The 72,089-nt window shown below is 41.2% G+C and overlaps 1 protein-coding gene and 1 pseudogene across 1 annotated transcript; one reads left to right on the top strand and one right to left on the bottom strand.

The window, feature by feature from the left end:
• Window positions 1-23,417: 23,417 nt before the first annotated feature.
• Window positions 23,418-63,844, bottom strand: LOC124597342 (prostaglandin reductase 1-like). The gene is made up of 3 exons (XM_047135932.1): window positions 63,494-63,844; window positions 30,390-30,737; window positions 23,418-24,125 (listed from the first exon to the last, which is right to left on the bottom strand). Exons 1-3 carry the CDS (start codon window positions 63,842-63,844, stop codon window positions 23,673-23,675), a joined length of 1,152 nt encoding a protein of 383 aa, XP_046991888.1. The 3' UTR covers window positions 23,418-23,672.
• LOC124555849 lies at window positions 46,338-46,455 on the top strand (annotated as a pseudogene).
• Window positions 63,845-72,089: the final 8,245 nt, after the last annotated feature.

Genomic DNA, 72,089 nt, shown 5'->3' with positions numbered 1-72,089 from the left:
AATCAACATTACCTTCCTTCAATTGGGCCAACTGGCGATGAATCGAGGAAGTACAGTACATACTGACGAAACTAAAATGAGCTCTAACATGGAAATTAAGCGTTTCCGGACACATGCCCACATAACATCTTTTCTTTATTTGGGTGTGAGGAATGTTTCCTGAAAGTTTGGCCGTACCTTTTTGTAACACCCTGTGTATGTACTCGCACTGTTGTTTCTAAGATGTAGATGGTGGTGGTAAGTTCCTATGGGACCAAACTGCTGAGGGTATCGGTCCCTAGGCTTAAACACTACTTAATCTAACTTAAACTTACGCTAAGGACGACACACACACCCATGCCATAGGGTGGACTGTAACCTCCTAAACCGAACGGCTAACCCGCGCTCTTAAGATTGTAGGCAAGGAAACTTTCAGAGGTGCTAGTGTGGAACAAAACAAGAAAAAAGTTGACAATAAACCTTAAGTGCTGTGAGTACTTATTGAATAGAGGAGATCTGCTTTACAAAAACGAAGATGAAAACAATACAACCCATTACAATTTAGTTCACAGTCTCATCCGCTACTCAACAACAAGTAAAATAATTATCTTGGGTTGAGCAATGAAATTTGCTAAAATGCCTTGAATGTACCTAGTGGTTTCTTCTACCATATATAACTAAAACGAACAATAATGGAATCTGAGTGTTTGTTACAGATAAGATATGGGCGAACTCCAGCGTAGTAGACTTATCAGTAATATCAAAGTCCAGCACATGATGCGACCACTTATAGATGTCACATATGAAACAGATAAGTGAATTCTTACGAGTTTTCTTACGATAATTTTCGTCGCTCCGTGGTCATACCACACTAGACAATGATGCATAAGAAAGGTCCTTAATAGTTTTTCAGCTTTTCCTGTGGTGCATTTGATATCAGTCCGGAAAATAGGTTCTAGTTTCTCGTTTTTACATAATTGTATGGCACAATTTTAATGTTTTCTCTACTATTGATTCTGGCAAATGACTGGAGACAAAAAATTAAAGCTACATTGACTATAACTGTGTCAACAAGTGTATGCTACCAAACGAGCACAAAACGGTGGAAATAAGTTCTTCATATACGTCATAAAATGTACTATGTAGCCTCCGTCCCGTCACGTCTTACTGATTCTTAATAGTAACAGTTTCCTTTTTAAGGCGATAAGACACATGTATGTGGTGGATAACTGAGAGAACACACTTCGAACAAATCTTGATCTCGTTGCTTTAAACGAAACGGGCCTCTTTCCTTAACGAACATTTGGTAAATATCTCCAATTTTAAGTGGAAAACGGGAGCTGTGAACGGATAACATTTCGTAACACTTGTTCTACTTATTCAGTCAATAAGTAACACATTTCCTAACAATGGCTAGACGCAACATAGTTTATACTAATAGATAAATTCAGTTCACCTTGTAACAGGACATCCACCTCTTGCATTTTCAGTACTTTTCCTCAACAGTAGTTGTCGATACCAGTATCAATTTTCGAATTTTGGACTGGTCAGTATTATCTCAGTTGCTTTTCTGAAAACCTCCATATAATTTTATACACAGTATTTTATATTACAAGTTAAAATTTATGAAAATGAATGACTTTATAAAATTGACTAGGTATAAAAAAAAGTGAAATAAGAGGAAACATCTATGAAATGAAATTTTGGGTTGGACTGCAGTACCAAATGTCACACTGAAAACATGCCCTGTCCTGTCCTTTTGTGTTATTACACTATGTGTCTGTGTACCCTGTGTATCTGTGTTTTTACTGTCTTTATGTGTTTACCTGATAAGACTTATGTTGCAGAATTTTTTTAATACTCAGCTACATTCACTATGATGAGGAATACTGTTATCCTCAAATATAATTTGCATTAATAATATGTTATTTTCTTTGTAAAGATGTTTACAGACATTATTAATTCTGTTCTGTTTCAATGCTCATATGTGAAATTAAGGTTTCTAAAACTATTCTCATTATTTTATGTATTTACTCATGTCATAATCCTGTAACACTGATGTATATGTTTATTTCTATTCTTTTGTAATGCCCATATTACTACAAATGTTATCTGTATTATTATGTTTTAATGATGTTTTCTGTATCTCTGTAATTGTATTCTAATGTTATAAAATTGTAATGGACACCAGTTCATCAAATTAAGGAACTTGTAACCATACACTTCACTGCACACGTTTCTGTTGGTCATAGTATATGCACAATATGTGAGAAGTTGGGACTGTTATTGTTTGTACGTGTGTTAATAATTCAGCAGGGGACTGGTTAACAGCATTGCTGGTTCTGAGAACAATTCCAAAAACTTTGTGAGTGACCAAGTGGTGGTTCATGGACTTGCTATATTGTCCTCAAGACTCTTCGATGGTGACTGTGCACCTGCACGGTCGCAACAGATGGCTGCTGGCCATCTCTACAAGGACTACAGTGGATCTGCATCTTTGATGGCCCACCATTACCATTATTTCTACAAGGACTGCAGTGGGTCTGCACCTGTGGTGGCCCACCAATACCGTAATCTCTACCAGGACTACAGTGGGTTTGCTCTGTGATGGCCTACCTACCAATATTCTTCAAAACTTCGGCTGACTCTGCTGTGGGTTTGCTCTGTTGTGGCCCATTACCTGTCTGCATGTCAAGAGTCAGCACTGATATATATATATCAGTTCATGACATCCAGTCTTAAAATTTACTGTCTCTGATGGATATATATATATATATATATATATATATATATATATATATATATATATATATAATGCCATTTGAACACTATTAAGGTAAATACATTGTTTGTTCTTTATCAAAATCTTTCATTTGCTAACTATGCCTATCAGTAGTTAGTAACTTCAGTAGTTAGAATCTTTTATTTAGCTGGCAGTATTGGCGCAGTAGTTTGAGTAACAAAGAATTTTGTGGGGTAAGTGATTCATGAAAGGTATAGGTTATTGTTAGTCAGGGCCCTTCTTTTGTAGGGACTATTAAACGTCAGATTGAGTTGCGCTAAAAATATTGTGTCACATTAGTGTTGATCAGAATAAGTAAAGAGAGTAATGTCTGAGTACTATCAGTTTTGATCAGCTGTTTGAAAAGCAAATAATGTAAGAGGTTTATCAGCGCAGTCATTCATAAATTTTTCTAAGGGGACATTTCAGTATTAGTCTTAATGTTATGATTGATAAGTACTATATTCCTTTCATCATAAGAATAAACCTGATGCAAACAAACACAGAAACCACGACTGGTCAGAAGCCGTAGCATACGTACACTGCTGTTGTTACGCTCTTGGAAGTACGTCCTACTAAAGTGTTAGATAAAATATTACTAACATACCTTTAATGAAACTTTAAGATATTCAAATCTATTAACAGCAATCAACGTTTTCCTTAATTACGCTTTGGTTATGTACATTATATTTCAAAAGTCGCGTATAGTCACGGCCTCTGCACTATTGAGAGCAAATTGTCGCGCTGTTAATGCGCAGTATGAAAATGGCTGAGGCTGTTTCCTGTTCCGTAGTGAAACACGCATGTGGAACACTGTTAGAAAGTGCCGAGAAGTAGATTGTTCTTAATGTTTGTCATAAATTTACAGATAAAATCATTTTGAAGTTTTCCGATGGACTGTATTAGATACAGTTGCAACACCAAAGCAAGGTAAACTACTGCGGAATCGGTAGCGTAATAACTTCATTAATTGTTACAGCACATGGTGCACTGGTTTAAGTCCCGTTTGAGCCAATTTTTCTTCTCGTTCAATTTGAATTATTTACATCTCATAATTGTAAAATTCATCATCATTTTTCAAGAATAATGCTCATCTTCTTGTTTTTGATTACATATTGCAAGCGAAATTCCTGTTTTCATTTCAAATTCTCAGTTATCGACATTTTATGAAATCCTGTTAATTGAGGTTGCTTAAATTAAGAAAATATGACACTTTGATTTTTTTAAGGCAAAAATGAAAAACTGAATACTTTTAATTTGGACTACGTCCATTGTTTTATACCACAGATGTGTCGTTGAAACATGAAAAACAATCATTTTCATAGCATCGAGCACACTATACAAATGCTGCATTTTTACATTTCCCACTGTACCATTACAATATGAAACCAACAGAACTGATCTGGAGCCAATATTAGGGCTTTAGCCCGATAAATAACAATACTGTTAAACTACCAGACGTAGTAGATTTAACGCACGCAGCTTTTTCGTGTCACTGCGGAACGTTGGCGGACATAGAATGACATGTCATGAGAGAAGAGGAGAAAATGAGGCGCCTGGGTGGCTTCGTGCATTCTGTAGTTGATCAACGCGCTATCAACGTAGCAAATGACAGTCCCGTACTGAAATGTATTTCTCGGATTTGGATAAGGAAGGAGCTAAGAGACTGCCTGACGACTGACTGTAATTAATACTTTAAGTGGCTACAGTATTCAACGGTTCGGTGATATCCCTGCAGTATACTTTTGCATCGCCCATGGCTCGCTCCTATGTCGGCGATTGCTGCTCAAACACTGTCTCCCCTTCCACGTACACCATAATTACTCTACCACGCCAATAATTGGGGCTACGCTTGTCTGGTATTTCCGGGAGGGGGGGGGCGGGGGGGGGGGGGGGGAGTTCACTGGAGGCCGACCCACACAATAACCCTGGGTTCGTGGGTTCGGTGTGGAGCAGCGGTGAGGCGGGTGGACTGGTGTGGCCTGTTGTGGGGTTGTGAACCACTGAGGGCTACAGCGGGACGAAGCCTATCCGTCGTTTCTAGGTCTCCGGTTTAAATACACAATATAGGGCCGGCCGGAGTGGCCGCGCGGTTCTAGGCGCTACAGTCTGGAACCGAGCGACCGCTACGGTCGCTGATTCGAATCCTGCCTCGGCCATGGATGTGTGTGATGTCCTTAGGTTTAATCAGTTCTAAGTTCTAGGCGACTGATGACCTCAGAAGTTAAGTCGCATAGTGCTCAGAGCCATTTGAACCAACACAATACACAATACAATGTCTCGCTCCGAAAAAAACACCCTGCGTTTTAGGAATTTTCGCCACTCTTGTTTGAGATTATACTACTACGTCAAGTGAGAACCAGAGCATTTTATGCTTTCCGTCTGGTCACCTAACATGCGCGCGGTGTTGCCGGAGATTCTCCGAATATTATTTCAATTTAAAAATTAAACGACATTCGAAGCTGTGATGTTTCTTTGCTCGTCTCTTTTTACGTCTGAACTGCAGCTGCTCACATCATTGCAGGGTCGCTGGACCGCTGGCTGGCCAGTGCTGTTGTCCAAGCTAAATGCGCCGGTAAAGCTGTCTTCCCGCGCATCATCGCTCAATCTATGTGCGTATAATGCAGTGTAAAAGGCATCCTTATGATCGTACTTCACTGTACTGCTCACAACTTGGCTTCCGCTCTATGTGAAACGAAATCCAATGAGATTCAAGCAAATGCGGAAGAATACATGGTATAATGTTTACACCAGGTTTTTCCTTATGATGAACAGAGTATACTTCTGAGTGTACAATTAAAATTATTTGTTTGGAAAAAATTGAAATTACGAACTGTTGGTACACTTATAATTTTTATTATTAATTACGCAATACTCTACTGTTTACTACGTTTATTTCTGGATTCATTCATGAAATAATAATCGAAATTTATAATGTAACAGAAACTAATAGAAATTCATTTTTAAGAGAAATTGTAAACCCTTTGGAATATAGTTAATTGCGCAGAATGTGGGAGTCCTAAGCATGCATCTAATGGGACCGGAGGGTTTTTTATATTTTCTGTAAGCAATGTAATTTCGGCTTTGTTAACGTGAGAAGTCAAAAGACTGTATGATATACTAAAATATGAGGAAATACCCTAACATCAAAACATAAACTCTGCAACAAAAATCTTCAAATTTATTTAGAACAATCAAACCGCGAGGACCTAAAGTGAGTCAATTTCAGCTTCGAGAATCAGAACCCTAGACAGGATAAACTGGAGCCAACTCTACATGACGAGCTAAGTAAATTAGAAAGTTTATTGTAATCATCGCTCCTCTCAAATCTTCATAAAAGACTAATGTTGGCAATAGATGGAATTAGGAAGGAGGGGGGAGATTACACACTTTCATATTGAAGTCTTCCATCGCTCTATTGCTGTTCTAGATTAAAGTGTCACGCAATAACCGTTAATCTACCCCTATTCTTTAGATAATTTTTCAGGTGAAAAACTTAAGGGCGATGCAGCTAAAGTAATACAACATACTTAGCGCTATGTGGAAATGAACGAAAATGCGGGAGATTGTTGTCAGAAGTCTCTCAGTCGTGCACAGAAACCTGGAGCTCACACTGGGGGAGGTCAGCGTGACTATAACTTGAAGCGGGGCTAGCCCAGCAACACGGGGAAGATGAGTAGCTGAAGGAAGGAGAAAAAGACAACATGTGACAGTCAAAGAGCAGTTACGGTGCACTGCGGTTGGGTTCTTCACAACAATAGCATCCGCAGGCATCTCGATGATGACGCCACGCGGGAAAAATCGTAGCGAAAATGGAAGAAGGAGGATGTGTGACAAGTAAAGCCCAGGAGACTGGTACCGCTCACATTTTAGTTTGACGTGTAGGAGGAGCATTCCGAACCACAGGCAAGGGGAGGAGGTGGTCGGTCAAATTCAACTACAGCTTCACGAACGTAGATGACCGTTGCGTTGTGCCGCAATAAAGAAGGATCCACGTCAATGAGTGGTGCAGATCGAGCCTTATTAAATAGGCCTGCAAGGCACGCAATGTCAGGCTGCAAAGTGGCACAGCGCCCGACGATCAATGTTCTGGTACCGTTTGGCATTTTGGGAAATCATAGGATCTGGACCAAGAGGAGTAGGTTGCGTGCTCTTCTCGCATAAGAGACGGTTCAGGCTGAGTAGTAACCTTATATGGCGTGTGGTAGGAGCACGTAATGTACCCAGGTACATACAGGGTTTAGGCGAAATAATGTGAATACCTGTACGTACATGTGGCATCCGTCTTTGGTACCAAATATTTCAAATAGTTCCTACCGATTTACTTCAAATTGAACACGACACACTAGTAAACTTTCAGATGGGTATGGCATCCACCTATTAAACATATATGGTATATAAATGTGTATATACTACATAAAGCGGAAAATGTCCACAGGTCTGTAATTCGAAACCAGTCATGATGATCTCTCCATTGGCAAAAGATCCCGAAATCGTCCCCCATTCGGGTCTCTAGAAGGAGACTGCCAAGGGGGAGGTGTCCATACAAGAAGGACTGAGTAACTAACGATAGGATAACGTTCTATGAGTCGGGGCCACAACTGTCAGAAGTTCGAACATGGTAAGGATTTTAGAAATCCCGGAAATGAGGATGTAAAGCCTCAATAATACTGGAGGAGCAAGAACGAAGTGCTCAGATTAAAAAAAAAAATGTAAGACACGAATGTAGTCTTTCGTCCCTACTGGTCAATGTATACATCGAAGAAGCAATGATCGAAATAAAAGAAAGATTCAGGAGTGCAATTAAAATTGAAGGTGAAAGGATATCAATGATAAGATTCGCTGATGATATTACCATCCTCAGTGAAAGCGAAGAAGAATTACATGATTTGCTGAATGGAATGAACAGTCTAATGAGGACAGAAAATGACTGAAAGTAAATCTAAGAAAGACGAAGCAGTGAGAAGTAGCAGAAGTGAGAACGGCGAGAAATCTAACATCAGGATTGATAGTTACGAAGTAGATGAAATTAAGGAACAGTACTACCCACACAGCAAAAAAAGCCAATGACGGACAGAGCACGGAGGAGACCAAAAGCAGACTAGCATTGGCGAAAAGGGAATTCCTGGTCAAGTCTGCTGGAATGATTTATAGGACTTAATTTTAGGAAGAAATTTATGTGAAACTACGTTTGGAGCTCAGCACTGTAAGGTAGTGAAACATGGATGGTGAGAAATCGGAACAGAAGGAATCGAAGCAGTGTGGTGCTGCAGACGAATGTTAAGAATTAAGTGGACTGGTAAGGTAAGAAACGAGAAGGTTGTGTGCAGAATCGGTGAAGAAAGGTATATGTGGAAAATATTGACAAGAAGAAAGGACAGGATGATTAGGTCATCTGGTAAGACATCAGAGAACAGCCGTCATGGTACTAGATGGCACTGTATAGGTAGAAGCTGTAGAGATTCGAATACATCCAGCAAAGAATCGCGGAAGTAGATGGCAAGTGCTACTCTGAGACGAATAGATTGGCACAGAAGAGGAATTCTTGGCGGGCCTCGTAAAACCAGTCAGTTGACTGATGGCCCAAAACAAGTAAATAAAGTAAATAAATAAACGCATCTCCTTTATTTCTAAGGAGGCTGAAAAATATGTTCCTCGTTAGAAAAAGTTTTCTCTGTATGCAATGATGTACTTAAAACTGCTCTCTTCTCGAGTGGATGATGGTGTGCTTACTGCACACTGAGTGACAGAGACGTCAATCTGTCATTCGGGATCCAAAAAACATCTAAAAATGGCAGCTGTCCTTCTTCCTTTGTGTCGACAGTGAACTGAATGTTTGGATAACTGCTGCTTACACGTTCAAACAAGTGCTCAAGAGGGTGTACGCCACGTCGCCGCACAATAAACGTGTAGCCAACAAGCCAATAGAATGAATATTGACGCATGCAAGCCAAACTTAATGTATGTTCTCAAAAAAGTTCCATAAAAAGTTGGTCTTTGCTTTAGACAACGGAGGAACCATTGCTTTTCTGTAAGTCATTTCATAAAGTTTGCTGCTGGTCTTAATAACATGTCGGAACACCTGCGAACAATTTCAGCATGTCACTACTGGAACTTATATAATAAGTGAGATCTCATCCAGACTGATTAAAAGTCCACAAGGAAAGTATTCCATTAAGAAATTTTTTTTACTACGGGCTAGCTAAATGTTTAGCTAAGTAGATGACTCCTTTAGCTGGCCACTGCGTACAACGGATGTTCTTTGAGAAAATTAAACACGTTAGATCTGGCAGTGCAATAAGAAGTCGGAGAGCGTTTTATACAAAAGTACTGCCACAAAATACTTCGTCCTCACGAATAAAATTTGTTGGAAACCAATAAGTGCAGTCATTCCCAAACGACAAATATCGTGGTTGTAATTTAGCGGTGAGCTATGTTGCCTAAGGACTTGCACACTGAATTGACAAAAGTCATGGAATACCTCCTAATATGGTGTTGGATCTCATTTACTCCGGCGCGGTGTAGCAATTCATCGTGGCAAGGACTTAACAAGTCATTTGAGGTCCTCTGCAGAAATATTGAGCTGCACTGCGTCTATAGCCGTCCATAATTCGAAAGTGTTGTCGGTGCTGAATTTTGAGCACGAACTGACCTCTCAATTGTTTTCAATTTATGTTCGATGGAATTCACATGGGGCTATCTGTGTGGCTAAAACATCTGTTTGAACTGTCCACAATGTTCTCGAAACCATTCACGAACTATTTGACCTTGCGACATGGTGCATTGTCAACCGTAAAAATTCCATCGTTGTCTGGGCACGTGACGTTCATGAATGGCTGCAAATAGTCTCGAAGTAGCCCACACCATTTTGTACTCAGCACCAGCTTGCACAGTGCCTTGCTGTCAACCTGTGTCCGTCCGCAGCTCGTGGTCGTGCGGTAGCGTTCTCGCTTCCCACGCCCGGGTTCCCGGGTTCGATTCCCGGCGGGGTTAGGGATTTTCTCTGCCTCGTGATGACTGGGTGTTGTGTGATGTCCGTAGGTTAGTTAGGTTTAAGTAGTTCTAAGTCCTAGGGGACTGATGACCATAGATGATAAGTCCCATAGTGCTCAGAGCCATTTGAACCATTTTTCAACCTGGGTCCACGGTTTGTGGGGCTGCGTTGCACTCGACCCCTACCATCAGCTTTTAACAACTGAAATCTGGACTCATGAGACCAAACCAAGGTTTTCTAATCGTCTAAGGTCCGACCGATATGGTCACGAGCCCAGGAGAGGCACTGCATACGACGTTGTGCTGTTAGAAAAGGCATTTGCGTCGGTCTACTGCCATAGCCTATTGAGCCCAAATTTCGCCACATTCTCCTGTTCGTCGAAAGTCCCACATTGATTTCTGCGGTTGCTTGTCTGTTAGCACTGACAACTCTAAAAAGACACCTCTGCTCTCGGTCGTTAACTGAAGGCCTTCGGATCCAGCGCAGACCGTGGTGAACCGCCGTGGCTGAACTAGCATTCTGTGTTCGACGTCTGTTAAATCCCATCGTGCGAGCATGATCACATCGGACACCGTGTCTCAAGAATCATCTGAGTATAAATGACAGCTCTGGCAATACGCTGCCCTTTCGTACCTTGTGTGCGCAATACTACTGCTATCCGATGAATGTATATCCCTGTCTCCTGACTTTAGTCACCTTTGTATACATCTCAGCACCAGATACTCTTAATGATTAGATTCTTACGGGATGTGAAATTTTAAATTAGTTCAATACTGTTATAAAACATGGAAAATAAGAATGTTGTTTCCTTGGTAAGTTTTTAGACAAGCGAATTGCAACTGGGACTGTTTTAGGTGTTTAGCTATATGAATCGTATCACCTCTAAGTGCCGTAAGTATTACATAAAGCTGTTGCTCTCAACCCCTAAATTAAGCTTGTATACGCATTTGTGATTTCTGTTTTTGATCACAGCTCATTTACTCTGCAAGGTGTTTGTCAGGTAACTTCAAGACGCTTGGAACTAGTGAAGAGCGGCATCGCACGATGTGTCTGACTCTCGTCATTTTTTCCGTATTTCACCATATTATGAACATCTACCCTGGGTATGTGGAGAGAATCGCAGAGACATCCACAAAATCTGTGTACTCTGTCGTCCGATCGACTAATACAGTAACTCCTGTCACTCAGCCTCAAGACTCGTAACTGAACAGTTTAGTAGAAGGCAAAGATACAGTTTGCTTCACTTCCTGATGCGAGCACCATTCTCTAAAACATTATAGGTAGCCGGATTAGGCCCTTTGAATAATTTTCCTCAGAACCTCAGAGAACTAAATCACATTCCTGGTTTTAAAAGACAGGCGTTAGTGTATCTTCTAAAGCAACAACGTCTTCTGCTGTTTTGTACGCACCTTCTATCCCTTTGTATTACCTTCGGCCTCCGTTTCACAATAAGTTTCTGCCTATTTCAGAATGTTCGTACCTGGGGCATTCGATCTAAATTTCTCTCTTTTATAAGCTCTTGCGTAATAACATCACAATTCCCATGATTACATTAGCACATTGCACTGTCTTACCATTGTTATTGTTTGTATTGCTTTTGAGCAGTAGTAGCTGTTGTTGCAATATCGCTATTATTAATAATACGTAGCTAATACTACTATTCCAAGTCGTCTAAGCTATTTGCAAGTTATCCTTTAATATCTATTATTACCGTTACACTTTTTAAGTGCAGTATTATAATTACTATCATTACTTAATTAATAATAGAGTTCAGGACAAAGACCGGATGGATAACAAATTAAAACGGCGAAACAAAAATAAATTAAAAAATAAAGGAAGACAGATGTCTCAGTGTCGTTTCTTTAAAATAAAATCATTCCCAAGCTTATATTTACGATCAGTGTGTAGTATCAGTCATGAACACTAGAAGTGAGACATGGAATTCTAATGCAAAAACCCATTAAACTGTCTACTTTCGAAAATCTGTGCGCGGTGTATTAATATATATGTAACTCTTCGAAACTAAAATGATATTTATTGCTCTAGTTATAAACTTAACACAATTTGTCAGTATTACCTACACCTCAAAACATTATCGAGCACATTGAAAAACTCTTTTACTTACATATGATTATGAAGTTGTATATACGGTCACTATCCACCTTCAAAGACCGTGGTTGGTGTCTCTTAAGGAATGTACCACGGAAAAATACACCTCATTGATTAGTGTCCTGACGATAACATAACTATTTCTCGACTACACGGGTCAAGCAGTGGGAATAACTAATATTGTTCACCCACAATTATGTACTCTTTTCCATGTATTTAAGTAATATAAACAACTTTTCGCAATCTACATTCGCTAATGAAATCTCCAATAATTATCCTATAATTTTAGAATGGGATTAGAATAGAAGAAATACCTATAGTGGCTCTGCAGCGGGTCAAACAGGCAGCTTCAAATATCTTTGGTGCATTGCCTAGTAACATAAACGTCGAACTGACAGCGAACCATATTTTGAAAGTAAAAATGAAAATCGTATTCTCTCCTCTAATACTTCTACACTACAGAGAAATTCGGGCTCAAAAACAGTAAATAGAAGACAAATATGTGTACGTTTGTTATTAAACAGCAGGTAATGGCATCGTTCACAATGTCGTACACCAAAATGTATACAAGTACGTCATTTAAGCGTATAGGTAACAACCAGTTCTATATTATTTTCACGGAAAGCGTAGCAATGGCAGTGGCTGATTTTTGCTGGCAAATCAGCTAACAGCGAAACTCATTCAGCAAAGAGCGCGCACGCGGTCCTGTGACGTGTGCCGTTGTAAGAGATGATACGGTTTATCGCACACCTCCATTACACATAAACTCGTGCCCTGGAAATCTGTATCGAGATATAGGCTTTTATCGCTAGGAACATAAAAACAGCATGTGACCGTAAATGACATCAGAGTAGTCCTTTGATAGTAAATCGCGACGTATGATGACATTTACAAAATATTGTACGTGACTGAAAGTCAACAGTGTGAAGCTAAACATGTACTATCTGTACTCCACTGTATGTACTCTTGATAAGGCTTCTCTCTCTACACCTTGTGTGAATCGTTGCATCGATTAACAAAACTGTTATTTGGTTTTGTGAAAAACATCAGCATTCGAACAATATCCAAGCGAAAGCGGATGTTTTCCACAGATGTTCAGATCACACAGGGATGGGTACAAAGGCACGCGCGTTAACACGTCCAGAGTAGTAACAGGGTTAATGTCCAGAGAATGGAGTGTATGGTTTCCATGCATCACAGCGCCACCATCCTGTTCCAACTATGGCCACCACGTGCCGTGATCAGTCTTCGTGTTACATCGTCTCACACACCTCTCCAGTCGCAGAGCACTTGTTGACACGTCATTATTTTCCTTATAAGTGAGGTGATCACACACAACTGCCGATTGTGGGGAACTTCACCTCCAGTCACTGTGCATGAAGTTCCTCGAATGGTGGAAGTGTCACTGTATGGTGTGGCTTCACGGCTATGTTTGTTATTGGCCCATTCTTTCTTGAACAGGTTGGCGCTCAAAGACCAAAGACGTGCAGTGTGACTGGTCAACGTTACTGATATGCTTTGCCAGTACGTCATATCCACCCTGCAGGAAAGAGACGCATTGAACTCAACAGTTTTCATGCAAGATGGGCCGCACCGCACGTTGCTCGTGAAGTTCACCTATTTCTCTGAAACACATTTGGGAACGATGAGCCGACCGTTCCCAAATGAGGGAACATTCACACAAGCGCTGATCTGAAGCGCAGCATGCCAACAGAAGAAGCCAGAATACCTAAGGACATGCTTCGTTCTGCTGTGCAGAATGTAATCCTGCACTTTCAGACTCTTCTGGACACTGATGGGCACCATATTGAGCCCCTTTTGTAGCAATAGGGGTTCCGGTGTGTTATAGTGTGATGTACCGCAGCAGCACATTAAAATTGTTTCAGTTGAATTGATTCTATATTATTTCTCTTCCCCATGTCGTTAACATTAATGCTAACATGTTTGTCCTGGTACGGTAATTAGTTTCCATGTTGTAGATGTTAAATAGGGTAAGTTTGATTATAAAGTTTCCACTCAGAAACTACCTATCCTTTAATAGCGCAGTTAACCTGCAACTCCTGTCAATACAATTAGTACCGCTACCTCTGCTACAGCTTACCCAGTCGAGCATCGAGCAACACTGATTTGCTTCCCAACAGGGAAGAAGAAGAAATGACCGCAAGGAGAGTGGATATTTTCTGTAGAACTGACAGTTTTAAGCAAGTCGTTGCAAGGTACCCGACTTCGACGGCAGAGCCCGCCACTTTGGCAAGACATCGTACACAGCCACATCAACGAACGTCTTGTTACGTAATCTCTTAGACTTTCCCAGTAACTGATTGTCATCCCGTTGACATAGGGTGTTCCGCCGATGGTCCGAGTCTTCCCGACACGATATTTCGACGCTGTAATCCGACTTCTTCATCAGGTGTTTCCTGGGACCGGCTGCCTGGCTGACAGTGGCCCGCATTCATGTCTGGATGGTGCCTGGAACTTCAGGAAGGTCGTGCTGGGTCGAATTATGTGCCGTTCAAGTTGTGCCTTCCCGCTCCCGCAGGTGGCATTATCTAGCAACAATGAGTTTTTTTCTTTTGGTGATGTGTGAAGGAAGACATGGTTTACGCACTCCCATTTCCGCAGGACATACCAGCAGCTAAGACACCGGATAATCGGAGTGGTAACTACTCTGTTTGACATTTGCTAAGGAACAGAAACATTTTTGGACAGGAATAATCTCACGCAATGATGAACTGCATGAAATTCAGTACATGCGTAACAGAGGCAGAGTGATATATTTGTAGTGAAAAATGGTACAGATGTCAGTACATGGGAAAGCAGGGTAACAGACGTAAATAACGTTCATGTTTGACATAGGTCGGACTCCCAACATAATGGTCGACATCGGACTCTCAGTAAGGAATATGGCCTCTTCGGGCACTAATGTACATTTTGCTCCTGTTATTCATACTGGCCACCAAACCGTTGAAGAGTACTTAAGCGACAACGGCCCACGCCTGTCATAAGGCGGGTTTCAGTTGTTTCACGATACAAACATGTCTGCAAAAAACATGCCAGGCATGTCCAGAAGAAATGGTTCAAATGGCTCTGAGCACTATGGGACTTAACATCTAAGGTCGTCAGTCTCCTAGGACTTAGAACTAATTAAACCTAACTAACCTAAGGACATCACAAAACACCCAGTCATCACGAGGCAGAGAAAATCCCTGACCCCGCCAGGAAGCGAACCCGGGAACCCGGGCGCGGGAAGCGAGAACGCTACCGCACGACCACGAGCTGCGGACTGTCCAGAAGAGTTTAGGTCTGGTGAGTACGCAAGCCGTTCCATACGTTCAATATCTTCGCTTTATAATATGTCCGACGCTTCATCAGTCCTGTGTGGACAGACACTGTCGTCCATAAACAGAAAGTAGGGACTTAACACAGGTTTAAACATACGGACAGCATCTAGAATAATATCCATACAATACCGCTCTGCTACAACGGCACGTCGTTCAAAGATGTGCAGCCGTGTTCGGCCCTTATGCGTAATGACTGCCCACACCATCACGCCTCGGCCATACCAATGACATTCTGGGACATTATAATGTGTGTAACGTGTTCTTTCTCTCTCCACACTAACTAGTGTAAAAGGAATGTAAAATCTTAAACTTAAATAGGCGAAGATATTCAATACTAGGCTATTGATGAGAAAATCACTGGAAACACGGAATAACAGTTAAATACCTGACAGTAATCGTATCTTGCGTCTTTCTCAAACACGAGCAGGTAAAGAAAAGACCGAAATACAGATAGTAAGCGGAATTTTATTCCCAAAATATACACTGTCTCTGTATGACAAGTGAAACAAATGTCATTTCAGTGTGATGCATTGTGAATTACCCGATCGCTTCGTTTTGTATCATTAATAAAGAGGATGATATCGACTGAACCCGACCTATAAGTCATTCACATCCAATTTCAGCGGTCTTCTAACATGCTTTGCTTCCTAGTTGTGTATTTATGCCGACCGCTCCTAAAAACCCACAATTTTTAACCGTCTGATGTACAGCCCCCTGTGAAATATTTGATGCTTTCAATGTACAGAACGCCTCTGTATTCCTCACAGAGAATTCACTATTTAAAAGTATAGAATGAGTGAAACATTGTTGCTATTGTGTAGCAAATGATAAATTGTCCCACAAATCAAACAGCTGCGAAAGGCTTCCCCACCCTTCTCGGACGAGCTATAGATCCGGTTAACGCTTTTGGAGCAAATACCTTCGGCTTCACTTTTTTACTGATATCTTCGGTAACTAGAGACAAGCTATTATTGATAATCGCAGAAAATTTTTTTAACGTATTACGACGTAATTAAAGATATTATTTTATTCAAACATTTAATAGGTTCCCACTGTTGCTTATAATGTTTGACCGCAGCGATTTTATAGAATTTTCGCAGATATACAAATGTTGCGGATAACTATGATTCTACAAAAGTCACAACTGTGACCTCCATCTATTTATTATACATATTAATTTATAGTATTCTGACTGATATGTAAAAACGACGCCTTTTGTCCAGTTCTTTCCGTTATAAATTTTTCCGACCTTTGTTCCGATTTTTTTGCCTGGAGCCTAGTTAGCGAAATAAATAATTAGTTAATAGTTCTAACCAGCTATCCACTGTGAAGTCAAGAGAAACTGTTATGATATAGAAAATTATTTTCTTTTTTGTAGTGTGTGTATTAGTAATTAGAGATACCTTGCAACATTTTATCACACTTTCTGCTGTCATGGTTAAGAGTTTTATTATACTGAATGTTATTAGCAATCAGGATGTTCCTTATACTTGTCTTGTTAAAGAGCTATTGATATTCCGATTGGAAATACCTCTTGTTAATTCTAATCTACTCTCGAGTGTGGACTTGTAAACTTTTATTTATTTTATGCTCACATGATGGACAACTGCTTTTACTTCAGTGTTCCAATAGTCAAATTCTTTACTTGGTGCGATTTGGAACTTAAATACGTAAATTTTTTTTTGTAATGGAACTCCATTGTGTATACAATTTTCAGGGACAGTGTAAACTTGTTCGATTGCTATCGAATAACTTGAAGCAGGTGTAATTGGTTGTGTTGGCACGGAAAAATGTAGGCACGCTGGAGGTACCTTTAGTAACTCATGTAGTATACACTCCCAAAGACTACTCTTTCTCCTACGTGACAGACTGTCCTGAGAACAAAGTGGATTACTTGTAGGTTAGTAATGTCGGTCTTTGTAGCACGTTATTGCATGAGGTGGAGAACCAAGCTACACTGTTTTTACGATACTAAACATGAGCCAGTTTATTTGTTCTATCTACAAAATATCAGAATTAGTATGGCGACGAATTAAATGCATAAGGGGATGAGCCGCGTGAAATCTTAAAAAAATCAGATGTTGATGTAAAAATTTCTTCAGTAACATAGCCTTTCTCACAAATACGCCAAAAACATTAATGATCTGTACCAGTCCTGGAACGTTATCCGTGCCACTGTGCACAAGGACAGAAGCAACGAAATGACCAAATATACTGCTTGGATATGGCAAAAAGTAGTTGACCTGCAGCAAGGTTGAATAAGGAAGCGTTTCTCAACAGAAATTTTTCGTGTCATTGGACGTTTATAGCAATTGTCAGAAAATTACAAGAGAATGAGAGGTAGTAAGTAAATGCTGTACTTCTTGCCAGTAGCTGTTTTAACTTACGTTGTGGCGTTTACTCACAGAAAAGAGAGTATTCTGCACTTGTTACGTTTTCGGTTCGAACAGTTGCCTCTAAAGAGGACATTTAAGAATATTTCGAAGAGGAAGCGGCCAAGTGTTAAAAGTCTTGCTCACACCTCATGCTGTCAGCGAGTGAAAGCTACTTCCGTACCATCTGCAGAAAGTATAGACAGTAAATTCTGGTCAGCATTAGGCCTATTTACAGCACTGCATTGACCAGCTACAACCCCCGACAATGGTGCTATTTACCAATGAAGTCACGGTAAACTCGAGCGACATTCTCATTTAGGACTACGGGAAACAGAGAGCGAAATTGGACGCACCTTACCAACGTATGTTTAGTGTGAACTTACACTAATGAACCAAGGCATTATGGTCATTGGTCACTGCGAGGAGGAGTGGTGCCTGGTGTTTTTTTGGGAACATGATAAGGTAAAGTGTTTCGGGTACACGATCCCGTAAGGACAGTAAACTTTGGCTACTTGAGGGGAACTCCCTGATAAACAAATGACCGTAGGAAAGAAACATTATGGAAACATTTGTATGGACGCGTAGAAGAGAAATAACGGATAAACCGTTGATAGAAACACTTTAATTTTTACATGATAGGGTGACATTTCTTAACTGTGCGCCATGTTTACGTTCAAGGTTACAGACGTTGCTCGATGTGACGATCATCTGCATCCACAACAACCTGGAATTGCACTAAAGATACCACTTCCCATCTGTTCGCAGCACTTCTCGAACGGTGGAGTACTGAATGTTCAGTTCTCGTGACACACCTTGTGCACTGTTAGGAGATCGCACAATGCATCCAGAATTCTTGGACATGTCAACACCAATTTTTTTAACAATTTTTGGCACAATGGAAGGTCAACCTCTCTCAGGATTAATTCCCAAATCGCCAACTAATTCGAACATTCCCAATCACAGTGCAAAAAGAGAACCTCTGTGTATTCCTTTAATGTGTCGATAATCGCGACGAGCGGCAACGTCATTGCTGCTGCTGTGGTAATACAGCTTTATGAGTAATGCCCCACCCTGCTCACCTCGTTCGGACAGATGCTGGCTGTCTGCAACTGCAAGCCACACCAATGTTTGTGTTTGAAACCATCCGTTGCCGTACCTCTATCGGCGACAAAGGGCAACTCAAGACACTAACGCTACTAACATCGCAAATCCTGCACCGCGCAGTCTGAACATCAGTTCCCTTAAAGTTGAGTACCCTTACAGCAAATACTCTTTTGTCTACACTGCTCCAAGTAGCGACTGTTCAATTATGACTACCGTTAATTATTTATTACTAATTTCTGCTACCAGTCATTTTTTTTTATATCTAGCATAATACAACGCGTTTCGAACATGTTCTATTCATATTCAGGCGTTTATACATACATACAGAGAAATGTTACTTAAAAAGAAACAGTCTTAAACTAGATTAATCAAGAACTCTTTGTCTGGTGTGGTATTTTGGGGGGAAGGAGGGGGGCAGTGTATGGCTAGAAATCGAAATCAGTGATGTGTTCTGCTGGTTTTCTTCCATGTGGTTGACTACTTGTATGTATGATATCACAGCCTGTATAGGATGCAGATAGATTTGCATCAGTTATGTGTTACGAAAATAGTGTTAAAGGCTTTTATATGACCGTTGATCACTTACGATTTCTTCGTCTTGCTGCTTCACTTGCATCACTGGTTGATTGACATTACACCATTGCACATTGTATTTTGTCACTGACTGCCAACGTAATTCACTGCACATATTCCTTCGACATTATGCACACTACACAAGATGGCGGACTGCAGCATGTGAGTCTCTATCGACTATCGAGGTTTTGTATCGATATTATTGGTACTGACAGATTTGTAGTCAATTATTTACGAGTACATTGACATATCTGGAATCTGTTGAGTTAGAACTGGCTTAAGACGAAGTATTTTGAGTTTTTGAATTCGGTTATTTCATTAAAAATGTTATCTCCATGCTTTGTATTATGTATGAAAATTTCCATTTCTTCCATGATATCCATTCCTTTACTTTTTCCTATTTTGTGTAAGATTTCGAGATTGTCTTCGATTTTCAAAGGGTGGCATGTGTCTGTAATGTGAGTTGCTGCCGATTTGTTACATTTATGAAGCCTGTAGCAGTTTAAATTTTCTTGTCTGGTTCTGAAATTTCTGCCTGTTTCGCCGATGTAATATTTGTTACATTGGCTGACGGTAATTTTGTAAATGCCAGATTCAAATCTTGATGTACCTGTGTACCGACTCCTGTCTCTACAAACACATCCAAGACTACTCCCATTACAACTATGATGCCTACACGGAATTCATTCCTACCGAACTCGGAAGCCGTCCCTTATCCTATCTCTTGAAGGCCTTCATGACACGTACCACAACAGACCCGGTCAAACTGCATAAAGCACAACACTGCGACGAAGCGCATATACCCACACCGTCCCACGCTCCCTCCAAGCGCTCTTCCGGTTCTCTGTGAATCCTGTAGCATTTACCAATCCTTCCTGCAACCCGTGACCGCGATACGCCTCCGACAACTACAAGGAGACTTCCAAAATCTGATGACCGCAAAGAAACGCCGCGTCTGGTGCCAAACACGCATAAAAGTCAATGTCACAGTGCACATAAAGTTCTCCAGGTACTGGCCAATGTACCGGGTGGTTGTAATTGAAGTACAGCTATTTCTGGTGCTGTGGTGTGGGCTGTGATTATAGTATGACAACAGGGTTTGGTAAAACCGAATTACACATGAAAATATTTGTTTTCAATTCCGTAATTTTCGCCAACAGGTGCAAATTTGGCCTTGTGGATGCAAGAAAGACGAGTAGAAATTTTTCCATATACGTATATGGATTAGGAATGGGACATGGGCAGAAAACATCAAGCAAGTGAGAAAGGCATAATGTTGGTTTTATTATTAACTATCGTGAATGAAAACAGTGGGTTCCACATACTTCTGCTCTTTCAAAGCAGGAATCACATGCATTACAAGGAGGTATCGATAATGTGTAAATGTGAGAGAACATTTCAGAGGCCTTCTGGGTATATACTCTCCGAAGAAGAATGGACCTGGAGCAAAGGTGCTTGTGAATCCACACCAACCCTCACAGTCATATACAGCAAGTGCAGTAGCCCTTCCTATCCGACACTCTGTTTAACAGTATCCAAAACTCGGCAGCTCTGTGTATCCACAATGCACCTTTCACTTCATAAAAAGATGCCTGGCCACATGTCATCAATCTTGGTATATGCCCAACATCGAAGAGCAAGTTCAGAATGTTGCTGTGAATCACGTGATTTCAGTAGTTGAACTGTCTGGATCTTGTACAGGGTATCAGTGTAATAAAGATTGCTAAACCTTCCATGCAGTTGACTGTGGGATGAACCATTTTCATGACGCTGCATGAGCGCTATCACTACCCAGGACACTTGCTACGTGTGAGTTACAGCAACAGCAACCTCGTTAATAAATTCCACCAGGATAGGAAGGCTCCCTTATTCGGTTCCCACAGCAGGGTCACCCGTGTTTTCGAATTTCATTATCATCTTAATTTAACCATTTAATGACATCGAGCCTCCCCTCAGAACTTTCAGTCAGCGACCTTATTTTAATGTGCACTGCAATTGCTGCCATTCACATAAAACAGTTTCACTAACAGTGCATGGTCTCTCTTTCCGATAGCCATACTGTTCATTCACTTTACGGCTTGTCAATAAACAGATGAATGTCATACCAACATTGCATAGCGCAAGATTTCCATCTAGTGGTCAAAATTGGAACTAATATATTCTAGATTAAACCAATTCGACATTAACCAATTAGTATATTGAGTGGCTCGTGTTGATCCCGTTTGTTCTTTTGCATTTTGTCACAATCGAGTCGCGTCTTTTTCGCTGAGTTACTACCATAATGAATGCTGAGTTGCCTCCGTCAGTGGCAGCAGCAGCGCTTATCGATACTAGTAGTGATGTGCCATGTTTGGTGTGACCGCTATATTTCCGTGTGGTGGTGTGTGTGGCAGTCTGTCGGTTGAGACAGAGCAGCGAGGAAGTCTCTGAGGCGCGAGGCCGGTACTGCTGGCGGTGTGCATGCACAGTCGGGTTGTGAGGTGCTAGCTGCGGGAGGTACAAAGTTCGATTCCCACAGAACCTGGACACTGATGAGTTAACGTACTATGAAACCTCAGATGCTGTAACATCTCTTCGTTCATTGCCGGTTGTTGCTTCCTGGGGCTTTCCAGGTAGCAGCAACGTATTGTGTTCTGGAGTCGGCGTAATTTTGCAGCCGTCTTCCTGTATGGTTTTTAACTATTAAATTGGTTGTTACTCATCAGTGAAGTGCATCAGCGGTATTTTCTGCCTTGTGGCCATTAACGCCCCAGTTACCTGCCGTGGCAGTGCGTTTCTCCTCGCCATGTTGATGCTGTCCGGTACAGCATGTAGTTCGACAGTATTTTAGTTGTTTGTTCATATTTTTTCTTATGAATGGTTATTGTGCCTTGGCGGATGTTGGACGCCAGTTTTGAAGACGTAGTGCTGCTGGTATCTTCGTCCTTGGCTGATCTTTTCCATTGTCGTACTGTCGTACTGTTGGTCGTGACGAAGGGAATTGATTATATTGTTGGTTTGGTCGGTCAATCAGCCGTCACTGGGTCGGAATGGCATCCGATTACTTAACTTTACTCTTGGTTGCCTGTCACACCTCTTTATATATATATATATATATATATATATATATAGAGAGAGAGAGAGAGAGAGAGAGACAGAGAGAGAGAGAGAGAGAGAGAGAGAAGCTAGTCCGTCAGGTTCTTAACGCTCGCGAGAGAGAGAGAGAGAGAGAGAGAGAGAGAGAGAGAGAAGCTAGTCCGTCAGGTTCTTAACGCTCGCGATGTCAAGCACTTGCAGGCCACAAAATGCGTTAATACACGGACATGTGTGGGTCCATGAGTTTCTACTTGTTCAAATGCTCATTAGCAATTATAATTTGTCTTTGCAGTTATTCCAAGATTCACGAAAAATTCTTCACCGAATTCGGTCAAACTTTTACATAATATTCTAATACACATTAAGACAGACATAGGCTGTATACTTTATTTAAACAGTGTTTTACAGTTTTTCTATTAAAGACACGAAATATTGTGCTGTGCTGTGAGAAAGAGCGGTTTCACATTTTCTAGCAGTGTGTTTCATCCACGATGGCAGGTTATTACACCCACTAGCTAAATTGTGTCTTCCTTGAGTATAATTTTAAACGAAAGGTATATGCACAGCAACGTGCTGTTTTGCTTTCGTCCGCGTCGTCAGTTTTTAAAAGAAAACAGTGAAGTTGTATTTATCGCTTTTCGACCTATAATTGGTACTTTAGAAGCTGAATCGTTCGACACTTTACAACCCTACCTGTTCACAGATTAAGCCTACACAAAATCCTGTTACTGAAGCATCGGTCCTCACAGAGCCAGCAGCTGGAGAAATGTCTCCGGTATGCGATACACCAATGATCCCAACCGACTTACCATTTCATTTTAAGTGATTTCAGTTCTCAATAAACGTATTTTTTGCAATAACAATAAACAATTCTCAAGGTCAGATGTAGATATAGAGGTGGGAAGAGGACAAGGGGGGGAGAGGAGGAAGTGGACGTAAAAAGGGGTAAGGAGGAGAACGTGGACCGAGAAAAAGGGTGAAATATCAGCAGCTTAAGGAAAATTATCTTGCTGAACTGCAGGTCACCTGGAGGTGTTCATTTAAGAGTGGCATTGACTGTGGCGTAATAATAAACGTACCTGAAATACAGCTTTGGTGGTTTTTATTGGTATTTACATTATTCACCTGCAGAGCATAGAATGATCAGGGTTATGAAAAAAATACATACATTAGATTAACAAAGTGAGCAATGCTATTCATTTCCCCAAAACACGATGTGGCTGGAAACCTGCAGTGATTCGTGCTGATGATTAATTCAGATTACGTGCCTAAAATTACTTGGTGTTAGCATGCATTAGTTTTAGATGTGGCTGTAATTCTAACTACACAGGCGAACGATGTTACACCTTGACGACGGCTTTTCCCACGTTCTCGCCTCTGAGCATATTGATGAATGCTTGTGGCGTCTTCTCGAACCCCTCCGTGACGGTCTCGCGGTATTTGAGTTTCCCCTCCTTGATCCACGGCGCCATCTCCTTGAAAGCCTTGTCCCACTGGTCCAGCCACCGGGCCACAATGAAGCCCTCCATCTTGAGCTCGCTCCTGATCAAGTGCATCTGGATGACTGGCGCCATCGGCACTTTGGTGGCGTTGTAGGTGGAGATGCAGCCGCAGACGGAGATGCGGCCGCGGTGCCGCATGTTCCTGATCACTTCGTCGCTCTGCTCCCCTCCCACGTTGTCGAAGTAGACGTCGACTCCGTCCGGAGCCGCCTCCTTAATGGCCTCGTCTACGCTCACCGTCTTGTAGTTGAAGGCGTGGTGGAACCCTAGCTCTTCTTTCAGCCACTTGACCTGCAGGAAGAGAGAAATTTATCATGCAGGTAGAGCAAGACGGTGAAATAAAATTATTGATATGCCACAATAGGAAAAACTGCTTGCATAATACACAGTAAGTATCTTGAAGAATGTACATCTGTACCTACAGTAACAATAAAACTGCTAAAAACGTCCTGTCTCTCTGTCTGTTTGAACACACTAATCTCCGAAAATAATAGGTGAGTTTTTGAGGGTTTTCACAGGTTACTTAAGTAGCTTGGGGAAACATATAGTCTTTATTTCATCACTAGCTGTACCCAGCTACACTTTACTAAGGCTCAGTGTTATTGAATGGAAAAGAAAGAAAAGAAAAGGCACCAGTTTCTAATATGTGTGGGAATTATGTGCACGCCGTAATCTCCTTTCTCCTCTCTCTGTCCATCTTACCCTTTCTCCTTCCCCCCTTGCCCCCCCCCCCTCTGTGTCCATCACCTCCTCCTCCCTTAGTCTGTCCATCTTCTCTATCCCCCTCTCCCACCATCCCCTCCTGTCCTCTTTCTCTTTCCAACTCGTCCTTCCCATTTTCTATCTCCATTTCCTCTACCCTTCTGTCCATATCATATTCTCCCCTGTCTCTGTTCTCGACCCTTTCTTATTGTTACTGCAGATTCAGATTCATTAGTATCATTCTATTTATAAATCAATATGCCACAAGCAGAAATACAGATTTCTTGTTTGTTAACAATATTTCACTTTTGTACACACACACACTATCTTAACGTTTATTACAGTGATGTGAAAAAATTTGAAACAAATCTGAATGGAAAATGGAAATGAGGTTTCGGCGTCACTGGCCGGGAGACCCCTTGCGGGGCAGGTCCGGCCGTCTTGGTGCAGCTTTTTTTACGTTCGACGCCATATTGGGCGACCTGGGTGCCGGATGGGGATTAAATGATGATGAAAGCAACGCAACACTCATTCCCTGAGCGGGGAATATCTCCGACCCAGCCGAGAATCGGAACCCGAGCCCGTACGACGGCAATCCGTCACGCTGACCACTCAGCTAACTGTTTTTTTTTTCGTTGTTGATCGTTGAGTTTGGTCGTTGCGGACTTCACATGACATCCGTTAAAGTTCGTTTGTTGATCTTTCCACTCAGTTTTTTTATACAGAGGCCAACCAGCTCTCTGACCGAACACTCTGAGCTACCGTGCCGGCGGTATCGGGGCGGACAACAAATCTTAATGGTACAGGGTCACACAGAATAACGGGGTATAAAACAATTATAGTTTGCTAGCAGCGAACAGGGTATTTCGACCTTTTTATAGTTTAAGACGTCATGATGCCGTTCCGTCGAAACACGTGACAAAATGTTGGATTAATAACTTTGAAGAGACTGGATCTGCCCTTAAGAAGAAATTAACAGGAAGACCAAGAAGTGTGTGTTCTCCAGCGAACATTGATGCTGTACGAGAGTCTGTGTTACGGAGCCCACGGCGTTCAATTCATAATCAAGCAGCAGTGGTTAAATGTCCCGGGAGAGTGTTCGCAGAATTCTTCATCCTGATTTAAAATTTCATCCGTACAAACTACAGATGGTGCAACAACCGAAGGACAACGATTAGCGCCGGCCGAAGTGGCCGAGCGGTTCTAGGTGCCACAGTGTGGAACCGCGCGACCGCTACGGTCGCAGGTTCGAATCCTGCCTCGGGCATGTATGTGTGTCATGTCCTTAGGTTGGTTAGGTTTAAGTAGTTCTAAGTTCTAGGAGACTGATGACCTTAGAAGTTAAGTTCCATAGTGCTTAGAGCCATTTGAACAACGATTACCGGTTACGATTAGGATTCTATCACCAAATGGTAACAAAAACAAACAATGACGGTGAATTTCTAAACAAGTTGTGGATGTCAGAGGAGGCACATTTTCGTGTCACAGGTTACGTGAATAAACAGAGCTACCGTTACTGGACAAATACAAATCCTAATGATAGTCAGGAGCTCCCTTTACACGCTAGTAAACTGACAGAATGATGTGGTGTTTCATCACATGGTATTATCGGACCGTATTTTTTCGCAAATGAAAAGGGAAACACAATAACTGTTAATGCCGCCGTTCCGAGGATATGTTACGAAATTTCGTTGCACCTGCATTGAACAACTTTCGAATCTTTCAAGAAGCCTGGTTTCAACATGACGGAGCGACATCACACACTGCAATAAGTGGGATATGTGGGAGAATTGTTTGGCAACCGTGTGATCTCACGATTCGGTAACATTCCCTGGCCCCCTAGATCGCCAGATTTATCCGTTTGTGACTTTTTCTTGTGGGGCTACCTCAAGAGCAAAGTCTACGCGACTCGAACAAGAACCCTGGATGAGTTAAAACAGAGAATTCGGGATGTAATTCACAGTAACCCAGCTGAGATGTTGCAGCGGTCAATGAAGAATCCCAACAGCAGATTTCCCGAATGTATTCGTACAGGACGACGTCATCTAAAGGAAGTAATTTTTAAAAAAACCTGAAAACCATTAGTGTTTCGTAAATGGCAAACTAGTACGGTTTCAATTACAATGAACGCAATTTACTTCCTTCACCACTTCTAGTTTTATTGGATTGAGGAAATGTTCGCGTTTTCCTTTGTCACCTTGTACATTTTGTATATATAACATGTGTGTGTGTGAATGTACATATCATATGTGTTAAAATAGACATATCTTACAGAGTTAGGTACCTAAAAGCTTTCCTTTATTAGAATGAAATTCTGTATCAAAATTTCAAAGCAATTGGTCAAGAACTGTCGGAAATTTACGATTTTGAACAATCGACGTTTAAATTTTTGTAATGTTTCCTTTTCTATTACATATACATTTACGTATATACCAGACGGCGTTCCAGTAAGCATATAAAAAAACGACAGTATTCGAATGCAATTTTGCGTCAACATTTCAAAGCAATCCGTGGGAAAATTTCGGAGATTTGGGGTTTTGAAGAAACAAACATGTACGTTTACGCTTTCACAGAAAATGCAGATGCTCTTAATCGCAAATTTACGAATGTTTTTGACCGATTACTTTGAAATTTTGGCACAACGTTCCATTGGTATACCTGTATGCTTTCATTTACCATCCTTTAAATACATGTGATACATAAATTCAAATAAATTTAATAATAGGGAACCGTTGTTAAAAAATTTCAATTCCTTTGAAATTCTGCACATCGTTGTATTCTAATACAAGCGTGTTCTTAGGTAGATATTTCTTTAACATAAGTAAGCAAACAGGTATCTAAAAGGCGCCGGTATTAGAATGCAACAATGTGGCCGAATTTCAAAACAATAGGTCAAGAACTTTCGGAGGTACACGATTTTGAAAAAACGAACATTTATATTTTTAATTATATAGATAATCGGATCATGGAAGGAAAAGATACCGTAATCTAAAAATTTGTCTAAAATTATCTGCTCAGCTCACAAAAATAGTTCAAATGTTAAATAATCATTGCACAATACACAAAAAATACAAAAGATGGTGCTCTTAGTTTCGAACTACATGGACTAACCAATAGCCGGTGTTATTAGCATTTCTTTTTTTTTAATTCAGTGACAAATGTATTTTTGAAAGTTCACATCAGTCACAGAACTAAATGTCGCAATCATATAATTACAAATACAAACTAACAGCCAATTATATTGGCTAGGATATACAGATTTCCTGATCTTGCTTTGTGTGTTAAAAACTTAAGGAGATTGCTTTGCTTCTTTCAATTGGTTTTATTTATATTGTTGCCTGGGTAGGAGATTTATTGAGTTTGATTTCTTATTTGGGTTGGTGCTCGTTTCATTTCTTTTTGATTAGAATAAAATGAATGCAAAATGGTCGAGCCTTGATAAGTACACCACAATAGCTAACAGACCATGTGGTTCAAGGATCCAGTGAAACCAATGGAGACTTGCTGTGGCTCGAGAATATCATGCTTCAACCTGCTCTTAGGAAACTCATTCCAAAAGCGAGACGCTTTGCATCTGTAATTGCAAATTCGTCTGTACAGAAGCGAACTCTATAGAAGAGTATGTCTTTTTAACAGGTAAGAAAAAGCTACAGTGTAGTCAAGTGTACTATAAAGATAGCCAAGTGTACTATAAAGATACTACGGAAAGAAGTTTTTATGTTGACTTCCTTTTACGTGTTTGACCAATCTAAGTCTGTGCTATCGGTTGTTAAGCCACTGTACAGCTGTCTAATGAACCAGTACAAGGAATGTTACACAGCAGTTGCATTAGCAGGGCAGATGGTGGACATCACCTTCAACTCACATGAAACAGCTGTTTTAGAGAAAATTGTTTAATAGTATGATAAATTACAAGTTTACGGAAGATATGTAGTGTACTAGGTATCAGAGGAAGTACAAGTGTACAGACGATATGTAGTGTACCAGGTATCAGAGGAAGAAATAAATGAATTGACAAATGGTTTCAACGAATTGCATAAGAATATGCTATTAACAGAGTATAGTATTTACACAGTACAGTATTTACAGGGATATCAGTATTATCTAAATTTGATGATTGTTAATAAGTATAACAACCTTTAGATGGGAATATTTAGGTAACTGACATTCACAGGTACAGTAATAAATAGAACCTCATGCCACCCACATAAACATACTCGTAAAATACCATTTTTCATATACACTGAGCACAGGGATAATTCGATCCCACTAAGTACTAAGAAGAAGAGCGAATAAATGATACCGTTTAGGTACAACTTGGTACTAAATTGTTTTGAGACAGGTTTAATGGATTAGAAAACAAGATTCCTAATTTGTTCCACTTGTAGATATTTAGAAAATTAAACATAGTGTGTTCCTCTTCCGAATTTCCATTCTTTTAATCCAATACTAGAGCAAGTCCTATTGTTGAGGATGGCATTGTTTAAATAATTTTGTAGCATACTCTTTAGGCTATCTACATAAACAAATATTTAAATCTCAAAATCGTAAATTTCTGAAAGTTCTTCACCTATTGTTTTGAAATTTTGACATGACTCTGCTTTCCAATACATGCTTGTTTTTGTATATTTATTGGAGCACTGTAAGTTCTACAAATATATACAAACAATATATAAATGGGAAACGTTATTAACAAAATCCTCAAGTTAGTTTCTTGAACATCACATGTCTCTGGAAGTACTTCACCAATTAGCTTGAAATTTGCACACAATGCTGCACTCGAATACACGTGAGTTTTATAAGCCTCACAGCGTGCTACATATAATATATAATTATAAATCTATAATTATAGTAGAAATCTAAATAAAAATATAAATGTAACTCGCTGGAAGTTCATCATTGATTGCTTCGAAATTTTCAAACAACATTGCGTTCGATTACAATTATGTTGTTATATACTTATTCTTTAAATATATGTTATATATAAATAAATTAGTATGTAATAAATAAACTGGTAGCGTTATTACCAAAACAGTCGAAAAGTTCATGACTGATGCACATTAAATTTTTACATAAGCGCTAACAAACATTTGAACAGACATAGGTTATATATTTTTAATATACATAATATATAAATATATATAAGAAGTGTAATGGTGAAACAGCAAACAGGAAGGTTGTATTTATGTTTTACTGGTTTATGATTATAAAACTACCAGAGAATCCGAATTTGCAATAACGTTAACGGAGAATTAAGGGCATAGATAGGAATAAGATAGACAGAGGGATGGGAGGAAGCAGAAAGGAGAAGATGCAGGGTGGGGGGCGGGGGAAGGAGAAGATAGACATGCAACGTTGGGGAGAAGGTGATTGACAGTGGTATGTTGATTGGAGGGGGGGGGGGGCGGCAGAAACAAGTGGAGTGATGGGAGTGGAAGATGAATAGAGAAAGCAGCAGAAGGTGATTACACAGAGAGTGGGAAAGAGGTGGAGGTGGACAAAGAGATGGGGAGCAACAGATGGACTGAGAGGGGGGACAGGAGAGTAGGATGTATTTGCAGTTCCAGTACGTATTATAAACATGAGTTTAACCAGACTTAGCCATAACAACAGATGACCTGGAACAGATAGTAACAATTAAGATCTCAAATATCATAAAACTGGCAACTGTCCCCTATCACACATCTGACAACTCGTGTACCATCTTCAGTACTGACACTAGTGGTGGACTATTTCATTCATGGCTGCCACTGAAATATTTTGGGTCCTTAACGAGGCAGTCTTCACTATCTGGAAGAAGTTGAATGGAAACAGGGAAAAATGCAGTGGGATGTACAAACACAAAATGCTTACCTTTGCGTCAGAGCCAGCAATGCCGATGACCTTGCAACCTTTGATGCGTGCTATCTGTCCCACTATGGAGCCCACAGCACCCGCTGCGCCACTGACGACCACCACCTCCCCCGGCTTTGGGTGGCAGATGTCGAGCAGTCCGAAGTAGGCTGTGGCTCCCGGCATTCCCAGCACCCCCAGCGAGAGCGACAGCGGCAGGTCCCCAATGTCGGGCACAGGCATCAGTGGCTGTACGTCGTCACCCTTCGCCGCGACGTTGACCACTGTGCGGTTACGCCAGCCCCAAGACCCGACCACGTACGTCCCCACTGCGAACTGTGGCGACTTGCTCTCGACGATACGCGCCACCTGTAATGAAACCGCAAGCAAACTGAGAATCTGGAAACAGTGGAGGCGTTTATTCAGGCTAACCACAGCGAGAAAAAAAAACAGGGCTATTGACACTTTTAACTGCGTTTTTATTTTTAAAAAATGTGAATGAATTGACAGTGTCTGTTTCACAATATTGTGAGCCGCACAGTAATTTACTTTTCTGGACAGCGTCCAGACCATTGAAACGTTTTCTGCCGCTGCAATTGGAGACATTTTTTGATGCTGTTTTTCAGGTCTTCGTCAACGCCAAAGTGCTTTGAACCAAGCCACTTCATGTCTGTCATTAGTTCGTAATCGTAAAGTGCCGTTCAGGACTGTAGGGAGGGTGACCGAATACTTCGCCATCTGAACTCTCACTCTTCAGCCGCAGTACGTCCATGCGTTCAGGTGTTGTCATGTGGGAAAATCACGCCATCGCTCAACATGCCACGACCTTTGTTTCGAACGTCCCCTGTCGTGTTTTTTTGTGTGATATAGTAACTTTGAGCCTGAATTGTGACACATCTCACCGAGAACTCCACTATTAATATTCCATTTCTCAGTTGGAAGACAGTTGCCAGTAGTATCTTGCTGGAAAGTATCGTCGAACACTTTGTGGGGTTTAGCGGTTACACAGTACATCGAGTGTAGTTTTGCTTCTACATTCATATACAGCACCCACGTCTTGCCTCTTGCCACAGTCTGATCGTGAAAAGCGTCACCTTCTCTTTCGTAATGAAGGACCAACGACAGTATAGCTGCCATAGTCTGTGTCTTTTGCTCCTCAGAAAGAATTTTAGGCACAAATTTGGCATTTCATCTCCGGTAGCCCAAATCATCTGTAGTCAAAAAAGGAAGAGGAATTCACCAAAGAGTCGCTGTCCAACCTATATTGCACTGCAGATCTAGATTTCAGCTATTGAATAGCCATCTCCACTGTGTTTAAATCGAGTCGTACAGACTAGTTAAGCTCGTGACAGCACATGTTACTTTAGACTTTAACACATACATAGTCAGATTCTAACTACATCTAGTTACAATACTGGACAGCGACTAATTGTTGAATTCCTTTTCCTTTTCTCGGCGCAAATGTTCTGATGGAATCTAAGTTGGCTACAGTATTCTCTTTGCTCAGGAAAGTAAGAGTAATCAGTGTAAAATTAACAGAAATCTCCGAAATGGTTTTCTCTAACCCTTTCGTCAATCAGTTGAATCAGATTTGCATTCGATAATCAGTCGACTACTTTTCTGTTCACCATGGACATTGGTTCACGCATTTTTTGCACATACGGCACGATTGTCTTACAACACATTCACTCATTACTTTTCCTCAGGAAACTTTGCGAAATGCGCAACAGATTTCAATAGATACACAATTTTTTGCCAGAAAGAACCTTATTACAGTATATACTGATATCGATATGGTGTCTGTTCTTTCGGACATGACCAAAAGAACAGACATCATTGATGACCTGCAGCCGTCTAGAATGAAATTAGAATTAGATTAACACCTTCAACTGCTGACGGGCGTTGATATATATCAACGGGGACAGGTGAAAATGTGTGCCCAGACCCGGACTCGAAACCAGGATCTCCTACTTACATGGCAGACGCTCTATCCATCTGAGCCAACAAGAGCACGGAGGATAGCACGACTGCAGGGACTATCTCGCGCACGCCTCCCGCGAGACCCACATTGTCACCTTATATGTCCACACACTACATTCGTGGTGTCCCTACTCAACACACTCATTACTTGGGGAAAACATTCTTACCAAGTCCCGTAAGAGTTGGGGTAGTATGTGAGCATCTGCACAGAAGAAGGTCATGGCCGGTATTGCCAGGACTATATACTTATATGGATATGGTGTCTGTTCTTTGCATGCACACATATTAACCGAACTCTTACGCACTTGGTAAGAATGCTTTCCGCAAGTAATGAATGTGTTGGGTAGGGACACCACGCATGTAGTGTGTGCACATGTGAGGTGAGAATCTGGGTCTCGCGGGAGACTTGCGCGAGATAGTCCCTGCAGTTGCGCTATCCTACGTGCCCTTGTTGGCTCAGACGGACAGAGCATCTGCCAGGTAAGTAGGAGGTGGTGGGTTCGAGTCACAGTCGGGGCACACATTTTTCCTCTGTCCCCGTTGATATATATCAACGCCTGTCAGCAGCTGAAGGTGTCAGCTGATCTTAGTTCTCCGCTGCTCACAACCTACTGGTTGAAGGTGCGTTTCACCGAGGAGCCACTGTCACCACTATTACGCACGCTGTACGAAAACGGAAATAGCTTCGTCAAAAAATCTTCTTTATTTTCGACAGAACCGTTTCCAACAGACATTGGCTGCATCTTCTGCTGATCAACAATTTTAGTTTCAAAACGTGTTCATTGCTGAGTTGGAACCACAATGCAAGCTATCGTATCAGAAGTTAAAAAGTAGCATATTATACAAAGGATCGTAAGAAGCAAAAACTTGACTATCAACTGGTACCTTGTGCACATGGTCGTATCCGTATATTTAGTGTCACACACTATTGCTAAGTCTTAAAAATCGGCATATACTGTGAAATTGCAAATTAGCACATCGGTTTACGTTAGCTAGACATGTTCCGTTCATTGATGATCCACCTTAGACGGCGTATATGCAGAGTTTGTACAATCCAGTTGTCCAAAATAAAGAAGTATTTATGTGATTTTGACTGGAGAAACTTTTTTTACCAAGTAACACAGATCGCTCCTTGTCATTTCTCAACATGAGAATATTCAAGGAAATTAGTTGATGAATAGCGCTCGTATTTTTTCTATATGTAGATCTGCATAGACACTCCCCAAACCACCATTTGGTGCGTGGTGGAGGCATCCTGTACCACTGCTAGCCATTTCCTTTCCTGCTCGACACCCAAATACAACGAGCGAAAAATTACTGTCTGCGTGCCTCCGTACTAGCCCTGATTTGTCGTATCTTTCCTTCGTGGTCCTTACGCGCAATGTATATTGGTGGCAGTAGAACAGCATGGCATTCGGCTTCACATACTAGACTCTAAATTTTTTCAGTAATGTTTCTGGGAAAGAAAGTCGTCTTTCCTGCAAGGATTCCCATTCTAATTACCGAAGCATGTTCGTAACAATTACGTTTTATTCACACTCACCGGTAACAAATCTACAAGCCCACCTCTGAATTGCTTCGATGTCTTCCTTCAATCCGACGTGGTACTGATACCAAACACTTGAGCAGTACCCAAGAATAGGTCGTACCATCGTCCTATATGCGGTCTTCTTTACAGGTGAACCACTCTTTCCTAAAAATTCTCCCAATAAGCCGAAGTCGACCATTCGACTTGCCTGCCACAGTTTTCACATGCTTGTTCCATTCCGTGTCGCTTTGCAACGTTACGCACAGATACTTAAACGACTTGACTGTGTCAAACAGGACAATAGTAATTCTCTCATACGCATTAAATTGTATTTTTCCACTTTAACAGCTAGTTGCCATTCATCATAACATTCATTACACATTGTCTAAGTCGTCTTGCATTTTCCTACAGTCATTCAGCTTCGACAGAATACCGTACACCACAGCAACATGAGCGAACACCCGCAGATTTCACGCTGAGGAAGCATCACTCCATAACACCACGTAATATCGCTTGTAATAATTATATCAAATCGGTGAGGAAGAAGCCACAGGCTTTTCTAGGCATTCTATATCCTTTGCAGCAATTCACTGACGTTTTCGTCTTGGAGGACAAGAATGTCTGCAGTACACCCATCGCAAATGTGTTGAAGAAACGCCAACAAACCGACACCGACAGTTTAAAATAAATAACCAAATTCATGTAAACGTAGGCTTTAGCAGCCGTTGTAACATTCAATTAGATTCTTCTGGGTTTGAGGACGCATTGTCAACTACAAAATTTTGACGTTTCGGCGACTATTGCAAGTCGCCATCCTCAGGGTGTGCTGCTAACTGACAATGCGGCCTCAAACCCAGAAGAATTTTATTAGCCTAATACATGTTCAGCGCAGTCTAAATGAGTGGAGCCAAGTCATAGCACGAAAACGACCCTTAATACAACAAGGAAACACCTCTGGCATACGGGTTTAATGCTTCATTGCGACTCATTAATAAAAATAACTTCTTCGCAGTTTCTGATTTGGCCCGTTGCAGACATGCAGCTTCATGCACCTTCTGCGATATACCCAACTCCATATGGCCACTGAATGCACTTTTCTTTGCCTTGTGCTCTCGGAAACTGTGTGTAGGATCGTTTTAAGACCACTGTTTTGTACGCCAATGCGAATGAAACATCCTTTTTTATAGATTTGTAAAACAGAGTCTGCGTTGATACACCAACAAATTTACCATCGTCGGTCACGATGTGGTCATGGGTGCGTCCAAACACGATAGATCATTTACTGTCATGACACACACGCCAGTGGTGGTCCATGGCTGCCTGATGGTAGTGCCACGGCGTCTGCAGTGTTCAGAATTGACCAGTGTCTACTATTAAGCGAGTAACTAATATTTTACACATAGAATTAATAAGCACATATTATTTTAGTCTATTTCGTACCCCATGCTGGTGTCAATTGCTTCTAGTGATTTTACAGCACGTAACGGTCATTTTTGGAGAATTAACAATACTCTGTATTACAGTGTCAGGGCTATAAGCAATTCCATTCTAACCAAACTAAGTCCTGAGAAATCAAAGCTACATAAGTCAAACCCTAACATGGTGGAGTTTACTAAAATTATGTCAGGAGAATCTAAGTGAAGAAATAACCTGAAAATTAGTAACCATGTTTTTTTAAAAAGAAGAACATTGTCAGCTCGAGGTCAATGAGCAATAATTCATGACACAACAGTTAACAAGAAAACACCGGTACTGATAAACGATACAAGAGTATAATGGAAATGCGACGTCAATATATTCCCACCATTATTTAGTAACTATTAATAAATTTATTCCGTTGTGAGACAACATGGTCAGTGCCTTCGTGGAAAAATGTTCGCAGTTGCCTCCAGAATCATGATTTTACCCAGACATGCACCTCTTCATTCGAAGGAAATCAGCGTCTGCAAATGAATTTTTGCAGGGCTCCAAAAATATGGAAATCGTGTGGGGAGAGATGAGGTATCAGGAGATTGATTAAGAGCTTCCCAACGAAACTTTTGCAGCGTATTCGAAACAATCTTAGTAACACTCTGTTGCAGGGTAATGCACAGCTACATGTTGCCAAGATTGTTTCTAGTACGCTGCAGAAGTTACTCTGGGAAGTATCCTCTAAGGGGTTCTGATATCTTGCCACCCAGTTTCAAATTTTTGGAGCCCTGAAGAGTGACATTAGCTGCTGTTAATTTGCTGCGGCTGAATAGGTGCATGCCTGGGTACAATCATGGTACCTTAAGCTACTCCAAATATTTTTGTAATGAAAGCATTGTCGGTTTAGTCTCACAGTGGAATAAATGTATGAACAGTTACGGCTATTGCTTTTGAAATAAAAAGCAGTTTACTTGATTTTTTCCATCGGTCTCATTTTCAGTTGACTACCCCTTATATATATATATATATATATATGTGTGTAAAGAATGGTGATCATTTGTTTGTTTTTTGTTTGTAATTCAAACAAAACTACAGTTTTATTTCGACGTTGATGAAATTTTGCACATTTTACCTTCGCAAAAAGAAGAAGATTACAGTCTACATATGATTTCTTTATCTGAATTGAAACACATATGTTTTAATATATCAAAGTGACAGGTTGTTACCAAAAAAATCTGTAAGTTCTCGGCCGATTTCTTGAAATTTCTACACGATTCCCTAATAAACATCTGGATGGACACAGGCTATATATATTTCACTACACTGAATATATAAACACGTATATGTTTTACAAAGGAGAAACATTGTTAAGAAACATCTCGATAAGTACTTGACCGATTTAGTTCAATACGTATCGATCTGGAACATTTTTGTGTAGAATTAAAATGGAAAATGGAGGAGTCGTGACATATGTAGAAGTTGGACATAAACTCAAAACTATTGAAACAAATAGTTTTTATCTTGATAAGAACCTTTATGCATACGCTTGTGAGTTATTAATGCAGAATTGTACTCTGATAAATGAAACAGTCTACAGATGCCCTCTAGGAAACTGTCAGGTACTTGTGAGAAATCTAGATGCATTATTGAGGTACCTGACAAAAAAATTCAATGTTATTTAAATAGTCTATTTTCTAACTAGTGTGTAGCAGAACAATAGGACACTTATTGATAAGATTTTACAGAAGGTTTTCAGGCTGAAACGACGAATGTACACCAAATTTCTAATGGACTCTCTCTTCATTATGCAAGATTAATGGAAATTAAAAGAACGTACATTAAAATCCGGAGGCAGGTTCATACAAAGCAGTGAGGCTTATTAATTGGAACATGATGGACTGTGTTAGGGGTAAACTAAAAGCTGTAGTATGAGATGAGGTATAAGTAAAAAGAGATGCTAATTTCACATTCAATTTACTGTCCTTGTTTCGATTCCATATAAGGCTACACTTTGGCCAACTACTTTTAGAAAAGGTTTTCTAAGACTTAAGTTTATATTCGCTATTAACAAATATCTATTTCTCCGATACTTTTCTTTTGCTATTGCCAGTCTTAACTTCTATTTCTCCTTACTTCGATCACCAATGGTTATTTTTCAGCCTACGTAGCCAAACTCATCTATTATTTTTAGTGTCTAATTTCCTGATCAAATTCAATCGTAATCTCAGCCTTCTGACCACCTTCTTCATTCATGAATTACTTTCGAGGAGCCTGTTCCGACTCTAATTTTTTACCTCCAACGCTTCCTGGACTGATTTACATCTCTTACCACTTTGGATATGTATTGGAAAGCTTTCTTCAGTTATCTGCCTTGCTGTATTCTTACATGTTCCTTCCACTTCTACTTATATGCGACAGTTTCTTCTGTTATTGAAATTTCCATTATCTTCTTTTCTTAACCTATGTTATAGTTTACGTACTTTGACTGAACTATTTTATTTCTGAGGTCTCAGTTCGATTCATGTCTTCCTTGTTTGATATCAGAGCCAAAGATCAACATCAATTCCGATTCTTTTCTTCCCTTTCGCTTAATGATCTTTTTATTGTTACACAGAAACCCTGAAATTTTGCTGTCTTATTTTTTAAATGCCACAGGCCGTGCATTATGAACAGGTGCTCGATTGTGTTGAAAGATGCAATCTTCAACAGTGGGAAACAAGAAGATGCTTAAAACACCAATGTAGGCTTGTGCTGTGATAGTGTCACGCGAACAACAACGGGTGCAAGCCCCCTCTGTGGAAAACACGACCACACCATACCACCCACGCCTCCGAATTTTACTGTTGTCATTATACACGCTGGTAGATGGCGTTCACAGGGCATTCGCCAAACCCACACCCTGCCACCGGATCCCCACATTGTGTTCCGTGATTCGTCACTCCACACAACGTTTTTCCAGTGTCCAATCGTCCAATGTTTACACTCCTTGCACAAAACGAGGCATCGTTTGACATTTACCACCGTGATGTGTGGCTCACGAGCAGCCGCTCGACCATGAAATCGAAGTTTTCTCACCTCCCGCCTGGCCGTCAAAGTACTTGCAGTGGATCCTGATGCAGTCTGGATAGATGTCTGCCTATTACACATTACGACTCTCTTCAACTGTCAGTTAACAGACGAGGTCGACCTGTATGCTTTTGTGCTGTACATGTCCCTTCGCGTTTCCACTTCACTATTGCATAGGAAACAGTGGACCTAGGAATGTTTAGGAGTGTGGATATATTGCATGCAGACATATGACACAAGTCACCCGCAATCACCTGACCAGGTTCGAAGCCCGTGAGTTCCGCGTAGCGCCCCATTCTGCTATCTCAGTATGTCTAATGTAGGGCCGGCCAGAAATTCTGCACGCGTGCGGTGCTCCTGCACATGTGCAACTTCCGGGTCACAGCGTGCACATCGCAGCCGTCGGCGTTCATGTAGTGCATGTTTCTACGCATAGATGTCCCTTTATCCACTTGCTGGGATACTCTGTACCGGCGAATTCTAGTGCTCTTTCCACAGCTTGCACGCCAACCATGGGAAGGTATTTCGCGTATTAAACATTACTGTCACAGTCTGCTCATTGAGACGTCTACTTTTATGTTAACAGTTTAACCCAGTAAGACAAGCAATACAGTTAACAACCTTGGGTTTTTATTAAGGCAGCTTGACTGACGCCACGTAAATACGCATGATGTTTTTGATCTAGTATTTAAGAAAGAGAGCACTTAGCGACTTCTAACGAACCTTATTCATGATTTCAAATAACATTAAAGTAATGCAAGGTTTCCTATAACTAATTCTCGGTGCCCTCAGTTACACCCACATAATTTCTGTTTCACTGACCTCTGAACAGAATGATAACCGCAGACCTCTCGATGATCACCTGTTATTTCAATACCATTATTGCTATATCTTTCATCAGTTCCGTCTGAAATCTCCATAATAACCGACAATTAGATGAATGTTACGTTTTATCGACTTCAGCTGAGCTTAGCCCTTCTCACATTAATAAAAGCTCCTAAATGTAAGTATACATTGGACCAATCGGTTTAATGACCAATTTTCCTGATAATAATGTATTATGGAGCAGAATGAGGCAATAATGCACAATTAGTAAACATAATTTTTAATTATGAAAGGAATAAATCCAAACACGTTTATCACTCGTCATGAGAAACGATACAGTTAACATCGGGCGCAAAAGCACGGCTCATTGACAAACGCAAGCAGTTGTGAAGATTTCCATCACTTATGCTTGATTGAAACCTTGATTTATTCATTTTCATCACCGAGAAAAATCTTTCACAAACAAGCTCTTGCATGTACCACATAAACAGGGAAGTGGAACCGCCGCAGTTCATTTAGGACACATGTCTAATAACAGAAGTCGCTGTCGCACATGTGCGCAAATGTGCAGCACTTCCGCACGTCTGCACACTGTGCAGCGTTTGGCCGGCCCTGGTCTAATGACTAATGAGGCAGCTGATATGGAGTACCTGGCAATAGGTGGCAGCACACTGCACCTAATATGAAAAACGTATTTTTTGGTGTGTGTTCGGATACTTTTAATCACACAGTGTATCTTCAAGACGAGTATTGCTGCTCTAATCTATTCTCGTGATAGGAATTACAGTCTGTTTAAAGGGATATATTTTATTTGTTAAACACTTAATTTTCTTCGTTGTTTCATCTGACTAGAAACTTGAAGTAAATCGGCCATGAACCTAGTTAGTTAGTTATATATTCCGTAGATCATTTGAACGACTCTTTTATCGAAATGACATGGAGCAAGTCAGCTTACAGGATATTTATACATGATTGCGTTAAGATTTTAGAACACATTATCAATTTATTCCTACTCCTGCAACTACACTTACAACAAGTTATTTTTATTTAATTATTTATTTATTACCGGCAGCCAGTTTTAAGTAAAAATTCGTGAATCGAATAGAAGGGGTTGTCCAAGGGCCATGACTTTAAATTAGATTTAAAACTTGCCTGACACCGTTTCGGATATTTTATATTATTGGGTAAATGATTAAAATTTTTTATTGCTGCTTATTGAACTCCTCTCCGTGGCGCCGACAGCTTCTACAATGGTTACTAAAGGTCACTCTTTCCTCTAGTTTTGTATGTGTGTACATCACTTTTCTTTTCAGATTGTGGCATATTATTTATGATGAATTTCACTAGTGAAAGTAATTATTGTCACGGAGTAATTATAATGTGTATGTTCTAGAAGAGGTGCCTAGCTGACGTCTGTGGATGAACACAACATATTATTCTTCCTGGTCGCTTTTGTGCACCCAATTCTTTTTTTCTACGTGATGAGTTACCGTAGAAAATTGTTCCTCACGACATTATTCAGTGGATATAAGCAAAATATGCCAACTGGTTGATACGTTTGTTTCCGAGATTAATAATTATGAGAAGAGCAAAAGTTGTTGTACTTAATTGTTTGAGAAGTTCAGTATCATGATTCTTCTAGTTGAAATTTTCATCAAATTGTATACCTAAAATTCTGTAGCATTTTACCCTACTTACTGACTCCTGGTCATGTGGTACATTAGTTTTTGGTAGGACTCTGTTCTACGGAGGTGAATTTAGTGTGTTTTCTTCAAAATGTAGACAGAGCGCACTTTCAGAGAACCACTTAATAATAATTTCGATAAAACCATTTACTAACTCTTCTGTTGCTTTCTCTCTAATTGGATTTATTATAAAACTAGTATCGTCTGGAAAAGGTACCAAATTTGCTTGTTGAATGTTAAGTGGAAGGTTATTCGCATGTACAAGAAACAGAAGTGGATCCAGAAATAAATGCTGTGAGACTTCCTTTGTGATTTTTAGCCCAAGGATTAAAATTTTCCTATCCTTCAACAATTGTAAGACTATATTAATTTTAAGGAAGGATATTGCTGCTATCTCTAGTTGCTTAAAGTTTTATTGAATATTCGTTTTAATATTGTAAGCAGACTGTTTAGGTTTTTATATTGGTGACGCCACGTAGCGCTCTGTATGAAAATCACTGACTGTGCTGTGTGCAGTCTGTGGCTGGGTGGCATTGTTGAAATTTGCTATTGTAGTGTTGGGCAGTTGGCTGTTAACAGCGCGTAGCGTTGCACAGTTGGAGGTGAGCCGCCAGCAGTGGTGGATGTGGGGAGAGAGATGGCGGAGTTCTGAGAGTGGATGATCAGGACATGTGTCCATCAGAGACAGTAAATTTGTAAGACTGGATGTCATGAACTGATTATATATATATATATATATGTATATATATATATATATATATAATGACTTTTGAACACTATTAAGGGAAATACATTGTTTGTTCTCTATCAAAATCTTTCATTTGCTTAGTATGCCTATCAGTAGTTAATGCCTTCAGTAGTTTGAATCTTTTATTTAGCTGGCAGTAGTGGCGCTAACACATTGCTTTCGTCTTCACTGTCATTTCTCAGTTTACTTTGGAGCCTAGTGTTACGTTTTTCAACGCCATAATTATCACGTATTTCACACGATAACAAGAAAAGCACAATTTGAAGAACAAAAATAAGAAAACGCATTAACACAGCACTGAAAATAATACCTAGTTAATTTCAAGCGCAGCTGCGAAATACTTGGTGCAAATCTACATGCATGTCACAACTGTTTTACTGTACAACAATGAAAAACTACAACTACAAAGGAAATTCTCTCTATAATTATGCGCTAGCAATAAACATTAGCTACACTAATTACACAAACTTCAAAAAAAAAAAAAAAAAATCAGAAGATTCCAGTGAGTTATCCTTGGCTAAGGGTCGACACATGAAACGTCTTGATAAACCTCTTACATTATTTGATTTTCAAACAGCTGAACAGAACTGAACGTACTCAGACATTTCGTTCGCTCTTTACCTATTCTGATCAACACTAAACTGACAGCCAATATTTTTAGCGCAATGCAGTCTGACTTTCAAAATGGTTCAAATGGCTGTGAACACTATGGGACTCAACTGCTGAGGTCATTAGTCCCCTAGAACTTAGAACTAGTTAAACTTAACTAACCTAAGGACATCACAAACATCCATGCCCGAGGCAGGATTCGAACCTGCCACCGTAGTGGTCTTGCGGTTCCAGACGGCAGCGCCTTTAACCGCACGGCCACTTTGGCCGGCAGTCTGACTTTCAATAATCCCTACAAAATAATGGCCCTGACTAACATTAACCTATACCTTTCACATCACTTACCTCACAAAAATCTTCGTTACTCAAACTACTGCAATACAGCGAGCGCCACTACTGCCAGCTAAATAAAAGATTCTAACTACTGAAGGCACTAACTATTGATAGGCATACTAAGCAAATGAAAGATTTTGATAGAGAACAAACAATGTATTTACCTTAATAGTGCTGAAAAATCATAATATACATAGCAGTTCATGACATCCAGTCTTACAAATTTACTGTATCTGATGGACACACGTCCAGATCACCCGCTCTCAAAACTCCGCCATCTCTCTCCCCACATCCACCACTGCTGGCGGCTCACCTCCAACTGCGCAACGCTACACGCTTTTAACAGCCAACTGCACAACACTACAATAGCAAATTTCAACAATGCAAACCAGCCACAGACTGCACACAGCACAGTCACTGGTTAGGGACTGTGGTTTGTGAAAATGGTTGTTGGAAACCAAGATTCGTACGTTAAGAGTTATGAAATGTATGTACATGCGTGAATGTATCACAATGCCGACGATAATTTTTTGGACACTGTTATATTTATAGGATTTTGTTTCTACACATTTGTAACGCAAATTCTCGACCTGTGAAATATTTTATATGAGACTGTTACTGTAGCGCAAATTGCTGTCGTAAATATTTCGGTAAGGAAGCTAAGTGACCCAGGTGGCGCCCAGGTGTGCCAGTCACCTGGAGAAAAAGCCATTAGGTGAAATAAAAAGGAGACCTTTAACCTCGATATTGACATTCCTTTGTAGAAAGCATCGCAAATACGACACTTTCTGAAATTTACTGAAATGACTAATGAAACGATGAGAAACATTTCACGGCTATTGTCTTGCTAGCTGAGAGATTTTTTACTGCCTTATGAAATGCTATATGGCTAGTGAATGACGTTTCACCCCTTGCTTTATGTATTTATTTACTCATTTTGTTTAATATCTAGTTTCTAATTGTACTGCAGCATTGCTTAAAATAAAATTTAATAGATGTACTAATATCGCTATTGTCTGTCTACAGACCCAGTAAAGAATAATTTTATGATGTACTTTCTTAGAAAAGAGAGCACAAATAGACATTTACCTTCACAGGAATTGCCTACATAATTTTTGTCAATGACTGGGTAACTTGTTGAGTAGAGTAAGTCAAGGTGATGCATCACTCTAGTGTTAAGATGTGACATAGTTATCAGACATTTCCTATCTTTACTGTAATATTTTTTCTGCTTGAGCTTTGTCATGTTTAGGTATAAGTTATAGCATTTGCTGCTGCTGTTTGCCAGGCATAGTTCTACTGAATTTTACATTGTATTAAGCCAGTTTTACTACTGATTTATTTTTGTTTTTGCTGCACATTGGCTCATATTAGTGGTAATGTTGCATTTGCTTTGCTAATTTAGATGTGCTGCTGCTTCCTTTGCCAATTTGCATTTTTTTGTCAGTGCTGTTTGTGTTAATTTGTTGTGTGTTGCTGCATTGCCTCGTCCCTTAGTATATATGAGCTCTGTTGATTTAAGGTAGCTTAAGATGGGGAAGGCTATATAAGAGAACGAGTTATGATGAATTGGATGAAATACATTGAGAAACTATAAGAAAAAGGTTTGGCCAGAAAAGGATTTTGAAAGAGGATATGAACAAAAAAAGTAGGGTTTAGGGACAACAGGTTTAGGTAGGATTTTCTTGGAAATAAATGATGAGGTAAGATAATGGAAAATAAATAATAAGGTAAGAAATATGTGAACATATAAATACAGAAAGTAAGCTTGGATAGGATTTTTTTGGTGAAAACAAATGTTGAAATAAGAGGAAAGATCTATGGAATGAAGTTTCGGAAATAAGAGGAAAGATCTATGGAATGAAGTTTTGGGTTGGACTGCAGTACCAAATGTCACACTGAAAACAAACCATGACCTGTCCTTTGGTGTTATTCCGCTATGTGTTTGTGTACTCTTGTGTATTTGTGTTCTTCCTGTCTTTATGTGTTTATCTGATAAGACTTATGTTGAAGAATTTTTCTAATACTCAGCTACATTCACTATGATGAAGAATACTGTTATCCTCAAATATAATTTGCATTTATAATACGTTATTTACTTTGTAAAGATGTTTAGACATTATTTATTCTCTTTTGTTTTTATGCTCATGTGTAAAGTTCATGTTTCGAACGTTATTCTGACCTAATATGTATTTGCTTATGTCATAATTCATGTAACACTGATGTATACGTTATTTCGATTCTTTTGTAAAAAGAAATGTTATTTGAATTTTTATGTTTTTTAATGATGTATTTTGTACCTTTGTTACTGTATTCTCATGTTATAAAATTGTAATTGACGCCAGTTCGTCAAATTAAGTAACTTGTATGCATTCATTTCACTGCACATATTTCTGTTGGTCATAGTATATGCACAATATGTGAAAAAAAAGAGGACTGTTAGTGCTTGCACTTGTGTTAATAATTCAGCAAGGGACTGGTTAACAGTATTGCTGGTTCTAAGGACAATTCCAAAAACTTTGTGAGTGCACAAGTGGTGGCTTATGGACTTGCTATATTGTCCGCAAGACTCGTCGATGGTGATTGTGCACTTGTACAGTCGCAACAGATGGCTGCTGGTCGTCTCTACAAGGACTGCAGTGGGTGTGCACCTCTAGTGGCCCACCAATATCATAATCTCTACCAGGACTACAGTGGGTCTGCTCTGTGATGACCTACCTACCAATATTCTTCAAAACTTCGACTGACTCTGCTGTGGGTTTGCTCTGTTGTGGCCTATTACCTGTCTGAATGTCAAGAGTCAGCACTGTCTTTCCGTTGGAAGGACATCACTACTTGTTGAAAACTGCATGGAAATCCACTACTTCTGTGTGCATTTTCTTTTGCTGCTCAGACTTTGGAAAAAAAAAACACTGCAATTTTACTATGATGAATGATCAGGACTGTCTTTATGGACTGTGAAAAAATTTTAGCTTTCGACCAACATTGTATCAATAAATGTGTGCATTTGATTTCTTTGTTAATGTAATTATGAAAAATTTTTTCAAATCTGTATTGGCCACTGCCCAAAACAATTTGTAAATTTTTTTGTGGGGAAGATGGGCGCTATGTAAGTAGGCTGTTTAGGTTTATATATTGGTGACGACACGTAGCACTCTGTATGAAAATCACTGACTGTGCTGTGTGCAGTCTGTGGCTGGGTGGCATTGTTGAAATTTGCTATTGTAGTGTTGGGCAGTTGGCTGTTAACTGCGCGTAGCGTTGCGCAGTTGGAGGTGAGCCGCCAGCAGTGGTGGATGTGGGGAGAGAGATGGCGGAGTTATGAGAGCGGATGATCTGGACGTGTGTCTATCAGAGACAGTAAATTTGTAAGACTGGATGTCATGAACTGATATATATGTTATGACTTTTGAACACTATTAAGGTAAATACATTGTTTGTTCTCCATTAAAATCTTTCATTTGCTTAGTATGCCTATCAGTAGTTAGTGCCTTCAGTAGTTTGAATCTTTTATTTAGCTGGCAGTAGTGGCGCTCGCTGTATTGCAGTAGTTCGAGTAACGGAGATTTTTGTGAGGTAAGTGATTTGTGAAAGGTATAGGTTAATGTTAGTCAGGGCCATTCTTTTGTAGGGATTATTGAAAGTCAGATTGCGTTGCGCTAAAAATATTGGCTGTCAGTTTAAGCACAGTCATGTATAATTTTTCTAAGGGGACGTTTCAATATAGTCTCTTGCTTCTTTAACTAAACCATTGAATCCTATATTTGCGGCTACGTCTTGAAAGTGCCGACGGCCTTGCCGCAGTGGTAGCACCGGTTCCCGTCAGATCACCGAAGTTAGGCGCTGTCGGGCTGGGCTAGCTCTTAGATGGGTGACCATCGGGTCTGCCGAGCGCTGTTGGCAAGCGGGGTGCACTCAGCCCTTGTGAGGCAAAATGAGGAGCTAGTTGATTGAGAAGTAGCGGCTCCTGTCTCGGAAACTGACATACGGCCAGGAGAGCGGTGTGCTGACCACATGCCCCTCCATATCCCCATCCAGCGACGCCTGTGGGTTGAGGATGACACGGCGGCCGGTCGGTACCGTTGGGCCTTCATGGCCTGTTCGGAAGGAGTTTAGTTTGAGTTTAGTTTTGAAAGTTATTCTTAAACGTACTTGCAACTTATAGGTAATGTCACAACATTGGGATTTAGTTTAACTGTTATGGAATCTCGTACACTTACTGGCTGTCCTGTCTCCCGTTTGACAATGTCCCATGTAGTTTTAATCTTATTATCTGCATTGCTTATTTCTGTCAGGATATGCATACTTCTGGACATTTTAATGACTTTCCTTAAAATACTACATGAGGTTGACCTACAGTTTATGGCTGACTCCAAACCACAGGGAAAGTTGGAATTTTTTACGTATGCAAATCATGGCATGCAGTTAAAAAAAAAGAAATGGTAGTGACTGAAAATGTACTCGAACTGTTTAAGTATTGGATCATTGAACATCAGACTTTTGAATTTGTAGTCTGTCATTTATCCACTTAGATACCTAACCTTACTGCAATTTCCTACACAATTACTACTCCACTGTGCCGTGAATATGAGGATTAGTCGGTACAAAATAAAAATAAGGCAGTCGGCGTAACAGTCTTCTGCGGAGAAGGAATACAGACATGTATAATAAACAAAGGTGTTTTGGAGAAGCAAAGACAGTAGTTCATTGACGAAATGTGTCGGGAAATACGAATAAATTGGCATTAAATTGAGTCATCGCTTTTTCTGTACGTCTTCTTGTGTTACTTCGCAGTTGTTCAGAGTAACTGTATAGGCTGTGAGACAGACGTTTCCAGGTACATACGTCATATGGCCAAATTATAAAAGCTATGATTTTTCTGTCAGAATGTACTTGGCTTGTAAGTTATTTCCGCTACTATCTTACAGTCATATGAAACGTGGTTGATTCCTAAGCCAATGATAGTATTGTTTGTAAACCGAAGGAACTGTTTCTTTTCTATTTGAACAGATGCTATAGTTGTCAGTGTCCTTCAGATATCTTATATGCGGTTGCGCTGATCCTTTGTTAAGAGACACAATTGCATCCATAACTGTCGTTGGGCTGAAAACTACTTGTGTTGTATTTACAGGAAATGTGATGAGACTGTTACGATGATGATCCAGTCAGACGATTAAGATGGTCATGTAACTGATCGATCAACGTACCATCCTTGCGATATTTCCAGATGAAAAGTTTTCATAAAGAAGACTACAACATTTTATGTAAACACCGCCTCCTACAGCATTGACAAAGAGAAGTAATTATAGTTCATAAATAATGTTTCTCAGTTACTATATTCAAAATGATTTTAATTTTTGTTAGTGGCCCTATTCGAAGACTGAAGTGAGTGATCTGTTCTTCCAAGTGCCACAGTAGAAACGGATACTGTAGGCAAGGAAATGTTCAGACACACCTTCAGAATATTTCATTAACAAATAAGACGTCTTGCTCTTACCAGACCAGTTAATGAAAGACAGTGACGCTACGAGCGTAAAACCCGTAACAACAGGACATTTATGATGGAGATGTACAAGTGTAGACTTCTGCGATGTTTGCCAGCTCCGACAAGAGTTTATCACCGTGTCATGATACACCGTATTCCAACCTCATCCGGTACTGAATGTGGTGTTCATCAGGAGGGAAAGCTATACAACAAGGACTCCACAACATAACTCTTAAGAAGCAGTTCAATCCAACGAAGCCCGGAGAAGGAAATGGCCGTAAAATTAGTAAGATTAGAAAAGGAGAATCTAAACGAATGGTGCCCTATCGGAATCGGAGTTCTGTTTCTTCCGAATCTAAATCCAGCGTCTTAAGAAAGGCGCTGCCTAGTTTGGTTCCTATATTTAGCGCCGCTGTATGCAGCAGAGAAAGGCATGCAGCCAACCTCTAGATTGACCGTCGGTTGGGAGTAAATTATATCTGACGTCAAGAGGTCAAGCGCGTCAAGGGCACTCGCTACAGCCGCAGCCTTTAGGAACCAGTCGGCCTTGAGCTGGCTCGCTCTTCCGTCGTTGCACCGCAGTGAGCCGTGAGAAGCTGCCCCGTAAATTTCGCTTGTTGTCTACTTGTCACTCTCCTAGATATTGTTTGCATTGTAACGAAGTGTTTCGAGTGGTTCTCAAATCCCAGGTCGACCACGGGTAACTGCCACCCTGTTGCCCTACGATTGAGCCTATGTGATCATTGTAGTTGATATTCTGACATTTACTGCACCCATTATTTATTCATGAATAAACTACTGTCGCAGTAGTGATATACTTTACCCACGGTATAATCCGTTTCGGCGTTGTGTGAAGTGCATACTTTTACAGTCTTGAACATTTTAAATCAAGGTGCAAAACTTTGCAACTCCTTGAAATATTGTCGGGATTTGTCAATATTTTGTACCATTCTTCAGATACTACTACATTATAGATAACTGTATAATCTGCATAACTTCTAAGGCTACTCTCAATGTTACCTGCCAGATCCTTAACATATAAACAGCCCCACACACAGGATCATTTTCTGGGGACAGGTGGGAGCGGGCCAAATCGGAAAGCTAATTTTACCTATTGTCACTTTTTATATTCTAATATAAATACAAATTCGATTAAACCTTCTAACAGATGAGACAGGCGTACAAGAATTGATTTGCTGTTTTCATTCGTCTTTAGTCATAAATGAAATTGTTACCAGCCTAAATTTCCGGAAAACTACAAGATAAATAATTATATAATTTACAGCATTGTCACTCAAGTGTAAATTTTATTAGCCAGTAGAAAAGCAAGTAACTCGAAAAAATTTATGGAAACTAACAGAATGTTACACAGTAAAGTCAAGCCGTAGAGAGGATCTAAAACATTCGAACATTGCTGCAAATATTTGCTGCAGTCCTTGTATCAAACTGCAGTTTTGAGCGAAGCTTTACCTGCCTGCGTTGACTAAAAACTTCACTTTCGCTCGACAATGAATGGCTTGGCACGCCTCTTCATTACCTGACATATTAAATGAACTACGACGTTATAACTGACATTAGTGTACACACAACTCTCAAATTAGGTCATTGAGAGGGGGGGGGGGGGGGGGGAGGGAGGGAAGGCGCTAAATTTGTTCGTTTTGTTGCAAGGATGGATACGAACTCTGTCGGATGTTATGACTGTGAATAACCAGTGATCAAACTTCGGTCACTACGATTGAGAATTAGCACGTAGTCTACTTGAAAACAGTGTGATCCAAGGCGAACTGTGATCTATGGTGAGTATTTTGTACACGGAATCGATATTAAGTAACGACTGTTTGTTTGGCAGAGAGTTATGTTTTTATCTCGTTAAATAATTTTTTCTGGCTTAGAAATGTTTATAGAGTGGATGAAATGCTTAACGGCATTTCACTTTTGAAGCAATTAATCAAGGAATTAAATGATTCATATTACTCTCAATAATTTCAGTGACTGGAGATGCTATGACAACTCTATTTCTACACTCCTGGAAATTGAAATAAGAACACCGTGAATTCATTGTCCCAGGAAGGGGAAACTTTATTGACACATTCCTGGGGTCAGAAACATCACATGATCACACTGACAGAACCACAGGCTCATAGACACAGGCAACAGAGCATGCACAATGTCGGCACTAGTACAGTGTATATCCACCTTTCGCAGCAATGCAGGCTGCTATTCTCCCATGGAGACGATCGTAGAGATGCTGGATGTAGTCCTGTGGAACGGCTTGCCATGCCATTTCCACCTGGCGCCTCAGTTGGACCAGCGTTCGTGCTGGACGTGCAGACCGCGTGAGACGACGCTTCATCCAAACATGCTCAATGGGGGACAGATCCGGAGATCTTGCTGGCCAGGGTAGTTGACTTACACCTTCTAGAGCACGTTGGGTGGCACGGGATACATGCGGACGTGCATTGTCCTGTTGGAACAGCAAGTTCCCTTGCCGGTCTAGGAATGGTAGAACGATGGGTTCGATGACGGTTTGGATGTACCGTGCACTATTCAGTGTCCCCTCGACGATCACCAGTGGTGTACGGCCAGTGTAGGAGATCACTCCCCACACCATGATGCCGGGTGTTGGCCCTGTGTGCCTCGGTCGTATGCAGTCCTGATTGTGGCGCTCACCTGCACGGCGCCAAACAAGCATACGACCATCATTGGCACCAAGGCAGAAGCGACTCTCATCGCTGAAGACGACACGTCTCCATTCGTCCCTCCATTCACGCCTGTCGCGACACCACTGGAGGCGGGCTGCACGATGTTGGGGCGTGTGCGGAAGACGGCCTAACGGTGTGCGGGACCGTAGCCCAGCTTCATGGAGACGGTTGCGAATGGTCCTCGCCGATACCCCAGGAGCAACAGTGTCCCTAATTTGCTGGGAAGTGGCGGTGCGGTCCCCTACGGCACTGCGTAGGATCCTACGGTCTTGGCGTGCATCCGTGCGTGCTGCGGTCCGGTCCCAGGTCGACGGGCACGTGCACCTTCCGCCGACCACTGGCGACAACATCGATGTACTGTGGAGACCTCACGCCCCACGTGTTGAGCAATTCGGCGGTGCGTCCACCCGGCCTCCCGCATGCCCACTATACGCCCTGGCTCAGAGTCCGTCAACTGCACATACGGTTCACGTCCACGCTGTCGCGGCATGCTACCAGTGTTAAAGACTGCGATGGAGCACCGTATGCCACGGCAAACTGGCTGACACTGACGGCGGCGGTGCACAAATGCTGCGCAGCTAGCGCCATTCGACGGCCAACACCGCGGTTCCTGGTGTGTCCGCTATGCCGTGCGTGTGATCATTGCTTGTACAGCCCTCTCGCAGTGTCCGGAGCAAGTATGGTGGGTCTGACACACCGGTGTCAATGTGTTTTTTTTTTCCATTTCCAGGAGTGTATTTACAGTACACCTGAGGAAAGGATGCGAAAGACTGAATGCATTGGCTAACCAAACTGTCATCTTCACTGATAAAACACACACAATATACCGAACAAACTGAAAATTTACTCCCAGTACCTAACTGGGTCGAGAGCTGTCTTATAAGTTGACAGATGAAAAATCCCCAGTTATCTAGTGTCTTCATTTTTTTATGTGGTTGGAGGTGTTACTTGATTTGATCGGACATGTGCTTGATCACTGTCACTTTGGTAGGTCTATTCCACTCCACGTGACCCTTCCTGCTGAAATCATTCGTAAATTTTTTCTACTCGGAAGGCATCTGTTTACTTTACAGAAGTTTTCGAACAAAGATACTTCCCTTGAGTCTACTCTGTTCTGTTCCGAAATAGCCCAGACGAGGCCATATTGCCCCTAAATTTTTCCTTGTATGGCACAGACTGTAGACAAAGAAAAGCTAATTAGCTCAAAGCTGTCCTTGGGTGATCTGGAAATCTTTACTCATCTCGATATTTAGTAATACTAAGAAGGTGCTCACGACCTACTCTGCTTTGCAAGAGTTGAAACCACATATAAAATGGGTCAAATGGCTCTGAGCACTATGGGACTTAACATCTGAGGTCATCAGTCTCCTAGAACTTAGAACTACTTAAACCTAAGTAACCTAAGGACGACACATACCTCCATGCCCGAGGCAGGATTCAAACCTGCGACCGTAGGGGTCGCGCCGGTCCAAACTGAAGCGTCTAGACCCGCTCGGCCACTCCGGCCGGCAAACCACAAATAGTTTAGTGTATCTTCTTCTGCTGTTTTTCATCAGCTTCTTTATACCTGAAACTTCTGTCACTTGACTTTCAGTCATAATCAAGAATAAATTATGTTAAGAAAGCTTAGCAGTAGGAAATTTCCATTGTATCTGATATAAGCACAGATATTTCGAGTGCGGGGCTGCGTACAGTATAAACACCATGGTTCACAAAGATCTCCCCAGAACCAAGCCTGAAGCTGCCTTCCATCCCAGATGACGTGTTGTGTCTGCCTTAACAAGAAATTCCTAATGCAGTCATCGTTTGATGATATTACTGTCGGCAACAAGCCTTGGTGTACTACCTTCCGAAAAATGTTTCGCTGCTAATACAATAATAATTGCTCGTTTTTCTCAGTAACTATTAGATGAACTAATAATTAATGCTGTTACTAAGTCACTACTGCCGAGATGACTCTGGAAACAGCATGTAGGACTCACAACTTAAACAGAAGAAATATTTTACGGGAAAGTGTGGATGGCTGAGAATCTTAGGCTACATCTGACGCTTTCAGCATTTTCATACTACGACGGAAAAAGGCTTATCCACAAATATTATAAAAAGGGATGTATGTACGTATGTGCGAATGTCGCCGCAAGTTCTAACGCACTGCTTCTCGAGCGGGAAGGCGTGCCGGTCCCTGGCACGAATCCTCCCGGCGGATTTGTGTCGAGGTTTGGTGTACCGGCTAGCCTGTGGATCGTTTTTAAGACGGTTTTCCATCTACCTCGGCGAATACGGGCTGGACTCCCTTAATCCGCCTCAGTTACACTGTGTCGGCAATTGCTGTGCAAACACCGTTTCCACGTACGCGCACACCATGATTTCTCTACCACGCAAACATTTGGGGTTACACTCGTCTGGTATGAGATGTTCCCGGGGATGGTGGGGGGTGAGGGGGGGGGGGGGGGGGAGAGAGTCCACTGGAGGCCGAACCGCACAATAAACCTGGGTCGGTGTGGGGCGGCGGTGGGGTGGGTGGACTGCTGTGGCCTGTTGTGGGATAGTGCACCACTAAGGGTCACAGATTTAATACAATGCAATATAATACAGGGTGATTCAAAAAGAATACCACAACTTTAAAAATGTGTATTTAATGAAAGAAACATAATATAACCTTCTGTTATACATCATTACAAAGAGTATTTAAAAAGGTTTCTTTTCGCTCAAAAACAATTCAGAGATGTTCAATATGGCCCCCTCCAGACACTCGAGCAATATCAACCCGATACTCCAACTCGTTCCACACTCTCTGTAGCATATCAGGCGTAACAGTTTGGATAGCTGCTGTTATTTCTCGTTTCAAATCATCAATGGTGGCTGGGAGAGGTGGCCGAAACACCATATCCTTAACATACCCCCATAAGAAAAGATCGCAGGGGGTAAGATCAGGACTTCTTGGAGGCCGTCCAGAATTTTTCCTTTTGCACAAACACCCATTCTCTGTAAACTGTTTATACCAACGTTTAATACACCACCTATCAGGAGGTTTAACACCATACTTCGTTCGAAATGCACGCTGAACAACTGTCGTCCATTCACTTCTGCCGTACTCAATAACACAAAAAGCTTTCTGTTGAGCGGTCGCCATCTTAGCATCAACTGACGCTGACGCCTAGTCAACAGCGCCTCAAGCGAACAAATGTACAACTAAATGAAACTTTATAGCTCCCTTAATTCGCCGACAGATAGTGCTTAGCTCTGCCTTTTGTCGTTGCAGAGTTTTAAATTCCTAAAGTTGTGATATTCTTTTTGAATCACCCTGTATAATGTGTCAATGTGTGTATGAATGTATGTACATATGTACGGATGTTTCACAGCTCCTCCTCACTCGACCAATTTCTGTCAAACTTTGGAACGGGTGTCACTTACTGTCTGCAAACAATGGCTGCGGAGGTAAGAACCACCTGCCCATCAAAGCAGTGCTGATATTTGAATCTCAGAGCTCTTCGTGTATTTCAACTAGCTCTACATATAACATCAATCCCTTACGAAACTTTTTCTTGCTGACATCCCCCACAAAATGATGAAACGGAAGAAGTTCATCGCTTATTACACACATCAAAAAACGTTTTGCATCACCCTGGTTCCCAGAACTGCTTAAGATAAGCTTTGACTGTGGATGTTGTGTCACAGACACAGTCCCTTTCACTGTTCAGAGATGTCACTAAACCCGCCCAAAGATGTAAGCAACCATGCATGAACAGTGCCTATTAGATGAAAGGAGTCCGACAGCTGATCAGTTCCAGTCATTCCACCAGGAAGGAACTACACTGCTCGTGTTAGTCTGTAGCTCAACCATGCCTAGACGGCCAATGCCGCGGTCCGATCGCGTCCGCATTGTTACTTTGTGCCAGGAAGGGCATTCTACAAGGGAAGTGTCAAGGCGTCTCGGAGTTAACCAAAGCGATGTTTTTCGGACATGGAGGAGACACAGGGAAACAAGAATTGTAAATGACATGCCTCGTTCAGGACACCAAAGGGCTACTACTGCAGTAGATGACCGCTACCTACGGATTATGGCACGGAGGAACCCTGACAGCAACGCCACCGTGCTGAATAATGCTTTTCGTGCCGCCACAGGTCGTCATGTTACGACTCAAACTGTGCGCAATATGCTGCATGATACGCGATTTAACTCCCAACGTCCATGGCGAAATACATCTTTGCAACCAAGACACCATGCAGCTCGTTACAAATGGGGCCAACAACACGCCGAATGCACCGCTCAGGATTGGCATCACGTTCTCTTCACCGATGAGTGTCGCCTATGCCTTCAACCAGACAATCGTCTGAGATGTGTTTGGAAGCAGCCCAGTCAACCTGAACGCCTTGGACACACTGTTCAGCGAGTGCAGCAATGTGTAGCTTCCCTGCTGTTTTGGGGTGGCATTATTTGGGGCCGAAGTTCAGAGCTGGTGCTCATGGAAGGCGCCGTAACGGCTGTACGATACGTGAGTGCCATTCTCCGACCGATAGTGCAACCATATTAGCAGAATATTGGTGAGGAACATCTTGTGAATGAGATCCTTCAGGATAACGACGTCGCTCGACTAGAGTGGCCAGCATGTTCTCCAGACATGAACCCTATCGAATATGTCTGGGACAGACTGAAAAGGGTTATTTATGGACGACATGACTCACTAGCCACTCTGAGGGATCTACGTCGAATCGCCGTTGAGGAGTGGGACTTTGGCTCTGAGCACTATGGGACTTAACATCTATGGTCATCAGTCGAGGAGTGGGACTATCTGGACCAACATTGCCTTGATGAACTTGTGGATAGCATGCCACGACGAGTACAGGCATGCATGAATGCACGAGGACGTGCTTTTCATGTCCAATAAAAAGGGCGAAAATGATGTTTATGGTGATCTCTAGTCCCATTTTCTGTTCAGGTTTCAGAACTCCAGGAAACAAGGTGATGCTAAACATTTTTTGATGTGTGTACATTTTCGCTGTTTCTGCAGTAAAACAATCACATCAAGTAGGCCGTTTTAATTTATTAATTGTTTACGTTTGACTGCTTTCACAACACTTTATGCAAACAGTGTTTACATATATCACTGAGTATACCAAAAATATTATATCATTGAACGACGCATAGTCCGGAAGACATAACGTTACAAGCAAACCCAGCGTTCTTTTGCAATAGCTAATCGATTTGACACACACCATAAAGCCCACCTTCTTCTCTGTGTCGTCCCTCCCCCGCCCGCCACCCCAGCTCCCCACCTCGCGTCTCTACGTCCATTTCCTCTCATCCTCCGCCTCTCTCTGTCCTCCTACACCTCTCTCTGCCCTTGAGCCTTGTTTATTGTTATTGTAAACGGAACCTTGATAGGGAACTGAAGTCACTTAAAATGAAAGTGTAAATCGGTTGGTACCATTGATATACGGGATATGGAAAAAGTCTCCAGCTATTTGATCAGTGATGATAGTAGTTTCAAAGACAGTATTCTGCATATGTTTAATCTGTGAAGGTGTGGATTTACGAAGTTACTGACGATTCAGATTCCACGACCGATAAGCCGTAAACACAACCTTTCTGTTTGCTGTAAAACCGACGGCTAACCATTTTTATTCAGACTTTTTGACAAAGAAAAAGAATTTGTATGGGGAAAACTATCGTCTAAGGTTTACATGGCCTGTCACATTAGCTGAAAATAATTGCAAGAAAGAAAATACAACTGCGCATCTTCACTGCACAGTTTTGCTCTCTCTTTCTCGCAGTCGGATTTAAAATGAAACCTCTAAATTGTGACAGAAGCATGTATGTATCCTTTGTTTGTCTCTAAATGTGTTGATGCACAATGCAAATATAAAAAGGTGAAGTAATATTCTCTAGACCTTTCCGTGATTTTTGTGACAACTTTTACCCTTTACTAGTCGCATTTGTATTTATATGTCGTATATATCAAAAAGTGGTATATAGTCCACGTCTGTTCGCATTTTCGTAACAGTATCGTGTAAAATTATGAAGTAATTTGATGAAGAACTTTTCGAGATTTTTGCTAACAACATTTCGTCTTTCTGTAAAAATATGAAGTAATTTGATCAAGAACTTTTCCAGATTTTTGCTAACAACGTTTCGTGTTTCTGTATTAAATATATTTACATATTATACACACTAAAAAAAAGTAGCCTATGTTCGAATGTTCATTAGAGTGTAGTATGAAGTAATTCAGTCCAGAACTATTTGAGATTTTTGGTAACAAGGCTTCCCTCTTTATGTATTACATATATACTTATTTATTGTGTATGTAAAAAATACACAACCCATGTCCATCCGAATGTTCATCAGAGTATCGGGCAAAAATCTGAATTAAATCAGTCAAAAACTTTCGAGGTTTTTGGTAACAATTTTTCTCATTTACATACTGTCGAAATAAAGATCTGCCGCATCAAAAATATTTAGAGCTACGAAATTTCAGGAATACATTTGTCTAGGTTAAATGTGCAAGTGATTAAAATTGCAAGCTCATACGTTAATGTTAGCGCCATATAAGCCGTTGCAAATATAAAGTGCTGGCACATTATCAGTCGGTGTGGCCGTCAGAATGTTGAATGCAAGCATGCAGACATGCATTTATTGTGTTGTACAGGTGCCGCAAGTCTGCTTGTGGGATGGAGTTCCATGCCTATTGCATTTGGCCAGTCAATAAAGGAAGGGTTTGTGAATGACGCTGAAGTTACCGTGCAATGATGTCCCATTCATTCTCGATTGGGGATATGTCCAGCAGGCCAAGGCAACACGTCTACACACTATGGAGGATATTGGTCTACAACAGTTGTATGAGGGTGAGTGTTATCTTGTTGGATATCTTGGAATGCTGTTCATGAATGGCAGCACGACAGGTTGAATTACCAGACTGACGTACAAATTTGCAGTCAGGGTGCGCGGGATACCCACGAGGGTGTTCCTGCTGCCATACGAAATCGCAACCCAGGTCATAACTGCAAGTATGCGTCTAGTGCTTATATCAAGCAAACAGGTGGGCAGCAGGCCCTCAAGTAGCCTAACCTAGTCAGAACAAGCTTTTATAAAGAAAATGAAAAAATTAAAAAAAATAACAAAGAAACAATAGACTGGCTGGGTGAGATTAAGATATGTGAACACAAAATAAGCAGTCTTGCATATGCGGATGACTTAGTTGTGATGGCAGATTAGATTGAAAGTTTGCAAAGTAATATTTCAGAGCTAGATCAGAAATGTAAGGACTATGGTATGAAGATTAGCATCTCCAAACGAAAGTAATGTCAGTGGGAAAGAAATATAAACGGATTGAGTGCCAAATAGGAGGAACAAAGTTAGAACAGGTGGACGGTTTCAAGTACTTAGGATGCATATTGTCACAGGATGGCAACATAGTGAAAGAACTGGAAGCGAGGTGTAGCAAAGCTAATGCAGTGAGCGCTCAGCTACGATCTACTCTCTTCTGCAAGAAGGAAGTCAGTACCAAGACTAAGTTATCTCTGCACCGTTCAATCTTTCGACCAACTTTGTTGTATGGGAGCGAAAGCTGGGTGGATTCAGGTTACCTTATCAACAAGGTTGAGGTTACGGATATGAAAGTAGCTAGGATGATTGCAGGTACTAGTACATGGGAACAATGGCAGGAGGGTGTCCACAATGAGGAAATTAAAGAAAAATTGGGAATGAACTCTATAGATGTAGCAGTCAGGGCGAACAGACTTAGATGGTGGGGTCATGTTACACGCATGGGAGAAGCAAGGTTACCCAAGAGACTTATGGATTCAGCAGTAGAGGGTAGGAGGAGTCGGGGCAGACCGAGGAGAACGTACCTGGATTCGGTTAAGAATGATTTTGAAGTAATAGGTTTAACATCAGAAGAGGCACCAATGTTAGCACTGAATAGGGGATCATGGAGGAACTGTATAAGGGGGGCTATGCTCCAGACTGAACGCTGAAAGGCATAATCAGTCTTAAATGATGATGATGATGATGAAAAAACCAATAGACCTCCAATCTCCCCTCCAAGTAGCTCTCCCATGACGCTGTTGTAGTCGCAAGTGGGTTGGTCTGGTGTCGGTGGAAAGCACGCTACACGCCGTTGGGCCCGGAGCTGTCCTTGAAGTAATTGTGTGGCAACAGCTGCATGAACTGCTGCTGCAGATGCAATACTATTCGCCGGAGCCACACACCAAACATGATGGTCTTCCCTGTCGGTAGTGCCACTTGACCGTCAGGACGCCAGTCCTCTTGCGAGCGTGCATTCTCGTGATAACCGCTGCTAGCAGTCAGGTACAGTTGCTACATTCCTGCCAAGTCTTTCTGCAATATCGCAGAAGCAACGTACGGCTTCTGGTGGCCATGTTACTTGACCTCGTTTAAACTCAGCGAGGTGTTGATAATGGCATCTTTGTTGCCTTAAAGGCATACTTGACTGAGATCATCTCACCACGTCAGACCTCAACGGTATCGAATGCTCACAACCGTTACAGCTCGTATATAAAGCAAAGCCGTGAAATTTGAACAGGCATCATCTTTTAGATTAGAAACACGCCCTCGTTTAGTCGCGCAATTGCTCCCTCGTATTGCGATTCATTCTCCGTTTGTTTATATTACATATGAACTTACATGTTGTATATATTAATAATATAAATGTCATATGTCAGATCGATTTCTCATTATGGTATAGTGTAAAAACCCTAAAGTGAATCGGTCAAGAACTCTTTGAGATTTTTGTTATAACGTTCACCATTATAAATTACATACTAGCGGAGAAGCACGTCGTTCGCTAGGTATTTATTTATTGCTGAGCGTCCACGCCTGTATCACTCAATATCTGGCCTGGTGCTTAATATTTATGACGTCATGCCTAATGAATTATGTGTTGCACAATGATATAATTTTGTAGGTGCATCGAGCGGCATGTGTGAACACTGTCTGTGAAAATTTTAGTGACTAGAGATAGTAGCAAAGAAGTAACAAATTTAGAAGTCATGAATGATGCGGCAGACTTTCAAGCACCTCACTTTTTATGACATCAAATCACCTGAACTCTGTGTCGTAAAATGGTATGGTTCAAATGGCTCTGAGCACTATGGGAGTTAACTTCTGAGGTCATCAGTCCCCTAGAACTCAGAACTACTTAAACCTAACTGAGGACATCACCCACATCCATGCCCGAGGCAGGATTCGAACCTGCGACACTAGCGGTCGTGCTGTTCCAGACTGTAGCGCCTAGTACCGCTCGGCCACCCCGGCCGGCTATAATGGTATAATTTCGCACTTAAATCCTGTGTTATTTGCACATACTGTCTGTAGAATGTATCGCGAGTACTGTTAGCAGTAAAGAAGTAATAAATTACAATGTCATGCCTCATGCAGTTCTTTGAACCGCGGAAAAATCATTCTGCAGGGATTGACGGAGAGGAAAAATTTCATAAGGGTTTGAACTAGTACATAAAGTACGTTGCACATCAATAATTCCTCTCATTCTCAATTAATGGAAGAATAAACAGTGGGAATTCACATGTTGCGTGCTAAAGACTTTCATTATCCCCACCCCCACCCCTTTGATAGGCGGGTGGTCCTTATCACCACATCGATTATGAGCTGACAGTAAGGTATATGTGTAGGAAATTTGGTTGAAATCGGTCCCGTGGCTTAAGAGGAGATTTGAAGCACGCACGCACACACACACACACACACACACACACACACACACACACACACACACACACACACACACAAAACCACACATTTTTGTATAATAACCATGCATCTATTTATATACCGTATATCTTAAAAATATATAGTCTATGATCGTCCGAATGATCGTTGGAGTACTGCGTGGAAATATGAAGAAAATCGTGGAAGTACTTTTCGCTATTTTAGGTAACAACGTTAAACAACGAGTTGTCTTTATGTAGTAGTATACATACACTCTGAGGTGCGAGCACATTTCTAAAGCAAGCTGGCGTTTGAAACTGTTTTACACACGAGAGTTCGATTCTCTAAAGAATCGCGGATGAGGTCAGTGATACGCGTTGTAATCCAGACCTAAATACAGTGGAAATGAAAGATAATGACGAACGCCAGAAGAGAACAAAAATCCACTACTGCATTTAATGTAATACATGCAACTACAGATCCCAAGAGCCACTGTCGAGACTGAAGCATCCGAGGAATACACTGAATCTTTGAGCAAATCGACACTGACTAAGCTTCTCGTATGTGAACAGGGTTACTGGACGAAACAGGCAAGCAGAGAAAATGGTGCTAAATGGACGGTGTATCCTTTGGTTAAATTCTAAGTCGCTTATTATCGCTATATGAGTCAATAAGTAGAATCAAATGCGAACATTTCAGATTAGACTCAGCTGTGACCGTTACGAATGTTGTTGTTGTGGTCATCAGTCCGAAGACTGGTTTGACGCAGCTCTCCACTCTACTTTATCCTGTGAAAGCCTCTTCATCTCAGAGTAACTAACGTAATCTATATTCTTCAGAATCTGCTTAATGTATTCATCTCTTGGTCTCCGAATTTTACCCCTCACGCTTCCCTCCAGTACTAAATTGGTGAGCCATTGATGCCTCAGAATTTGTTCCCTCAACCCATCCCTTCTTCTAGTTAGGTTGTACCAAAAATTTCTCGTCTGCCCAGTTCTATTCACTATCTTCTCATTAGTTACGTGAGTTGCCCATTTAATCTTCAGCATTTTTCTGTAGCACCAGAACAGATTAATGTATGCAATGACTCTATTACGTTATGCTCAGGTCACAGTTACATTACATCTCTATTCCATCTTTTGCGGCAGCAACTGAAAGCAGTGACATATTTTCTAATGAAACTTACGTTTTTAAATTAAAAACTACTCTAAGCAGCCACATTTATTATTCTTTGCAGAATGAGTTTTGAGGAACTATATTTCTATCATCAGGTAGATTGAAGTTAATGATTAAGACACGAATGGATAGTATGTACGATTTGTGGCAACCTGTGTCACTGACTTCCAGTGATCACTGATCACAATCTGTTTTCCCAGTCATATTTACACCATATACACTCTGTACAAATGGAATGAAAATCAAGCAAAGGTGTGCTAAGCTGTGCTTGGTTCAGTTTATATAAAATGTGCGTCACGTAAATACGCCTGCAAAGGCCGCCTGTTAGTAATGAAAGGCAGTGCCAAAGGTTAGTTAACTGTCGTACATACAATACACCCATGTCTTGATGACTGACATAAAATCACCTTATGATGGAGGTATAATTCTCCGAAACGCCCTGTGAAAAGAGAAATAAATGTGACTGATTACAGCAATTTGTCGTTGCATTTAATAAGGAGCAATCGTATCAATTTGTTCTTTTAAGTCACACATTGTCATTTGAAGGTTATATCAATTACCAAAGCAAAGCCGATCATGACAACAAGGAACTCTTTGAACATAACAAAAATTTAAATCACATTATATCCAGTTCTTGTACGTAATATGATGCGGTATTTACGTAATTTGTAGATAATTTATATAAATAAATGAAGACTGCCTGCTTGTTGATTCAATCGATACCATACGACCTTCACGAAGTGGTGCTTTTGGTTTCTTGTAAGTAAACTCAAATTTCGAATATGAAAACAACTTTAATTCTTTACCCAATATTTTGTTACCATAAAGTGAACATCGACTGCCGTTAAGAATCGTATTAGGACAATAAGTTTCAAGGTTGACCAACTCATTTCGTTAATGTCAAAATTGTATCAATTACGTGTAAAACAGAAAACGGTGCATAATAATCAGATTCAATAAAAGACTTTTTCGGAAGTGACATTTATTCAGCACCCGCCGGAAAAACCATATTTTAATATACAATAGTAATCCAAACGTATTGCCTTCATTAATGCCATGTCTGAAATAACACAGACTCGCAAAATCTAAGACCAATTTTGGACTCATCACGAACATTCCCGTAAGATGAGACATATTATATACCATTAAACAGCTCTTCCTAATTTTGTAAAAATTTCACTTATTTTATTTTTCTGACATGGAAGTCAAGTTTTACGACATATCAATGCAGTCAAAGCTGCTATCAGAATAGTACGCGTTAATATATATTAACTATAAATAAAAACAAACTGTTTTAATTTAATGATAATATAAATTAAATTAGAGCTGTCGGTCAGGTAACACAAATTAATTATTGAACAGTTGTTCATACTTCGTTTTGTGGCAGCACTTTCCTTTAACTAGTAGGACAGAGAAGTCTTTAAAAATTATTTTTCTAGACGCCAAGCGTAACTTGAAAGTGAATTGCTGTTGTGTTGGGTCAGGCCGATCTATAATTATTTTAATTTTTACGGAAGTCCGGCAAAAATAAGCTGGCACATATGTGAAAAAAATGTACGATAATAGTTACGAGTGAATTCTCATAATTGCTTAGAAAAGCAGTTACTGAGCTATGAACACACGTTTTCGTTTACCAATATTTTCATCACAGATAGTTACACAACTGATAGTACAAGTGAAGTTTAGGAGCAGAAATCTGTAATCTAGCGCTACTATCGACTTCACCTCACTACGACGAGGAAATCCACGAGTGGAACTGTGGAATACTTGTGCTATGTTTAGTTGTGGCAGGGGGGGGGGGGGGCTCAACCATACATGTAGCGCAACATGACACAGAATACCAACTGGAAATGCAACTGTTAACCACGGTCGACCAGTGACAGTAAACTTACATACCTGTGATCCGATCATGGTAGCCCCAACCTTGTGCTTATGCGTGTACGCCCTCTGGTAAGGGTCGACGCTGATGTACTCCGCCTCGCACAGTATCTGACCATCCTGCAGCGCTGGCAACTCTTCTTCCTCGATCCTGAAGTTGTCGACTTTCGGCTCTCCGGTGAAGAGACTTGCGATGACAATCTTGCGTGCCTTCGACATAACTTGCTGCGAGAAATGCTTCCGACACGAGTTTACAAGTTGTTCAGCTGACAAGAAGGGCTCAAGCAGGTGTTGTCTCGGCTGAGGTGCCCACGTAGCTGCTGCCAGTGCGACGTCTTCTGCAAGGCTACGTCCCGTATCCGGTCTCATATATAAGACGGCGCGAAAGTCAAGGACATTCCGGAAGCGGGATAGCGCCCGCCGTCTGGTGTGCGGATCAGCAATGAAGGAACCGCTGCGTCATTCATGAACGCCAGTGAAGTCCCTGGGACGTGTGTTATTTAATAATACAGTTTATTTACAGGAATAACGGTAACTAATACATGATTAAAAATCCAAATCACATTTATATTTACTGGAGTAAACCTTACTTTCTTCCCTCAACAACTCATAGGATTAGCAGGCTTTAAGCTGTCGGCGCATGGGAGTTAGCTAGCGTTGACGTCCCGCTCTAAGAGTTTTGTGACGTCACGTCCTGGTATTTCAGGTTGAGGAGCCATTTTGCCACTTGAAACTCAAAATAAGTTCTGCGATATTTCGGCAACGTGGCTCTTAAAGCAGAACCTATAGAAAGCAAGAACGCTACCTATGTCACAAGCAGAGAGTAAGAAACCATACTGCATTTTCCGTGCTCGGTAGAATCCCATTACGGAAGGTTTTATGTTATACATTCCACCTTGTGTATACAGTGAACGGGCCAAATATCTCACGAAATAAACATCAAACTAAAAACCTACAAAGAAGGAAACTCGTCTAGCTTGAAGGGGAAACCAGATCACAATAGCCATAGATCAACACGATATCGACCTTTTCCGCAATTGGTAAACGGTCCATTTTAACACGGGTAATGTATCACGAAGCAAATACCGTCCGCACTGATGGAATGTTACGTGACACCACGTTCTTATACGTTTGTGACTATTACAGCGCCATCTATCACAAAGCGATAAAAGTGGTCCAACTAAAACATTCATTTTTCTTTACGTACTACACGAATATGTAATAAAAATGGGGTTCCCATTTAAAAAAACTCAGTTGATATCCGTTTGACCTGTGGCAGCGCCATCTAGCGGGACAACCATAGCGCCATCTGGTTTCCCTCTTCAAGCTAGACAAGTTTCATTCTTTGTAGGTTTTTCGTTTGACACTTATTTCGTGAGATATTTGGCCCGGTCACGATTGATGGACCACCCTGTATGTGCTGTTTCTAAGCACCAGCACATTGAATGTTTAGAGAACGACCCGTTATTGGTACGATTTGTTTTAATAGAATGACGAGAAGCGTGGTTAAAGAAATTTTCGTATTTAGTTGTTCTCGAATTACAACTCGAGTATTGTGAGAGTAAGCCGTTTTAAGGTAGTGACCGGTAGAAGATTAATGAAAACGTGTCTTTTTTCTTAACATTTGTTGTAAGTAAGTGTCAGCTAATAACTCTAATCCGACTGAAGCCTTTATGAGACTGTAAAATAAAATATGAGGTCTAACATAGGGTTATATGGCCAACCGGTTGCAAATAACTTTTTGGTACATTGACCTTGGTTTCGACACCTACTAAGTGTGTCTTCATCAGAATGAAATTTTGAGAACCCCTAAAATTACATTACCAAAAAGTAGTGGTCAGAATTTAGACCAGCTGTGCTCAAGTCGAAAATAAAATAAAACACGTTCCAGCTTTTGCTACGTGCGCCTAGCCCAGTGGCTTACATTTCGGCCATGTTTTCGTGGCAGCAAGGTAAGCCACTGGACCGATCAGTCTAACGTTGTTCCTAGTTAGGCGCACATAGCAAAGGCTGGAACGTATTTTATTCTCTGACTTCAGAGTACCTGCTCTAAAAAACTCATTCTGATGGAGACACCATTAGTAGGTGTCGAAACTTATGTCAGTGTACGAAACAGTTACTTGCAACTGGTTGGCTGCATGCTCCTACGTTCAAACTACGAGGGTTGGAACTTCAATAGTGGCAACTACTTATTTACAGCTCGTAAAAAATAGATTAGTGTTTCAAAGTTTTACTGACATTCAAAGTAGTCACGAGCATTGTGTATAACCCGTTGCCACTATATGCATGTCGTAGGATACTCTTAGCAGTGCCAGTTGCGTTGACAGTTCGAGCGGCGCCATCTATTGCCCAACGACTTTGTTGCAGTTCTGAAGCGAATGTTGTGAAGTGTTTCCTTCAGTTTAGAAATCGAGCTGAACTCACAAAGACTGAAGTCAGGGGAGTGCAGTAGGTGGAATAGCACTTAGCAGCCCCATCAATCAAACAAATCAGCAACAGCTGGCACTGTACGTGCTTGAGCATTGTCCTGCAAAATGGTGGTCAGGTCTTGCAGAAAGTGTCATCACTTCTGTCTCTATGCTGGTCGTAGGTTGTGTTCCAAAAATGAACAGTATAGAGAGAGAAGTGATTACACTTTCAGCAGGACCTGACCATCATTTTGCAGGACAATGCTCAAGCACGTATAGTGCAAGCTGTTACTGATTTGTTTCCGTGATGGGGCTGCTAAGTGCTGTTCCACCTTCTGCACTCCCCTGACTTGAGCCTTCGTGAGTTCAACTCGATTTCTAAACTGGCATTCGCTTCAGAACTGCTACAAATTCGTCGGGCAATAGATTGCGCTGCTCGAACTGTCAACCCAACTGGCACTGCTAAGAGTATCCTACGACTTCCACATCGCTGGCAACGGGTTGTACACAATGCTGGTGACTACTTCAAAGGTCAGAAAAACTTTGAAACACGTATCTATTTTGTACGAGCTGTAAATAAATAGTTGCCACTATTAAAGTTCCAACCCTCGTAGTAAACGTTTGCTAAGAAATAGCCATGTTTAAAAGTGTAAGGTATGAAGTTGTTACCAGCTGAATTTCAGCATAGCGAAGTCACTTGAGACGATATGTTACAGAACCTAGGATAGATAAGCAGAGGCTTTGCGTCCTGCTGTAAACAATTCTTTTTCTTTTATCTTCGCGTTTTCTAGAAGACTGTGGGGCTTTCCAATTAAATTAATAGAAGTAATTTCTTTAACTCTATCAGGGCTGAGTTTGTTCGATTTCATGTACTTTTGTAAGCTGATATCCTTGTTCAGTGGATACGTTTATTTCATTTTTGTGTTATTGCATATTCAATGACAATGAAGTTTTTGTTTACGTATACCACAGACGGAACAACATGACTTGCATATTGCCAAGAAAGGAAACGTGCCGTTTAGTAGGGTTAATTTAGTAGAGTTAACGAAAAAGTTCTATACATGCCCTTTTTGTGAATCAACTGAATTTTTTTTTTAATAAAGCCGACATCTGCCGCTGGAGAGCACTGAGAGCGCAATATTACCTTAACAAGATCATCCTTTCTGCCGACGACGCTATGTGTGCTGTCTACATATACATCTACATTGATACTCCGCAAGCCACCCAACGGTGTGTGGCGGAGGGCACTTTACGTGCCACTGTCATTACCTCCCTTTCCTGTTCCAGTCGCGTATGGTTCGCGGGAAGAACGACTGTCTGAAAGCCTCCGTGCGCGCTCTAATCTCTCTAATTTTACATTCGTGATCTCCTCGGGAAGTATAAGTAGGGGGAAGCAATATATTCGATACCTCATCCAGAAACGCACCCTCTCGAAACCTGGCGAGCAAGCTACACCGCGATGCAGAGCGCCTCTCTTGCAGAGTCTGCCACTTGAGCTTATTAAACATCTCCGTAACGCTATCACGGTTACCAAATAACCCAGTGACGAAACGCGCCGCTCTTCTTTGGATCTTCTCTATCTCCTCCGTCAACCCGACCTGGTACGGATCCCACACTGATGAGCAATACTCAAGTATAGGTCGAACGAGTGTTTTGTAAGCCACCTCCTTTGTTGATGGACTACATTTTCTAAGCACTCTCCCAATGAATCTCAACCTGGTACCCGCCTTACCAACAATTAGTTTTATATGATCATTCCACTTCAAATCGTTCCGTACGCATACTCCCAGATATTTTACAGAAGTAACTGCTTTCTGCGTGCACGTAAACCTCTGCTGCCTCGCCGTATGCCGGCCGCTTTGGACTGTAGCGTCATATGAGGTGACCAAAGTCATGGAAGTCATGGGATACATATACAGAAGGCGGTAGTATCGCGTGCACAATCTACACTAATGTTCAGAGAAAACAGAACACCTTGAACGACTAGCGATAAGATAGTCATATTCACAGGACATGTACAGCAGTATGCCCTGCAATAATGATTAACATTTCAGTCACTTCAGTGCACCATGTGTCGTGTTGCCTATTAGGCAAAGGGTCTGCCCTGGGCCGGTCCCCCTGTCTGTGGGAAACAAAATGTGGCCCCCATTTTCAAACAAAGAGAACATGGATTCGTCTAAAAATTATCTGTTGTCATTCCTGTCCACAGCGACGACGTTCCATACATAATTGCCGTCTAGCATGTTTCTGCACATTCATCAAAGGTCGGCGGAGAAGTGGACGACGCACACGTAACCCATACCGTAATAGACGGCGACGGACTGTCACCGCTGATGGTCTACGATGTGTTCCACTGTTCCGTTAGAGCCGAGGAGGACGCACATCTGTCCTGAAATGCCATTCGGATGATGTGTCGATCTTCTCAGGGATGGTGTGCGTGGTGCGACCTGACCCATCTCATCGTGTTCTACAGCCTTCGTGAACCATTCTTCACACACCCGCTGCAGTGCCAACACACTTCGTCCTACATAAGTAGCAGTTTCCCGGATGGATAAGTCACATTCTCTCACGCCAATGATATGCCCTCTTTGAAACTCACTGATCTGACGGTACGGCTTGCACATACGTCTGCGAGGCATCATGCACTTCTTTGGTTACACTGCTCCATTAACCACGTTTTATAGCGACAACGAGAGCCGCAACCAAACTTACCGGTAGGTGGTGCTGCGCCGCGATGTCGATGTTGACCTGTAACACGCTGGCCGATATGTACATGTCCTGTGAATATGAACGTCCTACCTCTAGTCGTTCATGGTGTTTCTGAAGACGGGATTATTGCCGCGCGACAGGAATTAACAGACTTTGAACGGTGAATGTTGGTTGGAGCTAGACGCATCGGGCATTCCATTTCGGATGTCGTTACCTAATTCAGTATTCCGAGATCCACGGCGACAAGATTGTGCCGAGAATACTACTTTTCAGGCATTATCTCTCACCTCTCACTTAAGGACCGACAGCAGGTGCGTTCACGTAGAGTGCTCGGTGCTAACAGACAATCGACACTGCGTTAAATATCAGCAGAAATCAATCTGGACTGTACGACGAACGTATCCGTTAGGACATTGCAGCAATATTTTCTGTTAAATGGGCTATGACAGCAGACTAATAACGTGAATGACTTTGCAAACAGACGACATCGCATGCAGCGCCTTTCGTGTGTTTGTGACCATATCGGTTGGACACCAGAAGACTCGAAAACCGTAGCCTTGTCAGGTGAGTCCGGATTCCAGTCGGTAAGAGCTGGTGGTGGAATTCGAATGTGGCGCAAAGCCCACGAAGCCAGGACCTAAGTTGTTAACAAGGCACTGTGTAAGCTGGTGGTGGGCTGTGTTTACATAGAATGCACGGTCTGCTCTGATCCAGCTGAACCGATCATTGACTGAAAATGATTATGTTCGGCTACTTGGATACCATTTGCAGTCATTCATCGAGCATGAGAATGTGCCATGTCACTGGGCCACAGTTGTTCTCAATTGGTTTGAAGAACACTCTGGATAATCTGAGAGAATTATTTGGCCACCCAGATCGCCCGACATGGTTCCCATCGAACGTTTATGGGTCACTTAAAAAAATAGAACAGCTTCACCTGTCGTTTAGATGTTATTTTATTAAATGGCAACCAGTTCCGGTGAATCAGTACACCATATTCTGTCTTTAGATGATGCCGAGGGGGTGAACTCCGATCGTGTACACAATCACATCAGTGGCCAAAATCTATGAAATGGCTCCCATAGAATGTTGTGTCTGCAACCATCAGCTACCAATTATTGCAGACACAACATCGGTGTTACAGTATTCTACGGAAATCAATTCGTAGATGTTGGCTACTGATTGGATCGTGTATACGATGGTAGTTCACCCCCTGAGCTAAGGCAAGAACAAAAATTGAACCACAAATATTTGTCAGTCATATAGGAATGCATCTACTAAATTCTGTCAGTTCACGATGGTACTTCGTAGTGAATAGGGAGATCTCAACAAGCTGTAAACTCCATGCACTCCGGCTAGCAATTTCACCTATGTGTGCCACATGCGATCTAGCCGATAGCGACGACCATAGGTTCGTGTGCATAGACACAGAAGCATAATCATCAATCGAACGACGTAAAGTCGTGTAAGAGCTGCAAATGTATTAACACCAAATGGAAGACAGTATCCCGCGACCGAAGAAACACCACAAATTGGTTACAAGTGCACACGACGCTCTACCATTTAACAACAGAAGACAAACGTGAGCAAGACTTTTTTGGTTTATTTGGCGGCTGAGCAAAATGTAAGAAAAATTTCGCATATGTTATGGGCAGAACAATAGTAAGACTCACTAAAAGGAATGCAGTTTGCAGGTCGCACGTGAAGTGAATCCCCATTTCAGGTATATTTACGTCATATCTAACTTCTGAGTCAATATATTTAACTTTAAGATCGTTTTTAACTATCAAGAAGATATCGCAGTTATTTAAAGAAAAAAAAAACAATACCACCATATTAGAGAAAGATACACGCAGCAGTTCTTCAGTTACATATGAAAAGAAATCTTAGTAGTCAGTTCTGCTTTAGTTCAATACAGCAGACCCACCCATTTACGACTTAAACCAACTGCAGAAGATATTTATTTGTATAACACCTGAGTTACGACCGCTTATTGTGGCAGAAGACGCTGATTTATTTTCTTATATCATTTACTGTTACAGTTCACCGACACGGTAAGTAGTAATGGTAGAAGTACGTTTCCTCTCGAAAGCAAAATGGTGCAAACGAGAGCATCTTCAATGCCATGCCACAACACAACTTTGACCGTTTCAGTTTCGGTAGCGATGTGGCAGTAGACGCCAACTGTTTTAAATTGCTCTCCAATCGTCTCTAAGAAGAAATGTGAAATTAATGGAAAGGTTTTGCTTCAATTGATCAAAGGTTCACAAAAATTCTTTCGTTTTCAAATTTGTCCAGAGAAAAAGCGCTCTAAGGCAACAGACTCAAGAGTTAGTGTAGGCTGCAGAAGCAGATTGAGCCTACTCGTCATCGATTGATAGCATGGGTTCGAATCCCACTCAAAAACAAGGGAGTGGGGGAGACAGCGTGTTGAATTACTAATCAAAATGTCCCGTGTTCGAAACCAACTACTGCTTAATTTCTGAAACAGATCGGAGGACAAGGAATGGCTCAGGACTCTCTCTTGCCATTACAAAGGGAAACCGTCCATAAAGGCGCCAGAATCAGCAATTATCAACGGCATTAGGATACACAAGGCAATGGAAGGCACTGAATTCAATACACATGGCGTGCACCTACAGGACATGTGGTCTGTAAGTGCAAAAAGTTCGTAATGACCTCGGCATCGGCAAAAGATTATGGACTAGTTCTCCAATCGGACATCCTGGAGGGGACTACCAAGGAGGATGTGACCAAGGAAAAATCGTTCACTAACCAACGAAGGGTAACGCTCTACAAGTCGGCGTGGAACGTCAGAGTTTTCGACGTAGTAGGGAATCTAGAAAATGAGAAAAGTCAGATGCTGTGTCCTATTCTAGATGTAGTAGTTGTCAGTGGAGTGAAATGAAAAGAAGTTACGAATTTCTGGTCCAAAGAATGTAGGGCAGTGCCAACAGTAGGAGAAAATGGGATAACTGGAGTAGGGTACGTAGAGCAGAGAGAGAGTTACTGTGAACATTTCACTGGTAGAGTTATCATCACATTCGACAGTAAACCAATACTGACAATGATAGCGCGGGTATACAGGCCAACGTCGCAAGCAGCAGATGAAGATATAGAGAAAGTACGTGAGGATCCTGAAATGGTAATTCAGTATGTAAGGGATCGGGGAAATCATTTATGTGGGATTGCAAATGTGGTTGTAGGGGAAGGAATAGAAGAGTGTTTCATGAGAATATCGGTTTGCTAGTAGGTATGAGAGAGGACGAAGAGTTCTGCCACAATTTTCATATGGTATCAGCGAATATTTTGTTCAGGAATCACAAGACGAGGATGTATAATCGGGAAAGATCGGGAGAGACGAAAAGGTTCCATCTAGATTACTTCATGGTCACACAGAGAGTCCACAAACAGATATGGAGCTGTAAGGCGTACCCAGGTGCATTTGGGACCTGTGGAAGGTAGGCTACATTAATTATTTGTTTCTGTCATAAATA

The sequence above is a fragment of the Schistocerca americana genome, chromosome 1, assembly GCF_021461395.2.
Source record: "Schistocerca americana isolate TAMUIC-IGC-003095 chromosome 1, iqSchAmer2.1, whole genome shotgun sequence".
In the NCBI taxonomy this organism is placed as follows: domain Eukaryota; kingdom Metazoa; phylum Arthropoda; class Insecta; order Orthoptera; family Acrididae; genus Schistocerca; species Schistocerca americana.
This window is presented reverse-complemented; position numbering and strand designations above follow the sequence as displayed.

What these genes read in the sequence shown, in the direction of transcription:
- LOC124597342 (XM_047135932.1), bottom strand. Translation starts at nt 63,844, where the DNA reads ATGAGACCGGATACGGGACGTAGCCTTGCAGAAGACGTCGCACTGGCA. An exon ending in CTACCATGATCGGATCACAG is followed by an intron (nt 30,738 to 63,493) that starts GTATGTAAGTTT and finishes GTTTCATTACAG; the next exon opens with GTGGCGCGTATCGTCGAGAG. An exon ending in TTGCTGGCTCTGACGCAAAG is followed by an intron (nt 24,126 to 30,389) that starts GTAAGCATTTTG and finishes CTCTTCCTGCAG; the next exon opens with GTCAAGTGGCTGAAAGAAGA.